The sequence below is a fragment of the Ascaphus truei genome, chromosome 2, assembly GCF_040206685.1.
Source record: "Ascaphus truei isolate aAscTru1 chromosome 2, aAscTru1.hap1, whole genome shotgun sequence".
Taxonomy (NCBI): Eukaryota; Metazoa; Chordata; class Amphibia; order Anura; family Ascaphidae; genus Ascaphus; species Ascaphus truei.
In genome coordinates this window covers 243441941-243514029 of record NC_134484.1, presented here as the reverse complement: position 1 = coordinate 243514029, position 72089 = coordinate 243441941, and positions in this window count along the sequence as shown.

Below are 72089 nucleotides of genomic sequence, written 5' to 3'. Positions count from 1 at the left end.
ATGTATCTAATTACTAGATTAATAATCTCTCTGAACTCCACTCTGTCTATGTTTTAGATGTTTTATGAAAGCCGTATGATAACTTGTTTTATCACTTCCCTGAGCTTGCAAACGTAGGCATTAATATATTTTGCTAAAATAAAGTATATACTGCATTTAGCAAAACTGAATTAGGATACCGTGATGCTTTCTTGATAGGATAGATACATTGCATTCCATTATTATTAGGGGCTTAGGTATCAAGTATCTAAGATGGTTCATATAATATTATTACACACACTGTGTTAGTTGAGCAGTATTATATTAACAGAACATTGAACCTACTATAATGTTACAATCATTTGCCTCAAAAAGTCTTTGTTACATAGCAGGGGGAATAATTTAGACATGGTTTTCATCTCTCTTATCTGAGTCAAAGAAAAGTAGAGCAGGGTAGGACCTCAGAGGAAATAAAAACCAGACATTGCCATTTTCAAATAAATACTCTCTTACATAAAAAAAGGGTTTCATTTCCCATATTCTAAATGTTTCTATAAACAAATTTTTGATCCCGAGAGCTTGCATAAGGCGATGTGAACTCAGTTTCTTTTTGGATCAGGTATACTGTAGTTTTTCTTCTCTCAATAATAAAGAACTGACATTATAGCAGACCTGGTCCAACGATTTCAGGTTTTACAAAACATAATTTGGGAGTGAGATAATGCAAATGCCAGAACAGCATCAAGAAAAGCCATGGGGAATTAAGCCTCCTTTTTAAACAGGACATTCGATAAACCATAGATATTTATATAGTAAAATAGGAAGTCAATTTTTTATAGGGCGTTGCTACTGTAGTAGTTCGCTAACCGCCCATAAATACATTTATTGGCGGTTGATGTTATGATTGTTGATGTTATGGTTGTTGATGTTATGGTCTTGCCGTGTGTTGTTTTCATGCAGCAATTGTTCTGTTAAATTATAAAATATAAATTACACTTGTCTGCTCATCGTACAACCAATACAATCTCACTCTCTTTTTAAATGGAGTTGGTGGACCTTCTATGGCAAAGAATGTTGATATACTGTATTACTGTGTGAAGCGCTATGTACATTAATGGCACTTGTAACAGGGGAGTAATCCCTGTTCAAGTAATGTGCCTTTAATCTAGCAGTGTGGTGGTTAACTGCTGGTAGTCAATTAATAAACACCACCTGCCTGATTTAGATTGCTTACAAAAGCCTGCCTGTTGAGACAGGAAGGGTGTCTCCTTAGCTCATACCTGAGCTGAACTTGGGAGAGAGAGGAGAGATTGTCTTTACTCTCACAACCTGTCTTGAGCTCTGCCAGAAGACACAGCACAGCTGATTTCAAGACACAGGGAAAACTTCTAAACCTGAATGCTGACACAGACTGAGGGAAGGGAGCTGAACCAGGAACAGAGGAGATTTCCCCTCCAAGGAACAGATAAGACTTTCATTCTTAAGAGACTTCTTATATCTGCTTATTTCATGCTATATGTTTTGGGGCTGGGAGACATGCTTAACTAAGGGAGTTGTGAATTGCATGGTATTTCACTAGAACCACTCCCAAGTGAATAGAAGCTTTGTTTCCCCTTGTTTGGATGGTTTCATAATGTTAAGGAAAAGGCACAATAAAGCCTCATTATAATTTCACCTTACAAAGTCTCCAATTATGTACCTCTGTGAACATCCGTCTACATATGGTGTCCGAAGTGGGACGAGAGGTGTCTTTGAAGTTAAAAAGGACCGGAGATTTTTTATGTGAAATTTTTTTTTATGCTTTTTGCCTACAAACAGTCTGAGCAACTTAGGAAAAAAAAATCTCATGCAGCAGAGACCAGAGTTAAAATGATACACATCACTGAAACTTACACTGCGCTGAAACTTACAAAACCACAGATGGACTCTTTTCCCCAATCCCAAGAGGAGAGAGGAGTGCTGAAGCAGCTAAACCTTATTTGCCTATCACAAAGTGTAATATGGTCATTGAAATAGGGGTTTTGCCTTCCAGCCATAGTCAGGGTTCAAGAAGTGAGTCAACCCTTAAAAAGGGATAGGTGTTTGTTGTTTTCAAAAGTTTCGCTGAAGCAGTGAATACAGATGGTGACCCAGGAGTGGTACTGATTTTGCAAATAAAGGTTGCCACACCGCATAGGGCTACCAGCTGTGAATGGAGTATATGCAGAAAAGTGTGAAAATTGATACAAGACTGTGCTGAAGCAGGAGAATTTTTAGCAAATAAATGCTGAGTGTAAAATTGCCCTATAGGGGAAAAAGGGATTGCTGAACTGTGTAAAAAATATTTCAAAGCCAATTGCTGAGTGTTGAGTTACCCTGCCGGGAGTGAAAGAAATATTCCACTGCAAAGAATGTTTTTTTTCTGCAAGTAAAAAAAAAAAAAAAAAGTCTGCCTATATATATCTTGGGAGCAAAACAGACACCCAAAGTGTGAAGTGTGAATGCCATAATACTCAAAGATGAGACTGAAAATTACTGAACTCAAGCAGAAAACCACATTATTTGGTTGAAGCAGAGAGATTGGACCTAGAAAGTAAATGGTGTAAAGCAAACAGAAGTTTTTACCTAGCAACTACACATTCAGCATACCTTATGAGAAATTATATCTAGCAAGTAAATGGTGTAAAGCAAATAGACCTTTTTACCTAGCAACTGCACATCTTGTATACCTGATGAGAGAAAATATATGCACAGTACTGCTGATATTGTAAAACTTATCCAAGAAAGAAAAATTCTACAGAGATGCCTGTGAGAGCTACGACCTCTACACGCAAAATATGCCCACCTGTAGGACTACCACAATTGGGGGTTCTAGCAAATACAGAGGCAACAGCTGCAATAGCGCCTCCTGAGGTCAGGAAGAAAAGTACACCTGATAGCCTAAAAATGGAGGACAAGATGCAGCATTCCTGTAATCAACCCTACCCCACAGAAGTGTGGCCCTTCCAGTCCAATAAAGAGGAAGACATCTCTTACTGGGAACACGAACCGAGTCAAATCCACAAAACATCCCTAGAATGGTGGGGGTGCCTGAACTCGGCACGAACAGAAAAGACCGCCCTCTATGATGACGAATATGGTCAACAAGAGAAAGAGCGGGAGCAGCAGATCACCCAATATTTCTGTCAGCTAAAGCAACTGCAAGAAAAGCCTGGCGTATGTAATAAAGCTGCTAAAGTATCAAATAAAGAAGGAGACCCCAGTATTCTGGATGGGATGGAGTCATCCAAAACAAAAAAACGGAAAAAAAAAAGAAAAGCGGTTCTTCACTTACCGTGGAAGGAACAGACACGTCCGCAGATCCTGTGGGGGAAAAGGGGGACCAAGTTGCCCTGCAGCCTAGAGAAAATGGAGAATTCGTCCCGCGGTTAATCGAATATCCAGAGGGCCCAAGGCAGAAGTCGTGTACCCCAAAGAAGTGTCTGTCCGGTGCCAACAGAGAGGAACCCTCAACCAGTCATCCCAGGGAAGCGGAGCCGGAACCAGTGAGTGACGATCCCTTGACCAGCCCTGAAGACGCCCTGAAAATTGCCAAGCGTGACTGTGATCTACTTCGAGAACAATTGAAACTTGAGAGAGCAGATAATGCTGAGTTACAGATGACGGTGCTCGCAATGTACTCTGAATCTGGAACAGAATTGGACGATCTCAAGACTGAGCTAGATACTGCAAACGCTACTATTTCCGGCATGGATGAAAAGCAAAGCAAATCTGATAAAATGATGACTAAGCTGAAGCAGAAGTATGAGGAGGCACTAAGGCTAAGGCCCCGCTCCCAGAGTCAGCGCACCCGCACTGCAGACAGGCGGTGCGCTGACATACACAGACCGCGATATGCGGTCTGTAGGGAGCGGGAGGTGGGCGGGAGAGGGAGGCTTGACAGGGAGGGGGGGCGTGGTTTGAGCGGAGGGACCCGCTACTCTCCCTCCCCCCCCTCCCTCCACGGACTCGGGCTGGAGCTGGAGCTGCTGAGGGTAAGTTTAAACACACACACACGCAGGCACTCTTACACACACACACACACACACACACACACACACACACACACACACACACACACACACACACACACACACACACACACACACACACGCAGGCACTCACACACTCAGGCACACACATACACACAGACAGGCACGCACGCACTCAGACACACACACAGACAGGCACTCACCTGCTTTCACTCCACACTCCTCCCCGCTCTCCGAAGCCTCTCCTCCTCCCGAAGCCTCCCCTCCCCATTGGCTCGCCACACCACGTGACGCATCAACGCTAGGAAACACCATTCTCTTGTGTCTCCTAGCGGCTGACGCGCCACAGCGTGTATACTGCTGTGCCGCCAGGGGGGACCGGGACCGGCTCGCGAGGATTCCCCTGCTGGTGGGGAACTCGCGACATGGCCGCCCGCGCCAACGGGACCGAGGCCTAAAGCAGATGACAGTCTTTCAGCAAGAGGTTCACACTCTTCGCATAGAGCTGAATGACTCACAACAGGAGGTCAACAGTTCCGGATAGAGGTGGACGTATCTCAGAAAGAGGTTCAGACACTCCGCAGAGCACTGGATGCCTCACATCATGAGACCAACAGCTGCCGCACAGACCTGGAAGTTTCCAGAAAGGAACTACACAGTCTCACTGAGGAGCTGGACATTTCTAAAGAAACGATTGCCAAACTTAATACAAATCTCCAAGTCTCCCAGAAGGAGCTTCAGACCCTCAACCTAGAGAAGGATGTCTCACGCCAGGAGACTGTCAGTCTCAAAGCAGATGTGCGTAAATGGAAGAAGGACTGCAAAGAGGCCCTGAATAGTACAGAGACTGAAAAAGGAGAACATTCAAGATTACAAAGAAAAAACATAAAACTCAAAGAAGAAAATTTTAATTTGACAAACGACGTCAAGGAAAAAAATGAAAAGCTGCACGAGCTTAAAGAAATAAATAGACTTTTGGAAGGTGGGAAGTTTGAAGCAGAGCACCGACTGCAGAACCAACTGCAAGGTCTGCGTACGCACCTCGAGAAGGCAGAGGAGAAGCAGCGAACTCTGCTGGATGACAATCTGCAGGCTGTTAAGGAAATTCAAGTGCTGCAGGAACATCTGATGACCCAGTATGTCCCTGCAAAGCAGCATGAGAAACTGAAGGCTACCCTGAGCATCACCAAAGCAACGCTAAAAGCCAAGCTTAGAACCCAGGTGACGCGGCACAAAAGGGAGCACAAGAAGGTCCAGAAACTGAAACAAGTAACTGTGGCCCAAGCAAAGAAGTTCATAGTGCTTCACAATGCAATAAAAATGTGGAAGCAAGCTCAGAGAAAGCAAAGCATGCAGATAAATTCCCTGAGAAGAGACTTGCAAGACGCACTCAAAAAACAGGGATCTCTCGAGGATGAGATTACAGTCCTACAAGGACAAGTATTGACCCTGACTAAGTGTCAGTATCCCACAGCCTCAAAAACCCATGAAGACAAGGGTACATAGAGAGCTGGGAATACCGCTCATCTGAAAGACAAGGCTGCAAAATTTGAACAACCTAAACAAGCACTAGCAAAACCTTCAGCCACCCAGCAGGCAACAAAAGAAGGTACACGTGCTGAATTAAAACCAGGAGAATCCTTAGCTGATGAAGCTGAAAAGATGGGACATTCTCTGGAAGTGGGTGTGTAATTGCAACTTAATCTCAAAGAGGCTGAACTAGCAACCCCATTGAGTGGGAAAAGGGCAAAGAGACAGCTTCAAGAGCGGAAAACTCAAAGGGCTGTTTTTAAACGCTCTGCAACTGCTGCTATACAGTATGCCTACAATAAGACGAGCACCCGACGCGAGGGAAATCTCATGACCGCGCACGTAGAAAAAAGACTATACTTGGAAAAAGTCCTCCTTGAGCGACTGAGGGGTGCTGATCTCAAGCACCTTCAGGAGGAGACACGAATAAACTGGAGAAAGGGCTCCAATCCCAGCAGGACTGAGGGTTCTCTTCCTCCATCCACTCTCATTCAAGTCACAGAGATATCTAGAATGAGAGTGGAAGGATGGGCTTTGGCCGTGGCAAGCCCGAGCTTCCCACAAACAGGTGAAGTATGTAACAGGGGAGTAATCCCTGTTCAAGTAATGTGCCTTTAATCTAGCAGTGTGGTGGTAAACTGCTGGTAGTCAATTAATAAACACCACCTGCCTGATTTAGATTGCTTACAAAAGCCTGTCTGTTGAGACAGGAAGGGTGTCTCCTTAGCTCATACCTGAGCTGAACTTGGGAGAGAGAGGAAAGATTGTCTTTACTCTCACAACCTGTCTTGAGCTCTGCCAGAAGACACAGCATAGCTGATTTCAAGACACAGGGAAAACTTCTAAACCTGAATGCTGACACACCCTGAGGGAAGGGAGCTGAACCAGGAACAGAGGAGATTTTCCCTCCAAGGAACAGATAAGACTTTCATTCTTAAGAGACGTCTTATATCTGCTTATTTCATGCTATATGTTTTGGGGCTGGGAGACATGCTTAACTAAGGGAGTTGTGAATTGCATGGTATTTCACTAGAACCACTCCCAAGTGAATAGAAGCTTTGTTTCCCCTTGTTTGGCTGGTTTCCTAATGTTAAGGAAAAGGCACAATAAAGCCTCGTTATAATTTCACCTTATAAAGTCTCCAATTGTGTACCTCTGTGAACGTCCGTCTACAGCGCTATATAAATAAAGACATTCAATACAATATACTGTAGCATGTAGCTTCTCCCACTGTTGCCTTACATTATTACAGTATTTAATCAGACCATAATGAAGATTGCTACAGTTGCATAGGGTATGCTTTTTTGTGTAACTCTCTTTTCCCCCTAAATAGAGAGCTGTTACATGTTGGCTCACAGAGGGCCCAAGCGTCTGCCACGGGGAGCCTGGGGTGGTATAATCATCTTGGTGCAGCGCCTCCACCTGTGAGGGATCCCAACGTAGTGGGAGGAGCCCCTCACAGGAACCAATAGTAATAGTAAACACACACGGCATATATTAACAACCTTTACTGACAGCACATATTAGATAACACCACCACACGGTAGAGTGAACACCCAGTCCATTACCACCAGTGAGTGTCCCAAAGTACATCGGGTGCTAGGCACAAATACCCTGATGTCCCTTTCCCAATGTCCAGTCCACCCAAAAGTGTAGGGAGTAGCGCTATCCTGTGAACTGTTGGTGCACTTTGTTGAGGTATCTACCGAGTACTCCAGTACTCGGTGCGGCCGACTTAGCAACGAGGATCTGTATGATCCAGCGATATGGGCCTCTGTGGTGACATCCGCCTCTGTGTTCGGTGGACTCCAGTAGGAGGGTCTCACCTTTAAGAGTCTTTGATAAGACTGCCGGGTCAGGGTAGGAGTGTGTAGATAGACAAAGGTACTTGCCGTGATCCGGGGTTGGAGAGAGGAGAGTCGTCGTGGTCCGTGAGCCGAGGTCAGGGAAAGGAGAGTGTAGAATCGTCGTGGTGCATGAGGGAGAGAGCGGAAATCCAATAACAAGCAGTACTCCAGGGATATAGAAGAGACAGGTAAGGCACAAGCAGGGTTACAACAGGTTTCAAGGCAAAACAGGAACAGGTACTAAGGCTGCAATGAGCACGTTGCACAAACAACAGTCTATGCTCAACAACTAGTAGAGGGCTGAGTGGACATAAGAAGGGGCAGGCAGCCAATGGGGAGAGATCAGGGGGGAGTGAACTATAAGTAAGTGGAAAGGTAATAGGAGGATTTTACCTGTGATTCAGGTGTAGAACAGCTCCTGAGAATCTTCTTAGATCTTGCGTGACGTGTGCACGCGCGGGCGGCGCGGGTCTCGGCAGATGCGCTGACGAGGCCAGGCGGGGGAGCGTCATCACGGACGTGTATCCATCTAGGGCCATGCATGAGCTTAGCAGGGGAGCCGCGCATGTGCCTGAGGGACTTGTGTGACGCGTCCGGATGTCGGGGATTCGGCGTGCTCCTGACAACACTACAGAAAAATGGGGAAGCATCCCTATCTAAAGGCCTTCCCTGAAGAAGACACAAACTACACATGATTGGGGCCTTACTGAGACCTAAGGGGATTCTCTAGCCTAGTCTGAGCGCCACTGACACTCAAACCCTACATTCCCCTTATGTGTCCTGGCTCCAACTGACTAGCGTGGCTCCAATCGTGTGAAAATGTATCTCTTCTCAGAGGGTCCTAACAGCCCAATTGGCTGAGCTGTGCCCCCTGACCTATGCCCAAAGCACTCTAGAGCTTTTAGTTCCCTGTTGCAGGGTACATGAAACCACACGCAGGGTTTCTTGATAAGGCTTATTTATTGGGCCTTAAAAAATACAGCACACAAAAACAAAACAGCTTCTTTTCAGCATACAAAAACAAAACAGCTTCTTTTCAGCATACAAAAACCCAGACAATTCATCAAACATGTATCTTGAAAACAGACCTTATAGCAGTAATCTACTTCAGCGTTTCAGTCCTATCTCTTGACCAGCCAGCCTCCATGTGTGTACAGCCTGGGGGTTTTAAAACACCTTGATGAGGCAGCTGGATCAGATTAATCAACTCAGCTGAAAATTAACCTCCTCACTGCTGCATTACACATAAGTCTGCAGGCATAGGGTTGGTGATGTTTATAAGCCCTGTCACATTCCTCCCCTGTTAGTGTGTGGCTGGGGCCACGCACGGCTGAAGCCTGACCATCCACCCCTTCTCTAGAGAACAAATCAGCATTCGCATTTTCTTTTCCAGGTCTGTGCTGAATCTCAAACGAGAAGAGTTGGAGGGCCATATACCACCTGTTCAACCTAGTATTAGAGTCTTTCATACTATTTAACCACTTCAATGGAGCATGGTCTGTTACCAACGTGAAATGGACTCCCGCCAGGTAATGCCTCAAGGCCTCAATTGCCCACTTTACTGCGAGGCACTCCTTCTCAATTACTGAGTAGTGTTTTTCCCTTGGGAACAATTTCCTACTCAGAAAAAGGATCGGATGTTCCACTCCCTCAAACTGTTGTGAGAGCACTGCCCCTAGCCCTATCTCTGAGGCATCAGTTTGCACGATAAAATGCTTATTGAAGTCTGGGCTTCTAAGGATGGGACCCTATGCTAGACATCTTTTTACCGCTTCAAAGGCTCTTTGGCACTCCCTTGACCAAACCACTTGTGTAGGGGCACAATATTTGTGAGGTCTGTTAGTGGGGCTGAAACTTCCGAGTAGTTGGGGATGAACCGCCGATAGTACCCTGCTAAACCCAGCAGAGAGCATACCTGCATCTTTGTTTGGGGGGTCGGAACTTCTTTCAGGGCAGCTACCTTATCGGCTAGTGGCCTTACTTTTCCACCACCCACTGCATACCCCAGGTACTTGGTTTCCGCCTTACCTAAGGCACATTTCTTAGGGTTGGCTGTGAACCCTGCCTCTCTGAGAGATTTGAGGACCGCTTTCAGCCTATTTAGATGGGCCCGCCAGTGTCTACTATAAATGACAATGTCGTCTAGGTAGGCTGCGGCATAAGCCCTATGAGGTCTCAGCAATTTATCCATGAGTCTCTGAAATGTGGCTGGGGCTCCATGCAGTCCAAATGGCATTGTCACAAACTGGTATAAACCCATGGGGGTGGCAAAGGCTGTTTTGCACTTGGACTTTTCCTCCAAAGGTATTTGCTGGTATCCTTTTGTTAAGTCCAGCATGGATATATATTCCGCGTAACCAAGAGCGTCAATTAACTCGTCCACCCTTGGCATCAGATATGCGTCAAACTTGGATACCGCATTGACCTTTCGGAGGTCCACACAAAATATTACCTTCCCATCGGGTTTAGGGACCATAACAAGTGGACTACACCACTCACTGCATGATTCCTCAATCACGCCTAAGTGTAACATTTCTTGTACCTCCTTCTCTACCAGGGCCTTACGGCTTTCAGGCACCCGGTAAGGACGAGAATGTACTTTCACCCCAGGTGCTGTCTCTATCACATGTGACACTAAATTAGTTTTCTCTGGTAAATCAGAAAAAACATCATTGAATTGTGTAATTATTTCTAACAAGTCCCCTTTTTGTTCAGAGGGCAATTGTCTACCCATTGGGATTTTCTCGTCACAACAGATGTTCCCCCGTGGGGGCTGAGGACCCAGGTCCGTTTCCTCCTCCACCGGGTGGATGAATAGAGGCCGCTGCACATTCCAGGGTTTCAGCAAGTTCACATGGTAAATTTGTTTACCCTTCCTGGACCCTGGTTGAGCAATCTCGTAATCCACATCACCCGTGCGGTGGAGTACTTCGAATGGGCCCTGCCATTTGGCTAGGAGTTTGCTCTCACAACTGGGTAACAATACCATCACCTGGTCTCCCGGGTGAAACACTCTCATACAAGCATTTTGATTGTAATGTCTCTCCTGACTGTCCTGGGCTGATCTAAGATTCTCCCTAGCAAAATGGCCGACCACATCTAGGCGCTTCCTAAGGTCCAATATATATTGCAGGGTATTCTTAGAAGGGGACCGCTGTTCCTCCCAGCACTCCTTTAGGAGGTCTAGGATACCCCAGGGTTGGCGGCCATACAGCAGTTCAAATGGAGAGAATCCCGTGGAGGCCTGGGGAACTTCCCGCACTGCAAACAGCAGAAAAGGGAGAAGTTCATCCCAGGCTCTCTTCTCTGAATCTATACATTTTCGCAGCATCCCTTTCAGAGTTCGGTTAAATCTTTCCACCAATCCGTCAGTCTGTGGAAGGTAGACCGATGTCCGAACAGACTTGACCTCTAATAATTTCAAGACATCCTGCATCAATTTAGCCATAAAATTTGTACCTTGGTCGGTCAATTAACCTGGGAAGTCCAACCCGTGAGAACAGCTCCAACAATTTGCTGGATACTTGTTCACCGTTGCTGTCCTTATGGGAAACGCCTCAGGACATCTCGTGGCATAGTCGACTATTGCGAGAATAAACCTGTGCCCTTTCGCAGATGGTTCTAGAGGTCCTACCAAGTCTACTCCAATCCTCTCAAAGGGAACTGACACCAAGGGTGCTGGTTTTTGTCCCTTCGGACTAGTCAGCTGGCATTCCGAACATGTCGCACACAACTTAGCAATATATCAAAAATTAGAAGGAAAGATGTTTTTAACACCTATACCTTCTAGCTAGAAGCTCATTCAGTGTAGCACTCCTGGGACAGTTAAAATATAAATTTTATCAAGTCTCATATAAAATAAAGTGTGCATATATTGAAATTAAAGAATACAATATTCAAATACAATGGAGGATGTTGCAGTGATGGAGTGAGATTGAAATAAATTACCCAATAAGCGTTGTCTAGATATATATGAATAAATACACACTCGGGGACAAACAAAAAACCAAATTCTAGAAGGATAAGGTATCTCAATGCTGTATGGGATTGTGATATAGAAATGTGCAATATAACAAAAATGCAGTCACAAACACAGCATACTGATCAAACCAACCTATGATCGCTAAGTGTAAAGTCCACCACTATTTATACTAATGGATACTGAAAATGATAAACCTATGCCTGTGAGAATCACAATGTATGGTTAACAATATCAATTAATATAGGGTGGAGACTGACATACTGCAATTGAGGTGGAGGACTAAACACAATCATAGGTTGGTGGTATGTGGATTAATCCTGTGTGTGACTGCAAAGGTGCAAAAAACATGTGATATAATAACACTATGCTTATTTAAAAAATCAGCAACCCATAAGAATGTGCACTTACAGGATTTTAAACAGAACCATTCATGGGAGAGAAATCTCTATTGTGGTCATCTGCGGTGGTAGGGTGAGTCCCAGGTTTTGCAGAGTAGATGTAAACAGCCCAGGTTCACCATGAATTGGCAGCAAGATATAAAGGCATCCAATGCCTGCACGTCCTTTGCTCACTCATACAATGATTGCTAACACTTGAAATTACCGCCAGCCGGAGCGCAGGGAAGCCAAGGACTCCAAATACACCAACACAAACGCGATGACGTCACAGCTCTACGCGTTTCGTCACACTGCGGCGACTTCGTCAGGAATGTCACTTACAAGGTTCCACTATTTTTTCAAAATTGGATCTCCGGGGGGCATATAATCTGATACGTATACGTCAGGGCGACGAATGGAAGACGGCCTTCAATACACGCGATGGTCATTACGAATATTTAGTCATGCCTTTTGGCCTGTGTAACGCCCCGGATGTGATCCAAGAATTCGTGAATTAGATTTTCGAGATCTCCTCAATCTTTTTGTCATAGTTGTTCTTGATGACATTCTTATTTTTTCTAAATCTCTTTCTGAACACATTCATCATACCAAACTGGTCTTGTCTCGTCTACGGGAGAATCACCTCTTTGCTAAACTAGAGAAATGCCAGTTTCACCAAACTTCTACTTCATTCCTGGGCTATATTATTTCAGACTCCGGATTCTCCATGGACCCTGATAAACTCAAGGCAGTGTTGGAATGGCCACAACCTACATCCTTGAAAGCGATTCAATGTTTATTAGGGTTCGCTAATTATTATCGTAAATTTATTCGAAATTTTTCTTCTACAGTAGCTCCGATCACTGCTTTGACTAAAAAAGGAGCAGATGCCTCTTCCTGGCAACCTGCGGCAATTCAAGCCTTCGATTTACTCAAAAAAGATTTTGTGTCCGCACCTATTCTACACCACCCAGACCCCAAACTACCTTTCACTCTGGAGGTGGATGCTTCGAACGTTGGGGCTGGGGATATTTTGTCTCAGAGGTAATCACCTCAAGCTAAGTTACATCCTATACCCCTTATGCGAACACTATAATCACTTGCTGGTTTTATCTATGTACTAATGTTTACTCGTGATGGCTACACTTGCGTTTAAGTAGCTATAACAATGTTACTGACTGGGTAAAATGTGTATGATCTGTTACCTATAAGACACAATTCTGGTTGATACACACCCTGAACTGCTACATATGTGATACTATTCTGATATATGTACATCCTATTCTCTAGCAATCAGTTTGTGTGTATTTAACAAACCATCCAACCATACTTACCCTTCTATGTAAGGCTGTTTATCGGGTTCATTTTTTGCTCTCCATCTTTTGTATATATGTATACTTACCCCAAGCATATGTAGAAGATTGTAACTTGATATCAGTGATAGATTTGGCTATAGTACACGTGGTATCTAACTACACTTTGGGGACATCTATATACATGATTTGGTGTGTACTGTGTAAATAATAGGCATACTTCAGTTTTAAATATTTTATTATAGTGTGTATATATTTTTTCATATAGAAGAGTTATAAATAAAATTGTATTATTTTTGTACTTACCTTCCCTGGTGTTTGCATTATATATGCATAGTGTTGACACTTATCATTGTGTCTAAAGACTACGATAATTAGGCTGTGTGCAAATTAGTGGGAATCTTTTCTGTGATCACCTCTTGATCATTTTGTCAACGGATTTTTTTCTAAGAAATTTTCTTCAACAGAGAAGAACTATGATGTTGACAACCGGGAGCTTCTAGCTATCAAGGTTGTACTTCAAGATTGGAGACCTCTTGGAAGGTACCCAAAACCCCATCACAATTCTCACAGATCATAAAAATTTGCTCTACATAGAAAGCGCTCGTTGCCTTGGCGCCCGTCAGGCCCGCTGGTCACTTTTTTTCTCTAGATTCAATTATCTTACTGTATCTCTTATATTACTGGGTCAAAAAACCTGAAAGCTGATGCACTGTCCCGCCAATTCATGGTAGAAGACAAGTCTGAAGATATTTCAGAGACTATCCTCCCTTCCAAATATGTCATTTCCGCTAATTCTTTTGACATCCTGATGGCATATTAGCTACTCAAATGTGCATTCCTAAAGGTCTGTAGGTGCCGGAGGGTTGTTTATACGCTGCACCACAATTTTGTAAGAAAATTCTAGAATGGGGTCATTCGTCTAAGTCTGCCGGTCATCCTGGTACCAGAAGAACTACGGATCGTATCAGACGAACCTTTTGGTGGCCCAACATGTTAAAAGACATTGAAGAATTTATCAAATCCTGCTTCACTTCCGCTCGAAATAAAACTGATTGCAGCAAACCACCTTGTCTACTACGCCCACTGCCTATACCGGATCGCCCCTGGAGTCATCTGTCCATGGACTTTATTATTGAACTCCCCTTTTCCAGAAGAATGAACACCATTCTGGTTATCGTCGACAGATTCTCAAAGCAATCAAACTTTATTCCTCTGAAAGGCCTACCCAACTCCGCTACCTTGGCGGACAGCTTCATTAAGGACATTTTTCGTATTCACGGGGTACCAATGTCCATAGTGTCCGATCATGGATTTCAATTTATCTCAAAATTCTGGCGTTCATTTGCACAAAGAATGGATCTCTCTCTTCATTTTTCCTCAGGGTATCATAACCAGACAAATGGACAGACCAAAAGGACTAACCAGACCGTGGAGCAGTACTTACGGTGCTTCATTTCAGATGCCCAAGACGACTGGGTAGATCTTCTTCCATAGGCAGAATTCGCCCACAATTCCCTTAGGAACAAATCTACATGGGAATCCCCGTTCTTTATCAATTACGGTTTTCATCCGGCACGACTCCGCATCACCACTTCTTCTTCTGGGGTACCAGCAGCGGTCAACAGAATTAATTCTTTACAGGAGTCATGGAGGAGGATTCAAAGAACTCTCGAGGTGGCAACTCACAAACAGAAATCTCAGGCTGATCGTCATTGCTGCAAGGCACCCAACTTCAAACCAGGAGACAGCTGTGGCTTTCTTAAAAAAAATATCAGGCTTAAGACACCGACTCTCAAATTGGCCCCAAGATTGCTGGGTCCATTCTCTATGCTGGAGCGAGTCAACCCGTTAGCGTACCATCTTCAACTTCCTCCTTCCATGAGGATACCTTCAATTTTTCATGTGTCTCTCTTGAAACCTGTTTTTCAAAGTTCTCAATTTCCAGATTCTTCCTCCAAGTCACCGCCTGTAATCGTACAAGGACAAGAGGAGTACGAGATACAGTCCATCATCGACTCAAGACGATCTAGAGGGGCTATTCAGTACCTGGTCCATTGGAAGGGGTTTGGACCTGAAGAGAGGTCCTGGATACCCTACAATCAAGTACACGCTCCCAGTCTTCTAAGGCAGTTGCATGCAAAATACACCCTCAAACCATATTGGAGTCGTACTGAGGCCGCTCCTCAAGGGGGGGTACTGTAAGGAATCGGGCAGCACGTCCTCCATGGCGTGCATCCTCCTTACCTGCCGCTTCACGGCCTTATAAGCACCTTAGAGAGCGTGAGCGCCAGTGGAGGGTTTTCAGTGTCCCCACGGATCTTGGCTCCCACCTCCCCTGCTAGCGACATGCGGCCGCCCCGCGCGGCGCACACATGTGATGCACGTGCACCGCTCTCCAACTGCTCTTCAACACTCGTTATCTCACTCACCTGTCTCTTGCACCTCACAGCCTATCCCTGCCTCCACAGAGGCCGCTCCTCCGCTCCACCCCCTTGTCTCATTGGACTCTCACTCACATATATGCTCAGCTGTGTCACTCCTTCTTTGGCTGAGCATAGTTCATTGTAGCCTTCCTGTTCCCACGTCCCTGTTCTGGCTGTGTTGCCTTGCCTTGCCTTTCCTGTCTCTATGTTTGATCTCCTGTGTTCTGACCAAGCTAGACTTTGGACCCTTCTCTGGATATCGACCCCGGTTTGCCTCCCACTTCTGTACCAGGGTCCCGTCTTGTTTGTGTTGAGCGCAAGCGTTACAGTACCCGTAGATTCATGTTGGGTGCAATTGTATGTGTGCACCAGTGCTTCAACATGCTTGCTCCATTCGTCATTTTGAGAGCCCTCTAAAGGTGCCTAGCATGTCTAACAGTGTGCAGTTGAACCTCTCGAGAAGAGTGCCTCCCTCTGGATGATATGGAGTTGTTCTAGTTTTCTGTATATTTAGTAGAGTGAGAAGCTCCTTGTTGAGCTTGCTCTCGAAGTCCCGTTCCTGGTCGGAGTGCATCCGATTTGGCAGACCGTAGTGTATGAAATACTTCTCCCACAGTACTTTGGCGACTGTGAGAGCTTTCTGGTCCTTTGTCGGGAATGCTTGAGAGTAGCGGGTGTAGTGATCTGTCACTACCAGCACATTGCCGATGCCTCTTGAGTCTGGCTCGATACAGTAGCTCGATACAGTAGGCAGTGTCTTTCTTTGAATGCATCTTAGGCATTTCCGGCAATGCCGTTCTATGGACTCCCACATCTTGGGCCAGAAGAATCGGTCCCTTACTAAACGGAAGGTCTAATCCACCCCCAGGTGTCCATGGACATCGTGCAAGGATCGTAAGACATGGTAATGCATGCTTGGGGGAAGAACCAGCTGTCATCTGTCATGATGATTGTGGTAGGGAATGACCCGATAGAGGAGGCCACGCTCTATTTCAAATTTATCACACTCTCACGAGGATTACGACAGTTTCGGTGGGAGCCCGTTTCACCAGGGATGGAATATTCTGATGTAGGGCCTCGCAGATAGCGTTAGCCACTGGATCACATATCTGCGCCTGTACTATCTCCTTCAACTCCAGGAGGGTGTTCGGAAGGATTTCCAGACCGTCTGGGTGGCAGTAGGCTGTGGGGAGTGCCTGGGGTCGGCATCCCAAGGAATTGGCTACTTTAAACTCGGAGAACGTGACTTTGTCTTCTACGATTGCAGTGGTGGAGCACATTGCCCACATCCCAGGCCCAGGGATTTCTTCCCACGGACTGTCGATCCTACGTTTAGAGGCCCTGGCTTGTATTTACAGGTGAACTGATAATTTAAGAGTGCCGATAACCACCTGTGGCCGGTGGCATCCAGCTTGGCTGGCGTTAGGATATATGTCAAAGGGTTCTTACATCGAAGGAGACTCCGTAAAGGTAGTTGTGGAGTTTTTCGACTACTGACCACTTGAGGGCGAGGAACTCCAGTTTGTGAACGCTGGGAGGTAGGCTTTGGCTTATGTACACCACTGGGTGAAGGCCAGCAGGACACTTCTGGTGTAGCACAGCTCCCAGCCCGTTGAAACTGGCATCCAAATGCAGGACGTATGGTTTCTCCGGTTCAGCGTAAGCCAGGACCGGGGCTTCCATCAGGCTTTTCTTAAGTCTGGTGAAGGCCCTTTCGCAGGCAGATGTCCACTTGTCACCATAGGGTGTTCGTGGGGAAGTATCCTTCTGCCGAAGTTCCTCTGGGTAAACCTTTAGAAGACTATTAAGAACCTTGGCTTTACTGGAGTATCCTTCTACAAAGCGGCGATAGTATCCGCAGAACCATAGGAAGGATCGCAACTCCATCACATTGTCTGGTCTTGGCCAGTTCACCAGGGCTTCGACCTTGGCGGGGTCACTTCGTCAGCGGACACTATGTGACCCACGTAGGTGACGGATGTTTGGCAGAACCGGCACTTGTCCAGGGATATCTTCAGGCCTTCTTTGACCAAGCTAACTAACACCTTCAGGAGGTGTTCCTCGTGCTCTTCGAGAGTTTTTCCAAACACAATTATGTCATCAAGATAGACCAGGCACTCGCGAGGGTTCATATCCCCAATGGTCTTCTCCATTAGCCGCTGGAAAGTTGTTGGAGCACCACAAATGCCTTGGGGCATTCGGGTAAATTGAACGCCATCTTCTCCTGGTCTTCAGAGCTCATGGGTACCTGGTATGGTACTGTACGCCTGTTCAGGGTTTGGTAGTCTATGCATAAGCTAACGGACCCATTTTTCTTTCATACCAACACAATCGGAGAGGTGTAGAGACTTCGGGATTCGATCACTATGCCTGCTGTCTCCATCTCATTTAGGACATTTCTCATGTCCTCCACATCTCTGGGGGCTATACGCCTGGACTGCTCCCGGAATGGCGTGATATCATTCAGACGAATCTTGTGCTGGGCGTTCTTGCTGCAGCCCATGTCCATCTCACTAGTGAAGAACACCTCTCGGCGTAAATCCAGCTGGGCACTTAGCCATCTCTTCCAGTCTTCTGACAGGGTCGATTCCCCATAATCAAACTGTAGCCCTACAGGCTCATCTCGCGCGGTAGCGGCATTTAAGTGCACTAAAGTTTCTACTGTGGTGACCGGGTATATCCTACCCAGTCTCTGACCGACTTCAAATGACACCGGGTGCGGTGAGCTGTTTTGGATGGACACCGTGATTTTCTTTGGAATAGAGGATTTCCACTCCCGTATTTCTGGTACCATCTAATACCCTCTTTTGATGTCTTCCACGTATATTGTCTCTAGAGAGAAGTATTGATCTGCTTCGTCGCGTCCTAGGTAATTGACCACTGTTGTCATGTGCCTCACTCCCCCTGGTGGGATCTCTATCAACCCTCTCTCATTATTGAAGATCTCACCATACTCCTCTTGTGCAGAGACTCTATAGCACTCGTCTTTGAGTGCCGGGTGGATCTGCAGAGCGGATAAGGGTAGTTCACCCGCCTTATGAAGATATGCCCGAATCATTGCCCGTACCACATCAGCATTGGTCCCCAATATGATGGGAGCACTCGGGTGTTCCCAAGGCTCAGGACAAATCAGGGCCTTCACTTCAATGGGATGGGTCCTGTTAGTGTTCAATTGCATTATATTTACCCGAACTGTCACCACAACATCGACGGGGTAGTCTTCTCGGCTACAACCCCACAACTTCATCTTCTCTGCCGACTGCAAGGGCAGATGTTTGAGGTGCTAGTCGTAGAAAGAATGGTCACCTGGGACCCAGTATCCAGCAAGGCCAAGGAATATATGCCTTCCACGATGACACTTATGATCGCAGCCGGTCGGACCCTACTGTAGGCATCCTGTTAAGGAGCTTCATCAGGGCTGGCCCGCAGATCATTTTCACCCTCCTTGGGCAGCTCAAAGGTTGCGTGAAAGTGATTGCTGCACCTGTACGGTGAAGGACGCGGCCCCAGTGATGGGTTTTCTGAGCTTCTGGCAGTTCCTGGAGAAATTACCATTCTGACCACAGTTGAAGCAGTGGGTATCTGGGCTAGGGCTCGAACTCCCCGACAACCTGGGGGCGAAATCAGGCACCAATGAAGCGGAGGTGTCTTTGGCACTTTTGACCTCTTTTATTTTCTGAACTGATACTTCTTTGATCTCATCCTTGCGAGGTTCTTTGGCCTTATGGGGAAGGTGCAAACATGTGTAAGCTTCATGTCCTTTCACCACGCCCAGTAGATCTTCCAGCATAGGGGGCTCTCCTTATAGTAAGGAGCATTGAATCAATACAACAATGTGATGAGTAGGTATAGCCCCTCGCAGGAATTGTTTTCGGCGGTACTCATTTACTTCGGAGGCTTTGATGATTTTGCGAGAGTGTAGGTCCCACAAAATCAGGTGGATCCGCTGAATAAATTCAGATAGATCTTCCCCCTCTTTCTGGCAAAGATGATAGTACTTGGACCATAGCTCACTTTCGTCTTCCTCTACGCCGTAGGTCCGTGTCAGTGAAGCCATCAGCATTTACACCATGACCTCTGCATGTTGGTCGCTGTACATTTTCATCATTGTAGATGCTGGAGGTCTTAGACACTCTATTATCATCTGTCTTTTCACGGTGTCGGGGCTGGACCACTCCTCTGGAACCTGTAAGGTGTAGTCCTTCCATACTTCGAAGGCCCCTTCGCCTGCTGGAGTGGGTTTGACCCCTGAAAAGGTTTTCAGCTTACGGTATTGCTGTGGTTGAGGTGGTTCGTTCTTGTTGACTCCCAACTGCTGTATGCTCCACTTTCACATACCTTTCCGGCTAGATGATAGGACACTCCGCTATCTAGCGCTCCATGAAGCCATAAGGTGAATGGGCCTCCTTCTACTAAGTCGTGTCTGCCACCTACTAAAACTGAGCGCCATACTCCGTCTGGGTCTGTGCGGCGACCTAGGATTTTTGCATCCCTTAGGCCTGGGTACTGACCCAGTAGTAGGCATATGTCATAGGAGGAGGTGATGACGGGGACTTGTCCAACATCAAGCGTCTGTTGAGGCGGGACATGCCTTTTCAATGCCCATTCATAGACCTCCCGCCAGGAAGGTAGTGATAGGGAGAGTGACATAATTTTGTAGATAAGTTTGCTCACCCCAGGTCTAACTCTCAGTAGCACCACCAAATGTAGCCCTCTTTCCCCCTAAATAGAGAGACTACCGTGCTGCCGTTACCTTTTGGCTCACAGAGGGCCCAAGCCTCTACCACGGGGAGCCTGGGATGGTATAATTATCGTCACGGTGCAGTGCCTCTCCTGTGAGGGATCCCAGCGTAGTGGGAGGAGCCCCTCACAGGAACCAATAGTAAGAGTAAACACACAAGGTATATATAAACAACCTTTATTGACAGTACATATTACATAACACCACCACACAATATAGTGAACAACCTGCCCAGTACCACCAGTGAGTGTCCCAAAGTACATCAAATGCTAGGCACCAATACCCTGATGTCCCTTTCCCAATGACCATCCCACCCAAAAGTGTAGGGAGTAGCGCTATCCTGTGAACTGTTGGTGCACTTTGTGGAGGTACCTGCCAAGTACTTCAGTATTCGTGCGTCCGAATTGGATAATTAAACCATTGTAAAGTGAGTCCCATGTTAATCAGTGGTGGTGAGTGTTGGATAACGCATTCAGGTGTTGGATAACGCATTCTGGCATCGAAAAACGGCCCACAGGAAGGCATTGTAAAGCTATGGATAAGCCATTTGTTGTAAAGTGAAATGTTGGATAGCGAGGACTACCTGTACAGTCATTATTACATTATATGACACACAAACAAAAAGAGAATGCAAAGGAAGGACAATATCAATTAAATAATAAAACTACTTTTTATCAATGATAAACAATATTAAAACTTACAATATCACATGTTGATGAGAAATATCCAATCAGTCCCTTCCTGAGGTAGGCAAGATGGTCACATAAGGTCCTTCAGGTCAGAAGATTAAACCAGAATCAACTGAAAACCCTGAAGGGACCGCACTCTAGTCCTATTGAAAAACGCTGCAGAGCTCTTAGCAGCGTTCTCATGGATCCAGGGCAATGCCGGGCAGTTCCGGGCGTTTGACGTCATGGGTCCTGCGTGAATAATGTGAAGACCTGTAGCACCCCCTATGGAAGGGACTGTGTGGATATTTCTCACCAACATGTGATATTGTAAGTTTAATATTGTTTATCATTGATATACTGTAAAGTGGTTTTATTTTTAAATTGATATTGTCCTTCCTTTGCGCTCTCTTTTTGTTTGTGTGTTATACTATAGTGTGTCCCGTTTGATCGCGGGTGAAAGTTTTGAGTAGCAGGAAGGATTCCTTTTTGGGACCCTCTGGGAGTTCCTAGGATCAGCACAGACCCAATTTTTCTCCTGCTGGAAATTACTACATTGTATACCATAATTTAGTATTAAAAAAATACCATATTATTTAGTGGAAAATGTCATGTGTAAAAATGATACATTTCTAATATAGTAACAAGATTTGCATTATTAGCTTTTGGTAACGCACAAGAAAATCTATGTTAATAGCACTGCCTCCATAATGTGCCTTAAAGTTTGACCAATGTGCATGTGGGGTGTATGGGAAAACGCCGGTAGCATAGCCACCGATGGTGGTTTTGCTAATGGATCTTATTTATACATATGATTAACGTTGAGGTTCCACGTTACATGAAGGAAAAATAATGTCCATTACCTAATTAGGTAACAATGTTATTTGCCTTTATTTGGCGCACTTCTGAGGATCTACACCAAAGTGCCAAAAACAATTATATGAACATACTGTAGAAATAAATGGAAAGTGAAACCCCATAATCTGTATTTTGATAAAACAAGACTGTACTTGTAAGTAAACAACTTTTTGACTTTCCCCCAAGTGATATAATAATACTCTACAAGCATAACGTGATACATTGACCTTCAAAGATGAGTCAAAGCCCAACATTGTTAATTATGTAATTCCTGGCAGATTTCTTTGACATTTCCGATATGATAACTCTCCGGTTTGTGCTTCAAAAACCCTGCCAATTCTGTTCTGTGACAGTTAGGCTTATTCTCCAAGTTACAGTACATTATGAAGACTTTGGAGAAGTGCAATTTGACCCCTGACAACAGGTTCACGCTACCCTAGAGCAGGACATTCCTGTCACCCTGAGACAAGAAGATTACAGCTGAGTCCTTGGGTCAGGAGTTGCTGGTTGAGTTACAAAAGCAGTCAACTGAGTGATAATTTACTTATTCAGTGTGATAAGTATACAGTGAATCTGTCTATCCCGCCTCACTGCTGTCTGCCAAAACACACAAGGGAGGGATAACATTACACTGAAATGCTTAGTGCCAACTGCCAGAATTAATGTGCCAGAACCTTTGTAGTGTGATACATCTGATCAGATGATTATTCTGCTAATGGATCAAAAGAAGGATTGTACTTATACACAGAGTTACAGCAGAGGTTAATACATCTTGTAGAAAAACTAAAGATTCCAATCTTTCAGCAACCAACACACTTACAGTATATCAGTCTCCCACTAAAGAAACAAATAACCTCTTGGACCAATTGTAGATGCTGTAGCACTGAAGCCTAATTGCCTATTACTATTGTATTCTTTATCAGGAATAAAAGCATCTGGGTTTTTTTTCAGCACAAGTACTTTGTTTATTGCGATTGCTGAGCAGCTCTCTAGTATTTTACACAATAAGAAAACAAATCCTTTTCAGATGTACACCATTTTCCTATACAGAAAAGCGGACATTTCAAAATCCAACATTTTTGTTTATTAGAATAGTGATCTAGTTTAAAATAAATCCCAAGCCTAACCTTGTCTTATTTTTTTAAACATTTTTTTTTAAAGATTGGTGTGCCAATTACTTTGTTTTCCGGTCTGTTCCCTTTTCTGCCTTTTTGAGCAATCCCTGGAACTGATTTTCATTTACATGGGGGCCCTGCTTTTGGCACACAGTGCAATATATATCTCAGCAAAGGAAAATAGCAATGTCCTGAAACCAAAAGGAGACTGGGACCAGCAGTTTCAAAGTATCCAAAATATTGTTTTTCCATTGCAGCAGTGAGAATGAGTGCTTTAATTTAAGCATTTGTAACAAGTATGCTAACTGATTGTTTACTTATTGCAATCAACAATATTACCTAAACAAAAATATGCCTGTTAGTGAATGGACAATATAATGGCTTAATAAGGAAAATTGGGGTTTGAGTTTGCTGAAGTATTAAATATCAATTTGTTGGAGTCATTTAGTGAAAGTAAATAGAATGTGCCTGAAATACTGTAGTTTAAAGAAAAAGAAAGAAAGATCACTAATCAATTTTAATATGATAGTGTGTGGGATGATAGTTTTTTCAGACATACACAATAAATTACATGTCAATGGATACATGCTGTAGACTCACAATAGTCAATGTAAGGTACTGTGAGCACAGAATCAATTTATTGGGCTGATTTTATATGTGCAGAAGCGGACAATCGAGATGTTCCAGACCAAAATTCACTATTTAAGTCAATGGGGATTTTCTGTCCGAAAATGGCCCGATTGGCCACTTGTGCACAAATAGAATCAGCACAACAAAGAGAAAAAGAAATTCCAGTATGTTGAGCACTGAAGTACCCATATGTTAATGGTATGCAGTATGAATGAAATAAAACTTATTATTTTATTGGGTCAATTAAAAAGATGGGTGAATAAAAACTAAACAGCGATAAATATACAATATTTGGCTATAAGTAAAATGTTGCTATATAGAATGAGCCCCTTAATATTAACAGTGAGCTACTTCAGCTCCTGTAGTTACAGTTATTAAGGCTATCAATTTTGGTCTACTTCAGTATCCGTAGTTAGTGTTAACAATGAGGTACCTTCACTTCCATAGTTTTATGATTTGAGATTACGTTTTTTATCTTGCAATTCAGTTAAAACTGATAAATACAGTACAGTAAATGAAGCATAATTTCCTATTGAGTTCCACTTCTTGTAGCAGCACAGCCACAGGTTGGAGACAAAGGCCATAAAAGGGAGTATGGATACTAACATACATTTTCATCCATAAACACCAAATGCAAATGTGTCTAAATTTATTTGCATTGTTAGCATTTTTTTAATTAGAACACCAGTAAAACACTGAAAACTGAACTTCCTATTTATGATTGAGAAGCTATGTTGGAAGAATGTGCAGTGTGTTACCAGTGTGTGTACCATATAAACTTGTTATGACAGTTGTTTAATATATATACTTGTAGCCAGGTCTCCCCAGCCTGTAAGCACCCCCCTCACCTTACTGACGATCGCGGGTGCAGCCGAGTCAAATGGCGGCACCGCGCGGCGATCTCAGGGGTGAGGGCGGTCAGGCCCCGGCTCGGGGGTTGCCAGGGACGCGTGCGGCCGGTTGCCAAGGCCGCACACGCGTCTCAGGGCTCCCGGCGCTCTCGGAGCCGGGTTGTAAGGGCGCCGCCATGTTGCGTCGGTTCGCGCATGCGCAGTAGGTCCCAGGCGGCCCCGATAGCTCGCGCATGCGCAAGGAGAACCCTAGCGACAGGGAGCAGTTGCGTGAGGGCAGGGAAAGCGCAGGAGAGTCGCGCGAGAGTAGGGATAGTTAGTGAGAGGTTGTGGCGGCCATTAGGGGTTAGTGTAGGCACAGGAAAGGAGCGCACGCGGCCCCAATGTTATTGTAAGTGCCCTGGGACTACAATTCCCATAGTGCTTAGCGAGGGAGGCACCAGGTGCCTCATAGGAGCCAATAGGGCTGCAGGACTGCCCTGGATAGAAAGATACATTTCGCGGGCAGAGAGCTGCGTGAGTCAATTGGAGCCAGGGAGCTGTGAGGGAAGCAAGGGTGCGGGGAGTGAGTGCAGCTCCTGCATCCAGATAGGTACCCACACTCCAGGTAGGCCCCAACTCCCCACCAGGTTAGTGGGTAATGTATAAGGGACGGCCCTAGATAGGGAGGTCACACTTAGTTGTGTAAGGTTCAGGTTTTGCAGTGCCACAGCGGGTAATGCTGTGCGCACTGGCAAATAGGACTGTGTGTGTGTTGTCACTGCATGTACTGGGCGCAGTGTGTGCAGCGTGTGTGGATGTCTGCAGGCTGACGGTGAGAGCGGTGTGTCTGCTGCAGGCTGTTATTATCTAGGAGTATCGAGTAGCTAGATGTTAGGGAGGATTAGGGACTTGGGTAGCTAGGGGAGTGGGGCAGGTTATTACTCCGCAGGCCCTAGGAGATTTCCCCAAGCCACCCCAAGTTACGGTTCATCAGGGACAGGCCCTAAGTTAGGGTTCCTGTCACTTTAGGGTTAGTTAGGGATAGATAGGGATAGCGGCGGTTGCTGTTCCCGTGATTCAGTTGCTGTTACCGTGAGACGGTTGTGTTCCCGTGAAGCGGTGGGACCCTCGTTGGGGTTCCTGGAGAAGTACCTGGATAGGATCAGACGGATGCATCGCACGTCTGACCCTTTGAGAAGAGTGTTGCAGGCCCGAGCATCGGAGTGCTCGGAAGGTATTTCTACACATGTGCACCAACAGGCCTAACAGATAATTTAGTGACTGCGCAGTCACCCACGACCTCCGTAGGAGTATGGGACATTGGGTGGGGATTACCGGACACTGGGTGGGAACACCAGACATTGGGCAGAAGGTGATACGGTTATAGCATAAGGTTATGATGTTGTGTAATGTCTTATATGTGTGTTAGTAAAGTGTTTGTTCATTCAGTAAACCTGTTATCCATAATACTGGTGTATGTGGTTTCTGAGTGGGTTCCTATGTTAGGGTCATTCTACATTTCCATAGAATCCTACATAGGTGGAGGCGCTGAAAGAAGATCCGTTCCAGAGGATTCACCCCAGGCTCTCATTAGCGGAGGCTCAGACCTCCTGTGAGCCTGCAGGTATACGCACCACACCGGTAACACTACATATTCTACTCACCCACACTATATATGCGATTGGGTGGGGTGGAATACATACTGTATTAAAGTTTTGAAAGGTTTAATCTGCAAGGTGTAGGTACCGGTCTCATATTAAATAGATATACAGTAGTACAACAGTCATCACACAAGATTTAGTAACTCTAATATACTGGCTCCTGTCTAGTCATTTATTGACCAGTAGAGATCTTCCAATGTTGTGCTAAATGCAAGAGAATCTCTTAATTTATCTCATTGATTTGTGCATCAGCACAGGAGCATGATCACTGCATGGAGGACAATTCGGAGTACTGAAATAAGTGGATATGCATGAAATATTCCTTGGAATAAAACTACTACAATACTGAGGTGCAAAAATAGCATCAGCTGTATCAAATAAGTTATTGCTTTCAATTGTATTTGTTTCAGTGATATATCTAGTGCTTTTATCTGAATTAATCTTGTACTAAATACAGATGTAGCACCCTGCTATATGTCTCTAGCCTAGCATTGTTAGCCCTGGTAATAGCAGGCAGTGTTAGAGTTAAACCCCAAAGCACATGGTCTAGCACAGCGGTGCGCAAACTGTGGGGCGCGACCCCCAGGGGGGGCGCGACACTGCCGACGGGGGGCGTGGGGTTTACAGAGGCCCCTCGCGCTTCCCGAAGGCACTTAAATTAAGTGCCCGGAGAGCTGCAGGGCCTCTGTAAACCTAACTTACCGTGGCTCCGGCGGCTTCCTCCCTGCGGTGCCATGGCAACGCGGCGTCAAAATGACGCTGCGAGGTCATGTGACGTCACGTTGCTATGGCAACGTGACGTCATTACGCCGGAGCGCGGGTAAATTGGGGTTGGGGGGGGGCGCGGGAGTGAGGGGACAGCCATCAGGGGGGCGGAGGGAAAAAAGTTTGCGCCCCCCTGGTCTAGCATATGAGTTAGATTCCCCATAAATTATAATGTTGCAGTTTTCAGACACATGCCTGACAACAGTTAGAGTTATATGCCAAGGGAGTGGGCTTGCTCGAGTGGGACCTGCCCAGTTTATGAGGAAGAGGAGCTAGTCACACCCCTAGTATAAAAAGGGACACCCATGCAAATTAGGGCAGTCCCTGGAAATCTAGTATCTGATGGGTCTTCTATCTGCCTCACCCCTTAGGGGGTAAGGATGTGTTCCAGTGCTGGATCTGACTCCTCTTGAGTCCAGGTCCAGGATGTTTCAGACCTATCTGCCCAGGAAAGGGGTGGATGTACCAATGCCTAAGCATGGGATATATGGGGCATGGATATGGATTAATTGCTACCTGTACCTTGACTCTCAATAAAGTCCCTTTGGCACTGTTACTGGCACACAAGCATATTCCTTTTCTACAAGTTCCTGCGAGGAATGGATCCCTACCTCTGGCTGGGCCCTTGCAGGTGGAGGCACTGCACCACCTTACCTACCACAAGCTCCCTCTACGCAGAGGCCCAGGCTCCTGGTATTACTACATGTGAGCAGCACTAGAACCATAATACCATCTATCTCCCATCGGGGGGGGGGAGCGGGGAGGGATAGGGGTGTGATATTTGGAGGCGCTACTGAGATTGGCGACTTTGGGATATTTATAACCTCAGTCCCACATTTTATTTGGATATGATGAGATCTATATTGGGCTGCCACATGGACTGTGAAATATAGTGCATTACATATGGAGTGCTGAGATGTGACTGGAGGCTTACAGTCATGGTATTAGTCATCTCACAATTGGAGTGTCAGTGAATTGGGACTATTGCAAAGCTGACAGAGATGCACACTGGAGGGTACAATTGCAGTATCAGACTCAAGATTGTGAAAATACAGTATATCTGCTGAGATGCACACTGGAGGGTTCAGTTGCAGTATCCACCTCATTATTGTTTGCAGTTTATGGGACTATTGGTATTGCTGAGATGTGATATGGAGAGTACTGTCATGGCATCAGCTATTCTATATGTGAAGTTGCCAAAGTAAGGCCTTGGAAGAAAGCAAACTTACGATTGGAACTGGCAGCAAGTGCTCCGTACAAAACAATGAAATGCAAACGGCTCCTGCAAAAATTGGGAGAACCGCGTGCAAGTTTTGCAAGATGCAAGAGAAGGTTTTGCAACACAACCCCAAGCTCCCTCTACATGAAGACCCAGGCTCCTGGAATACATACTGGTGAGCACCACTAGCACCATAATACCATCTATCTCCCATCGGGGGGATAGGAGTGTTACACAGTTATAGAAAGACGTACTTTTTTCAACACCAGTGCAAGCCGTGGGACCACGGTGTCGAAGGATTATCCCTGCAGCGGGTTCGATTTGGAAGCACAATCCAGGCAGCACTATACCTGGAGTTACGGCTTTAGGCTCTCGCTACATCTGTAGTTAAGGTTTAGATCAGGCCCGTAAAACTCAGAATAGCGTGGGGGCCGATTCTTAAGACTGACTGCTAGACTCGAGCCGCACAAGGAATATTTTTTTATAAACAGTCAGTATACCTACACGATCTCTGTTTTATTGCGGTTTCCTTATTAAAAAACTGTAAACGTTGCTGGTATCCCTTTCTGTTCCAGATCCCTTCCCCATCTCCCACATCCCTACCCACTTTTACCTATCCCCATCCCTCCTCTCTCCCCCATATCTATCTCCTTCCCCATCACTTCCCCCCTTCTGGAGGGTCTCAATTCGTTTCACGGTTCTGACGTTCTTTTTCTCAAAGGATGGACATCTCGTTACACTTTTCTTCAGGGTATCATCCCTTAACCAACGGTCAGACAGAGAGAACCAATCAGTCTTTAGAACAATACCTGCGCTGTTTCGTCTCAGACACTCAGGATAACTGGATGGACCTTCTTCCCTGAGATGAATTCACACACAATAGTCTGCACAGCGAGTCCACCCAACTATGGATTCCACCCTTCCCACCTTCTGATGTGCACATCTTCTTCTGAGGTACCGGCTGCGAATAACAGATTTCGTCTTCTGCAGGATTCATGGAAAGGGATCCAGGAGAATCTTAGGATCACAACGGCTAGACAGAAACTCCAGGCGGACCGTCACCGGCGCAATATCCAGGAATTTAGTCCAGGAGATAAGGTGTGGTTATCATCTAAAAACATGCGCCTCAAAGTGCCCATGCCCAAACTGGCACCCAGGTTCCTTGGACTGTATTCCGAAATAGAAAAGGTCAATGCTGTGGCATATCGCCTACGTCTTCCTCCGTAAATGAAGATCCCCTCTGTCTTTCACATCTCCTTACTGAAACCTGATTTCCAGAGTTCTCGCTTTCCGATTCTTCCTCGCCTCCAGCTCCCCACCTCATACAGGGGCAACAGGAATACAAAATTCAGTCCATCGTGGATTTCAGGATCTCAAGAGGATCAATACAATATCTGGTCCACAGTGTTAAGGAAAAAAACATGCACACATCATCTTGCAGTCACACTCACAGGATCATGTGGGTTTTGGACTATGGTGTGTCCCCTTATTTTCATCTGAGTGTAAGGATCGAGGAGTCACGCCATCCTTGGCGCGCTCCCCACTCACCTCCGCTCCCTGCTCCCGCCTTCCCTGCTCCCGCCGCTTGTTGGGAAGCCGCTCCGTTGGGGACCACCCCGCAAAAAGTTCGCACGTGTGCACCCTGCTCCAGGCTTAATGCCTCTTCCTCCAGCTTGCAATTGACGGCATTGACGGCAATGGCGCATGGCGCATGCACGCAGCGTGCATTCGGCACACACAGGTCCCACCTCCTCATAATTGTCAGGAATCCTCATTCCACCTGTTCCCTGTTCCGGATCCACCAACCACAGTCCTCGCTGCTGACGCACCTCCACGCTGCAGGTTACTCATAGGTTACTCTCTCCTACTTGTGCTCAGCTGCCCACTGGCAAAATGGCTGAGCATAATCCTATGTTCATTTGTGTTCATTGCTTCCTAGCCTTGCAGTCTTGTCTTCTCCTCTTGTCACAGCTCTCTGTTATTGACCCGGCTTGTTTTGGACTCCGCTCTTCTGTACTCCTGACCCTGGCTATCTACGACAATCCGCACCTCTTCAACCCTGACCTCGGCATCCGTACAATGACTATTCTCCTTTCTCCAACCTGGACCCAGCTAATACTGTAGTACCTACAAAGATCCGTACCTCTCCAACCCAGACCCCTGCAAGTATATCAACAATCCGAACCTCTCCAACCCAGACCCGGCTACCTTGACCAACCTACACTCCAGACATGCCCATGCGGCTGTGGGTGGTGTTTTATATCCATCTCCAACTTGTTTGTTTATTGTTTGTTTATAAAATATTTTACCAGGAAGTAATACATTGAGAGTTACCTCTTGTTTTCAAGAATGTCCTGGGCACAGAGTTAATATAAATAATACATGGTTACAAATACAGTTACATAAATGAACAGGGTATACATTATATACAACACATTGCATGCACAGTTAAGAAAATATATATTATGGGTGTTTGAAACAGTTAAAGACCAGATTAAAATGTGAGACAGCCTTAGATTTGAAAGAACTTAAGCTGGTGGTGGATGTGAGAGTCTCCGGTAGGTTGTTCCAGTTTTGGGGTGCACGGTAAGAGAAGGAGGAATGGCCTGATACTTTGTTGAGCCTTGGGACCATGAACATTCTTTTGGAGTCTGATCTCAGATGATAATTGCTGCCTGTGGTAGGGGTGAGGAGCTTGTTCAGATAGCTGGGTAGCTTGCCCATAAAGAATTTGAAGGCAAGACAGGAAAGGTGAACTTTGCGTCTAGACTCGAGTGATGACCAATCTAGTTCTTTGAGCATTTCGCAGTGATGTGTGTTGTAGTTGCATTGGAGAACAAAATGACAAATTGAATTGTAGAGGGTGTCAAGTTTGCTAAGATGGGTTTGATAAGCGATACGCTTTCTGACCAGGAGACTTAGGGAGGATTTGTTCCTATAAAGTACACCTAGTTTGGCATAGGTCTTTGTTGTCAGGGTATCAATGTGTATCCTGAATGTTAAGTGGGAGTCAAACCATATGCCCAGGTATTTAAAACTAGTGACAGGGGTTAGGGTGGTGTTAGTGTTGGTTCTAATCTGGAGCTCAGTCGCTGCAAGCTTTAAAAATTTAGTCTTGGTCCCAAATACCATTGTTACAGTCTTGTCAGTGTTTAAAAACAGTTTCTTTTGGGAAATCCAGTTTTCGAGTCTCAAAAATTCAGACTGAAGTATGTGTTGGAGGTCAGAGAGACTATGGCTGTGTGCATATAGGATTGTGTCATCTGCATACATGTGTATTGAGGCTTGTTTGTGGTGAGCACATCGTGACAAAGCGAAACCCTTTATTGCTGTGTACAGAGACTTTATATGTTCAGCCATAATAGTACCTATTTTGGCAAGGGAACCAACTTAGCGGGCCATCCAGTTAGAAAGGGCTAAAGCTACGGTGTAATTAGTGTTCTCTAAAGGGTATAGGTGTTATTTGTATGTTTTTTTTTTATTTAAGGGGTCCACACCTGTTGGTGTATGATTTAATCCTATAAATAAACCCCCCTGTATAGAGAAATACAATGTTTCCGGCCTTAATCTGGGACTAAACGAGACTGCAACGTGGTGTGGGCATCACAATTGATGGAGAATGCGGGCAGTTCAATGTGACGAAAATGGGCGTAGTCAGCGCATTAATAAAGGCAGTGTGCTCAACTGGTTACCCCTATTTCATATTGGGGATGAAGGGGTTAATTTTTCATGCACTGTACATGTCTTATTTTTCCCTCTGTTCCTTGTTGTCCCCATTTTGCAGGATTGTATGTGCTTGCAGTATAGTACATCCCAAGCACACACATAAGAAAAATATAATTGTGAGATAAGGGGAACATGTATTTTCAATAAAGTGTATTTTTGCTACAGGCTTTAACAGGGACAAGCAGGAGGAAGTTGTTTGTTCTCCTGTCATTAAAATGCACTCAAGAATCAAATGTTTTGACACCTATGAGCTGGGTCACTTTCCTAATCAAGCTTCAAAGGTAACATGCTGGGCCTACGCCTGTGAGTCTCTGGAAGTTGCATATCAAAGACCCAGAGTCAGGTGGGTGTGAATTGGCCAGATGGATGCTAAATAGGAAATCCTGTTGACCCATCTGGGCTAGCTCACCCCCCTGAGTTCCCCCTTCCAGTCTGAGAGGGGCCAGGTAAAGAGGGGAGTGCACCTATGCTAAGTAGCCAAGGTGGCGTTGTCGCACATGCTCTGTGTGAACAGGAAATCCCTAGAATGCCCACTCTCCAAACTGTGGGCATGTAGGGGATTGGGGAATGAGAACTTTCCCACGAGGGGGATTGGGTGGGTATGTTGGAGATAGGCTCTCAAACCCTATATACATGCCACCTAGGCTATCTGTCAGGGTCTCCTAGACCTCCTGCCTAGCCATAGTTCTTCTTTGTCCACTGGGTGTGCTGCTGCCTTCTGTTTCCTCTGGGTTCCTCTGTCTGTCTGTCCTCCTGTTGCTCCTCTCTCTGTCTTATAGCTCTGTTTCCTGTTTGTTTCCTTGCCTTTGTTTCAAGTCAGACTCCTATGCACATACCTCTGTCTTTGATCCTGATCTGTTCCTGTACCTGTACCTGTATTTGAGTCTGTTCGTAGTAAAGGCCCTTGCTGGTAATCTGGCTTGTCCCTGTTTGTTCCCGTTCTCAGTCCCTGCTCCCCGTTCTCAGTCCCTGCTCCCAGACCTGTCCCTGCTCCTCTGTCCTGTTCCAGTCTCCTCGTTGCCGACCTCTGCTTGTTGCCCGACTTCGCTATCTGCCACCTGCCTCGGACCCCTGCTTGTTGCCCGACTTCACTATCTGCCACCTGCCTCGGACCTCTAATTGTGACCCCTACTACGCTCGTGCTGTTCCGGCCACCGAGATCCTACCCGCCATAGGAGACTTCCGTTACAGAAAACAAAGGCTACTTCTTGACCTCGCTGGAACAGATTCTTCTTCTGCCTGCACCCTTTCATGCCTGGTGCAGCAGACCACTTCCGCATGGTTGAAGATAAGTACTTTAGTTTCTTTTTTGGAAATCCCAGTTGGGATCTTGAAGGTTTTTTTTTGTTGCTGCCAAGTGTTCTGCAAGAATTATTGCGTTCATAAAGAAAAAACATTTTTGCTGAGACTAGAACTGTTGCTGCAGAGACTAGTGCACCTTTCTTTGAGGTTTTTTCTTTTGTACAGTGCCTGGGTTAACCCTTGCAGTACCTGTTGCCACCTTTTTAGACTCTGACTTTTCATTCCCTGGACAAGGCTTGTCTTTGCATCCCTGGTTGGACCACTGCTGTTCACAGGGTTCCCATTTCAAAACACAAGAGTACTTCCATTATTTTGTTACTGCATGCTTTGATTTTTCCTGCAATCTGTAGTTCTTCCTATGATTGGTTCTAAGGTTTCAGGTTTACCTGCAAGTTCCCATAAAGTTTGTTTCTCTGCAACCTGTGATATCCCTACGCCTGATATCTAAAGTTTCAGATTTAACTGCAGGGTTCTCTGTCTGATATTCCAATGTCTGATGTCAAAAGTTTCAGATTTAACTGCAGGGTTCTCTGTCTGATATTCCTATGTCCGATGTCAAAAGTTTCAGATCTAACTGCAAGTTTTCTCTGTATTAGTTTCCTGCTGTCTATGATATTTCTATTGTGTAAAAAAGGTGAATAACAGGCGCTACTTAGTGAAATAAAGTGAATAAATTATAATATAAGGTGATTCTGATTAAATTAATGACCAAACCCCTTGCTCAAACCTCACTGGTGGGACCTGTTTCACGGGTTCCAAGGATTAAGGATTATCTCAAAACATCCAGGGGGAGCATGTGGGGGGATAAGAGAATAAAATATATAAGTACAGACGTTATGAAATATGTGGGTATACAGGCAATGTCTTGGCTCGTATAGCTGATCTACTCACAGGAGCAAAGATAAAATCAAAGCAGTTGGCAAATTGGGTTGCCACCCTTGATGATGTCTGTGAGCTGAACCCCCTAGCATTTTATACCTTATTTTTATACATAAAGTTTTCATACTGATCGCACTATGTAGTTCTTTCACTCTCTCTATATATACACATTGCCGACGGAGAATCGCTAGGGGGTTCAGCTCACAGATATCATCAAGGGTGGCAACCCAATTTGCCAACTGCTTTGATTTTATCTTTGCTCCTGTGAGTAGATCAGCTATACGAGCCAAGACATTGCCTGTATACCCACATATTTCATAACGTCTGCACTTATATATATTTTATTCTCTTATCCCCCCATATGATATTTCTATGCCTGATTTCTAAAGATTCAGATTTAACTGCACGTTTTTCAGCAGCATCAGCATATGCCTTCTCCAGCTCACCTGACATGACATCCAGGTCACTCTCCAACTGGTGCTTTTCTTTTTCCTGGAGAACACACTTAGCAATTGCTGAGGATAGACAGCTCTGTAGTGCAGCCTTGTCTTTTTGCGCTTTATCTAAATGTCCATGAAGACAATCAATCTATTTTCGTGCAGATTGAAGTGTCTGAGTTAGGGCATCTTTTCCTGGATTAAATACATCGTTCTTTTCTTCCACTATTCTTGGGATAAGTCTGTGAGTTGCCTTAAGATGCAGCATATCTCTTTCATCAAATGCAGACTCTGGGGTTAAAGGTTCATCCTTAATTTCAACTTCCACAGTAATACCTCCCTTCTTTTTCTTCTTCTTCCTTGTTTTGAGAAGTTCTGAAGAATCAGTGGTACTGTGTTCACATTTACTGCTCAAGACTGTTTTCAGATTGGGAAACATAACTTCAGACATACTGTAGGGAAACCAAACTTCCCAAGAAACCAGGAAAGCAGAAAATGTGTCTTTAAAGCAGAAGCATTAGAATGAACAACAGGAATATTAGACACAGGGAGACACAAGATAGGAGAGCTGACCTTTTGAGACCTTAGCATCAGTCACATAGATTTATAAATGCAAGGAAAAAACATAGACAGAGAAACCTGTAGTTATATCTGAAACTTTAGATATCAGGCGTAGGGATATCATATAGACAGAGAAAAACGTGCAGTTAAATCTGAATCTTTAGAAATCAGGCATAGAAATATCATATGGGGGGATAAGAGAATAAAATATATATAAGTGCAGACGTTATGAAATATGTGGGTATACAGGCAATGTCTTGGCTCGTATAGCTGATCTACTCACAGGAGCAAAGATAAAATCAAAGCAGTTGGCAAATTGGGTTGCCACCCTTGATGATATCTGTGAGCTGAACCCCCTAGCGATTCTCCGTCGGCAATGTGTATATATAGAGAGAGGGAAAGAACTACATAGTGCGATCAGTATGAAAACTTTATGTATAAAAATAAGGTATAAAATGCTAGGGGGTTCAGCTCACAGACATCATCAAGGGTGGCAACCCAATTTGCCAACTGCTTTGATTTTATCTTTGCTCCTGTGAGTAGATCAGCTATACGAGCCAAGACATTGCCTGTATACCCACATATTTCATATTTCTTTGTCCACTGGGTGTGCTGCTGCCTTCTGTTTCCTCTGGGTTCCACTGTCTGTCTGTCCTCTTGTTGCTCCTCTCTCTGTCTTATAGCTCTGTTTCCTATTTGTTTCCTTGCCTTTGTTTCAAGTCAGACTCCTATGCACATGCCTCTGTCTTTGATCCTGATCTGTTCCTGTACCTGTACCTGTATTTGAGTCTGTTTGCAGTAAAGGCCCTTGCTGGTAATCTGGCTTGTCCCTGTTTGTTCCTGTTCTCAGTCCCTGCTCCCCATTCTCAGTCCCTCTCCCAGACCTGTCCCTGCTCCCCTGTCCTGTTCCAGTCTCCTCGCTGCCAACCTCTGCTTGTTGCCTGACTTCGCTATCTGCCGCCTGCCTCGGACCCCTGCTTGTTGCCCGACTTCGCTATCTGCCACCTGCCTCGGACCTCTGATTGTGACCCCTACTACGCTCGTGCTGTTCCGGCCACCGAGATCCTACCCGCCACAGGAGTCTCCCGTGACACTATCCCAGTTGTCTTTCGTTTTTTGTTATACCATGTGAGTGGATTTTCAACACGCTTCTAATAGCGGAGAAGAGCAGCAGCACATTCCTGGAACGCAAAGAGTCTTATTACATCGGAACCAAGGACAAAACTCTGCGCTAGGACACTGTGATTTCTGGGGGTTATCTGATTAACCCCAACGGACCAGAAAAGACTTTGCACATTCACAGAAGGATTGGGCTGGCAATTTATGCCCTTGCAAAAGGACTGCATTTTAAAAGACAATCTTCTGGTGCTTTGCACCTTTCTGGACATTATCCCTGTTCCTATACCAGTAAGTGTAATTATTAAGTGTATTCTGCAGTTGTCGTGTGTTTGCCAATCAAGGGAATAAATCTCAGTTTATTTTGCTCAAATTGTTCTGCTCAATTGGGATCCACAAAATATACATTTGTTAATAAGTGCGTCCATCGTGACATTCAAAAAGTCACTGAGCAGCGGAAACTGTGGGTTTGAAAATAAATGCGGGGATTTTAAATGGCCGACCAACTGAAGTGAAAAAAGAACATTCTACAAGCAAAATCTGTCCCACTGTGTATAACCAGTTGTGCTTACAGGATACACAGGGAAAGATATGAAAAATTTATGAAATAACGCCTCCAACAGGTCAAGGTGAAGAATACGCCTGGAAGGAAAAATTGCGTATATAATGTGTTTTCTGTGTAATATGCTTGGCCACACGAAGCAGCACCTTTTGAGGAAGGAGCGTCAGTGTGTGGCGCCGCAAAAGGAACTGCATATGTGTTTATTATGTAAAGAGCTTGGTCACACCAAACACTGCCCTTTCTGGGATGATGATGATGATGATGATGATGATGATGATGATGATGATGATGATGATGATGGTGGTGGTGGTGATGATGATGATGATGATGATGATGATGATGATGATGATGATGATGATGATGATGATGATGATGATGATGACAACGACTCATATGTGGCCATGGAAAGAGTGCTGTACACGCAGATGAATTTAGGATGCTGATATTGTCATGAATTAGGTCACATTGAAGACATGTGTCCCCAAATGTTCAAATACAAGCAGTGGCAACAGGAGCAGCGCAATCAAGATGTGAAAGCTGATAACAGTGAGTGTGTGCCCAGTACTACTGATCTTTCAGGAGCTACTAAAGCAAAGCGACAGGAAAAAAAAAGTGTTTCTCAACTCAGAGGAAATGACCAAACCACTGGGTGAGCCTGCAAGGTCAGGACAAGTTGCGTCAGAAAAGACCAGAGTGTGCTACAGCTGAGAGCGCCTGGCGCAATCGTCACAGGAATGACGACTAGTCTTGAGATGACAAAGTCAACCACTACCACCATAAACAGAAAGCCGAACGAATCAAAGAAAACGAATCTGGACAGGAAACGGTACAATGAGATGTCCCAGAAAAACATGCCAAACCTCATCACAGCGCTGGAAGTTTCTCACCAAGGGGCTTGCATGCTCAAAGCAGAGCTTGGTAAGGTAAATAAAGAATGAACACAGGAAAGGTCAAGTACTGCGATAACCACAATGGAAGAAAAGCCAAGCAAAGGTGAGAACCTGATTGCCAACCTGAAAGAGAAATATAAGGAGGCTCTGCAAGAGGTTCAGATTCTAAGCACAAGGGTGGTACACTCAGGCCAAGAGGTCCACGCTCTCCACACAGAGGTCTGTGAATTGAAGGATGCTGAGGAAAAGACCCTGATTCGTTTAGAAACTGTAAAATTAGAAAATACAAGTCTGAAACAAGAAAAGATAGAAGTGCGGGAAGCACTGCAGAATGCAGAGAGATGGCGGCAAGAACTGAGTGCAAGTCTGAAAGAGGCCAAGGAGAAACAGACAGAAACCAAGGAGAAGCAGCGAGTTATACAGGAAGCAAGTGTCCAGGCGACTAACCAAATACAAGTTCTACAGGAACAGCTGAGTACTTAGTATGTCCCCACAGGGCAGTATAAGGAGCTGAAGGCCACGCTGCATGTCACCAGTGCATCGCTAGAGACAGTGCTTGGATGCCAGGTGACTCTATGAGAGGGAGCGGGAAAAGGTCCAGAAACTGGAGAAAGAGATGGAGAAGCAAAGAGGCTGTGCCATCCCCATGAGTCAGAACACGAAGGAGAAATAAGCCTGGAAAATCGAAGCAGCGGCGATCCTAGCGACAAAAACGACAGAGCACCAAAATATGAAGGAGGCGTTGATGCAAACCAAGAGCAAGCAACGGGAAGAGGTGAAGGCCCTGAGAGGGGACTTGAAGGATCAAACGAAAAAACTGCAGATGCAGATTGCTGAGTGCAAGATACAGCTCGCCGAGAGGGAGGAGGTGTTCGTCCGTCAGGTGACAAGCCTGAGACTGTGCTACGAGACTGAGTTGGCCGGTACCTGCAAGCTGCTGGACCACACAGCCAATGAGAGAGTCTGACTGCAGCTAGAGCTGGACAAGGTCCAAGAGGAGCACCGACAGCTGCAGGCCAGAAATGGAAAAAGGGAAACCGGTTTAAGCCTTGCGCTGAATCAGCTGATAGATGTGGAATCGCAAACTCAACTCCAAAGAAGCTGAACTAGCAGATTGTCCTGATGTGCTCACCACAAACAAGGTGTGACTATGGAGCCAAGATGGGGATGGAAATAAACACCACCCACAGCCGCAGGGGCACTTCTGGAGTGTAGGGTGGTCGAGGTAGCCGGGTCGGGGTTGGAGAGGTACAGATAGTCTATATACTTACCAGGTTCTGTGTTGGAGAGGTATGGATTGTTGCAGGTACTATTAGCCAGTGTCTGGTTTGGAGAGAGGAGAATGGTCATTGTACGGATGCCGAGGTAAGGGTTGGAGAGGTGCGGATTGTCGTAGATAGCCAGGGTAAGGAGTACAAAAGAGCTGAGTCCAAAACAAGCCGGGCCAATGACAGAGAGCTGCGAACAAGAGAACAAGACAAGACTGTGAAGCTAGGAAACAATGAACAAAATGAAACATTGAATTATGCTCCGCCATTTTGCCAGTGGGCAGCTGAGCATAAGTAGGAGGCATGCAACCAATGAGGAACCTGCAGCATGGAGGTGCGTAAGCTGCGAGGGACGTGGTTGGTGAATCCAGAGCAGGAACCAGGTGAGGTGACTATTCCTGGGTTTCTGAGGAAGAGGGACCTGCGTGAGCCGAACGCACACTGCGTGCGTGCGCCCCCGACGTCGGCAGGAGGACGCGAACCCGCACTAGAGGCATAAAGCCTGGAGTGGGGTGAGCACACGCGAACCGCCCGTGGAACTGTACCTGATGGAGCGGCGTTCTTGCCAGCAGGGAGCGGAGGTGAGTGAAGAGCGCACCGAGGGCGGCATGACTCCCCGATCCTTACACAGATGCACTGAGTGGAAAAAGAAATGCAGCAGGACAGCTTCAAGGCTTGAGGAAGGACCTGGAGTCTGAGTGTGCTGGCCGCAAGATGGCAGAGAAACAAAGCGTGACCTGGGCAAGGAGCTCGAGGCTCTTAAGACTGAGCAGGATGCTACATTGGACTCTACTGCTGCCCAGCAGAAGGTTTCCCAGATGAAGTTGGGGAAAAAGGTTACAAACCTAATACAGACACTTGGGTCACAGAAGCAGTCCAAGAGATTGAGGTAGAGTTTAAACAAAATGAGGCTCCACGGAATAGTAATGTGCAGGTGTCTCCACTACAGGAAAAGGTATTGGCCCGGCCCAAGCATCTGAATCCCACAGAAACTAATGCCCGTGAAGACAAGGTTAGAGTGAAAACTGGGGACACCGTTCAACTGCACAATAAGATAACAAAGTTTGAACCGCCTAAACAAGTTGTGCGTGCTTGTAAGCGTGACTACAATGCCGTTACACTATCACAGTCTACTTTCCTCAAGGCACGAAATGGAAGGACCAAGTTGCGATGGAGTAGCACAATAAGAATCCAGTCATACTGCAGTGCCCATGGGGTTCAAAATGGATTCCTTGCCATGAGAGCAGCCGCTGTAAAGATACAGTCTTGGATGAGAATGGGACAGAAGTGTATCCGTGATCGTAAGATGAAAAAGACCTCACAGATTGTCCAGCGACACTACCAAACGGAGTTAGTAAAGGAGTCAAGACAGAAAGGCCCAAACCTACGAGTCTGCCGACTGTAATTGAGAGGCGCCATGGGGTGCACTTGGGGTTAATAAGAATCCCGCCCAAATTAAGTACTGAAGCTAAATGGTGTGGAACCAAACACAGAACTTGTGGTGAATGGCCGGTCTCTAGTCTCAAACGCTGAAGGTACGCTGATGGAGAAAGGTCCAAAAGCCATCAGTGCTAAAGCAGAGTTACTGTCTTCACAAGAGAAGGCCAAACAGTCACTCGCGAGTGAACGCAATGAGCTGACCAACGAGGTGAAGGCTCTTCTGCAGGGTAGGGAGACTCTGAGCACAAGAGGAAGAAGACGGAGATGCATCTTCAGAATATGCATATCAAGGTCACAGAGCGGGATAGAGTCTGGGCTGAGCTGGCAGAGAGTCAGACTGCAGGATGCTCAGAAAATTTTCCAAAAAGTAACACGCCAAAAGATGAACTTCAACGCTAAAATCAAACAAGAGACAAGAAGGTAGCAAAGTACCAGTCTGCAGGCCCAGAAGGCCTAGTACTTGCTCCAAAGGAAAAACTCTTCAACTGGAAGGCAAGGAAAAAGAAGAGATGGATGTCAGCTTCTCTGACAAAGAGGCTGGTGCACGGAAATAGTGCACGGACTGCTTCACAGGACATTGTTTCCCTGGGGGTAGGCATATGTGATACCATTACTGTCCTCTAGGTGCTGGAATAGGTATGGGACCTTTCCAACACACAGAGAGTTAATCTCCCAAGAAAGCCAGCAGCAGGTGCAACTTAATTGACCAGGCTGAACTCCTGATTGCTGATAGAGTTTTAAAAGTCAGGAAGTGACAATACACAGAGAGACTGACTGCTGTTCCTCAGATTAGGGGGGACAGAGAAGAGTTCTCCCCATTGTGTTTATTCCTTAGAAACAGACATACACACAATGAATTACAATATGCAGAAGAAAACACACTTACTGGGGGTCTGGGTTAAAAAAAACTAACCTTTCCTAACTCAGATAATCCTTGAAACAAAGTCTTTATAAGTCCTTTCAATGGCCGGGAGGTACCCGCAAAAGTCAACTCAATTCGGCATGCAGTTCCTGACACCACTGATCTTTCCACTCTGGAGGTGCTGAAATCACTTGACCGGGAGTGAGTACCAAACGTCCTGGTACTTTTTTCGGTTTGCAGTCCAAGCCGCGACCGCTACATCTCTTTTCAGAACTTGGCCCCTGAAAAGCGGGACTTAGAAAATTTCTTGTCTTGAAATTTCTGAAGCCAGTTCGCGTCTATTTCTCTCAGAGCATCTATTGGTCAGTTCAAATCTGCCGCTGCTGTCTTGGGGCTTAGAATTTTTTTCGAATCTGATGATTTTTTTGACTGCGAGGTTTCTTATAGGATTTTAGTCCCATTCACAAAACTCTACAGCCAATCAGCGCGTGGGAACATTTCTACCAGCCTGTCACAGATTTGCCAGTACTCTGAAGCCGGGCGGGCACTGATTTCAATTCTGCTAAGGGGCATGCGCCAATCTGGCACCTCTGCCACTTAGCATATTGAACCCCCTGTTGGGCCAGGCTCCTCAGAGTCTGGGGATGGGCAAATGGTTGCCGAATAGCCCTTATTCATATCAGGACGTGAGTACTTGAGTGTAACTCCAGTACTCCGCCTGCCCTAACACCTTGGCATCTCTGAGACTTTCAAGTCTGGGACCCGACCAGACACAGTGGCACCAAGCCTGGTGGTCATCTGGTCTCTCGGAACTAAGGACTTGGAAATTCCCCAGTTCATATATAGGGCATACACCTATACACTGTTATACACCATATTAATACAAATATTACAAAATTCTTCTAAGGCCCTCATCCCTTAGGATCTACCGAAAAGATGCATATGTTCATTTTCAAAGCTTTTAGACCTTCCGATTAGAAGATTTAAAAAAGTTGCTTCAAATAATGCTTAGGTTCATTTTCAGGGTTGCTTCAATTTTACCAAAGCTGGAATTAGAAATAATTTTACTCTCGCAACCTTATACATAGTTGGAGACACCCCAAACCCCTATACCGGGTCCGAGGGTTTGGGGCATATACCGTGGGGGGCTCCCCCTAAACCAGGGACCCCTGACTATACCCAGGATACACAAATCTCTGTGCACATTTTTACCTTTCTGGTCTGTGCTGAAGCAGGGACTCCTGGCAGTGAGCTGTAAGAACGTTTTCAGGGTAGGATTTTGACTGGAGCATTGTGCATCAAGGAATCTGAGAATCTAACCTGATTCCCGGCTACCTTTTTGGGTTATCCAGCAACTCTGGAACCCCACTACATAGCCACAATCTGAAACGACTTTCTCCGCAAAACCCACCCATAAACTCATAGCCTAGAAATCTCTGCTTGCTAGCACTCCTGGAAATGCAAAACCACAAAAAAAATCTTTATTGTCGCATATTTCCATACAATGCATAATACCCACACAGTATATGACCAACCCTGTCCACCACAATGTCCACCTCCCGCAAAGTTATGAGGGTGCCCATGGCAGCTAATGACCCCAGTGCCACAGAGCCAGGCCCACCCAAAGAGTATGTGTGGAGTAGCGCTACCCACTGTGTATGGGCATTGGTGCACTTTAGATACCTTCCTGGTCTTAGGCCACACCAGGCCGAGTTGGCTGAGGCATCCGCTGAACCGCAACCTGGTCCCATGCCACGGTCTGCTGAATCCTCTCTCACTCTGGTCCTCAGGCGTCCGCCTCTGGAGGGAGCTCCCGCTGGAGTGTTTCCCTTTAAAATGTCTATTAATATACCTGTGGTCTGATCCCAGATTGCAGGCCAGAGCTCACCGAGTGGCGTCATTCAGTGGTGCAATAATAATGACACTAATATGCTAAGGGGAGTGTCCCTATCTGGGGGCCTTTCCTATAGCACACAAACTATAGATGGTCGGGGTCTAGCTGGGACCCTTAGGGGATATCCAGTATAGTCCAGCGGAGCACTTCACCCCTTGCTGTCCTGCTTCCAACTGAAGCGTGCGGTCCTCAGCGCACCAAATGTATCCTTCTGCTAGCTGGGAATTTCCTGCTCTCATAGGCTAACACTGCCCCAGGTGGTATACAGCCCCATGGGCTGCTGGGACTCGTAGTCCCATGCGGAGCCTGGCTAATGGCTGCCGCACATACGGTGCACTGCACATGCGCGATGCTTCCATTGCGCATGCGCAACTACCTAAGATGGCGGCCCCCGCTATTGGGTGCACCGCGAAGCTCCGGCTTGCAGCTTTACCCCCCACCTGGCCAGAGGTAAAGGGGGATCCGGCTACATAAGATAAATGCATATATCTGTACTCAGTAACTCTTTTGTTATTCCTAATATCTGGTTTGGCTAGGTTGTGTAACAGTGGTGTAGATATATATTGAGGACAACAAACAGTATCAATGAGTTTGAAGGTTTCAATGTAAACTGTTCCCTAGATCCAGTATACACGTATCCTGATAAGTGTGACCAAAACAGTGTTTAAAATACTATGATGTAGAAGTAAGATTTTCAATATACAGTATTATGTTGTATATTCTAACAGAATAATCCTTTAAAACAAAGCATACTTGTGTATGGAACCTAGATTGTTGGGATCACAGATACATCATTATGGAGCATTCCATTTGTATTATTTCAAGATAACTAAAATTAATGAGTATATAGCAGAATCTTAACAATGTCATTGCATATTTCACCTGCTTAGATGACATTGATTCATTCATTGACGATAATCACAGTACACACTATGAATACAATTACAATACATTATTCTGCCTTACATCAATATCTTGAAAGTCTATTTTTTACGAATGGTCTCAAAGTCACAATAAATAGTGTGCAAGTGTTTAACAGACAGAGTGCTCTGTTGTAGTATGTTAGTTGTAAGAGTTGTAAACTGGATTAATGTAAAGGTTCCTCTTCATCTGCCATTCTCTATCTATATAATTCAGATGACTTCTCAGCTCCTTCAGAATCAAACTTTAAGAACAATACCCATATATTTTAATTTAATTCTGCATTTATAATTTTTACAAAAAATACTGTATGCTAGCTATTTAAAGTGGGCATTATTTATGTATCTTATCTAAATGTATAGAAGTCCAGTCAGTAGCTTATTTCCTTAGCCTTATATAGAGCACCTTTGAGAGATTGTAGTTTTAAAGCGGAGGCAGAATAATCATGGACCTATTGTTTTAACAGAGAAGACAGATCAAGAGAGGTATGCCTACGGTCCTCCAAAACTAAATTCTCTATTACTATTGCTATTACCATGATGCTGGAAGTTCTCGACTGACCTCTCTGTCAAACACAACACCGTGACACTTATATGGGGTAAAATTCCCACAACATTTATTAATAATCCCCACCTTAATAAAGACTTGGTCTGATTGCACCACCCTATGTGTATCCACCACCGATACCATCAAAGTCCTTACCAGCCAAGAAGGATATACGACTATACAACATAGCCAAACTGAAAGGACATTACCAGTCCGGCTGCCATATCCAGAGCCTGGAAACGCCATTCCCACTACAGTATCTGAACGGCAGAAAAGATGCCCCTCTCTATATGCAATCGGAAAACCCTGCAAGCTTTGACAAAGAAAGACAACAGTAAAAAACAAATACACTTCACAACATTATATATGTATTTAAACATCAAATCTCTTTTTTTGTAAACATTATTTTTGAATATATCGCAATCAACCCCTAAACAAGGGAGGGAAGGAATTTAATTGATGCCCGGCCAACAGAGAGGTAGGCTGTATTTATGTGGGGCCCTTTATATCCCCTCGTGTAGCTCTGCCCATGGCCGGCTGGGATGTTTGCGGGGACATGTGCAGGGCCTCGGCTCTTACCTTCTCTGGCGGCATCTCCTCAGCATCCCTTCATCGTGGCAACGCGGGACCACCATGGCGCCCTATTGTCATAGCAATGTGACGCCACATGGCGTCCCATTGTCATGGAAACACAGCTTCATTTGACGACACAGAGCCATGATGACAGGAACCCTGCATGAGGAGATAACGACAGAGAAAGTAAGAGACAGTTACACAGGCCCCGCGCTATCCCCTGGCAAACAGTTTAATTGTTGTGGGTGAGAGCACAGGGCCTCTGTAAGTATGGGATTCGGTGCACAGACACCGATGGCACTGCCATCAATCCGGCCCTGGCTCTGCCCTAACCCTGCTATGCTTAAAGCTTAACCCTTTTCTGTCTGCACTGGGATTGTTGGTCAGGTGTTCAAGCCCTCGTAATATCCCCATTCACTTAAATTGTCCAGGGGTTACTTTATTGTTATGCAATGGTGTTTTCCCCCACCCTCTGGGAGATCTGGCTGTTACAGGGTGTGTAGTGCTGGGTACCTGCTAGTTCACAGGATGCTGAGTTTTCCGCCGGAGATATGGGGAAGACAGGACAGGCTTTCGGGTGATGGTTAGTCCTTCTCTCGGTGGTTCAGCGCCTCCATCCCATGCAGGCTGCTGGAGTGCCGGAGGCAATCCCTACAGGAGAACACTCTGATACTCCCCCTGATAGATTGTAGTCTCAGGCAGGAGTATATTTTATAAACTGGAACACTCTTTATTCTTCAACTTCAGAATACAATCAGCTTACACTACATACACTTGGCCTCCATCTTTCAGATGGTCCCTGGACTCAACCCCCCAGGAATGGGCCACAAAGGTCAGTTCTGACTCTTCCCCTACTCCCTGGTGTGGTAGGAGATATGGTCCACATGTCCACTCCCCTAAGGGAGGGGATGGAAGGTGGTCAGAGCCCCGCCCCCACTTTTCTGTGGGACCAGTCTCTCTCAAGGGAGACAACTTACTATATTTAGGAAGTGCAGTCCCTTAAGGGGAGGGTCCAAGGTTTGAGTCCAAGATTGGGCAGAACACAGGCCTTGTCCCCCCGCTGTCACTCAAGTGAGCTGCTCACTGCATGGGAAAACCCGGTTTGGGCCTAACACTGCCTGCACTGATACCAGGATTTACATGTTAGGCAGGGCAGATTAGTAGCCAAAACCAGACATGGCTACAGTTATTATTACTACAACAAAATTGTTACACAGCGCTGATGTTATAGTGACTGGTACTGTACAGTATATAATATGAGACAGCAAAAATCAGTTTGTACACAAGTAAGGACTACAGGCCTTGATAAGAGAAAGTGATAACGTAGCTCTCGCCCAAAGATCTTACAAGCTATCCAGTGTACAAATTAAGACAGATAACAAGATTAGACATACAGTATTGAAGATGCATGTGGTTTTACAGCGTAATTTCAAATAAGGATTATGAAATGTAGATGGGGATTAAGAGTTAAAGACTAATTTAAAACATTTGATTGCAGGGAGCCATTTAACGGCTATTAAAGTGAAACTGCTTTGCTCATTACAGTATTTAGGAGAAAGACTTACAGTACAATCGTTGATGTATTTTGCATTCTTTTATCTTGGTGCATACAAAAATATAGCCCTTAAGTATATTAACATGCACTACAAAAGCTCTGAAAAATATGTTACATTTTATGCTAGTGTAGCGGTCATGTAAAATGCCTACAGTCATCTCTCCTGTTGGCAGTAAGGCCTGGTAAGTGTGGGCATGCCAGCAGTAATTATGGAGGTTTCCCCTCACACCCTGGTGGGGTGCCCTGTGTATGGCTGGGACTGGTCACATGCTCTGACTCCATGGTTAGTGATGTCAGAGGTGTGTCAGCCTCAGGAGCTTACATAAGGCACAGCACTGTGTCTAATAGTTGAGTTGCTAGAAGGTTCTGCTGAGAGGAGGAAGAGTTCAGCTCTTGTCAGAGCTGAGGCAGGAGTTCAGTTTCTATCAGAGTGTCAGTTATGTTATAGTAACTCCATGGGAGGCTGTGTCCAGGGACCTGGCACAGGACAGTGATTCCTGCGGGAATAAGTGAATCCCTGATCTAGGTGATATACCTATCTAAAGGGAGCACGGACGAGATGATCGGCTGAATGTACACATTGTGGAGGGCAGCTATGCCCACCGCGACAATAAAGATGGAGCTGATCAGAGAAACCCCTGTGTGTGAGAGTCCAATGATTTCACAGGAGGTTGCACCACCGAGGAGTTCCTTGTCAGGATCATCCCCATGCGGACGCAGGGACCCTGGTGAGGTGGAGGCGCTGCACTGGAACTAGGTGAGACTCAGCACACTACCTCAGCTGCCTGTCTGACGGGTCCTCCCCACACACCATCATGCGGGAGACTCAGGAGTCCTGTAGCCAACAGGTGCACCATCAGGCATATCTACACTGTAATGGGGTCCGGTTAGACCACAGGGGCCAATGTGAGATTGGGTGGGTCAGGCCGGGCCAGAAATACCGTTACATTTGGAGGCGAGCTGCTGAGATCAGATCTGTCATCAGGACAGGCTTTTAGCTAGGTCACTTGGAAACAGGGAGAAGTGTCTGCTGCCACTTTGTGCTGCGTAGGGACGGACCTAGGGGTGGTCAGAGGGGCTGACGGGGTATTGTCAGTTCGCAGGGACGACCTAGGGGCCTGAAGGGAGTGAGGGGTCTGGAGCCGGGCTATAGCTGACCGAGTCACCTTGAGGCAGCGCTAGTTGGTAGGATGCCTGAAGGGATAGCCTGTTAACATGGTCAGGAGTCCTGGAGAGGGTCTGCGCTAGGCTGACCAAGACAGGTAGACGCCCCAAGTACTGCATGGCAGAGCCAGCCAGAGTACCTAGCCCATTCCAGACACTCACCGTAGGGAGCACAGACTGGGAGGAAGGAGTCACAGCAGACACTGAGAGAGTGAGCCTAGCCTGAGGTAGTGCAACACTGGGTCACACCTAGATAGGTACACATGTGGTGGTGCATCTGAAGCTAATCTTTATTGTACCGGTGTGGTGGCTGCCCCGCAGAGAGGAGCCCCATTGTACAATCAGAACGAACACAGTAATCCAATGGCGATGCAAAGCAAAATGGCGGCTCCCGCTTCCCTGGGAGACCACGTGGGCCAGTTGCAGACAATGCGTACATTGCTAGACTTGCAGAGAAATTGGCCGGAATTGGCGCCAATGAAGAAACCCCGCCCTGTCAGGGGTAGTGGCGCGAAAGCTATGGCCGCGCGGGAAAATGTTGCAGAAACCCGTCCGGGACTGGCGGGAAAACCAGAGCCCCGCCCCTACACTGTGAGTGACGCAGGGCAGAGCCAGGTCTATTCCTTCATAGAATGTGCCTCATTTCCGCTTTATCCCAAGGACAGATTGTTTGAAGAACTGCAGTCGGCCAAATCTGTTCTTCATAATGAAACCAATAGAACTGTAAGGTGCAGTCAAGCACATCCTCAAGGATTTGGAGTCTGGCTATCAGAGAACAGGAAGCTACCCTTTCTGTTGTGTCCGTGTATACAAAACCTATTGAGACTGCCTGTTAGTATGATCTATGACCCCAACCTGCTGCTACTAGACTACAAGGAGGTGTTCATAGAAGGGATAAGGTGTCTGCACAACACTTGTGTTACTTGTGACTTTTCAGGTGGTGAATTGGCGTGGGTACCCGAGTGTGCCTACTGCGGAGTACAGTTTCCAGAGCCAGTTGCAGAAAATGCTGCAAATGATAAAATTGCTGGAACTTGCCCGGGATTGGCGGGAACACCTAAACCCCACCCCGCCAGCCGAGTGACGCTGTGCAGAGCCAGAGTCACTCCTTGAAAGAGTGTGCCGCCCCTCCTTTAAATTCCACCAGGGGGAGCGAGAGTTTTGAGCAGTCATCAGCCATTTCTGTTCACCAGGAGGAGGAGCCGGGACTCTATATCACTATGAGCCCTGCTGAAGTTCAGGCTGTCTTCAGGGAGAAGTTACCTAGTGCCTCCCATGACCAACACCCAGCTGTGGTGATGCCCCAGCCGGCGGACCACACCAGTGAAGCTGGAGATAAGGAATCACCTGCCCCGTTATCTATGGAACAGGAGAGACCACTGTGCAAAGTGTCCCCCGTAACCAGCACAACAAAGCGCGAGATAGACATTGGGGTATATCCCTATTTATTGCCAGGAGGCTCCCTGGTAGTCAAGGCGGGAGCGGACACAGCCATGCTGACGGCTGAAGCCCCGCGTGTGGCCTGCACCGAACCAGTTGATCCCGGAGAATGGGGATCGCTCCTAATGATCAGAACGGAGCCTGAAGAGAGAGGGGTCTACAACCGCGGTGAGAACCCGGAACCTCACCGTCGGTCCCCTGCGGGAGTGCCACTCCCCGAGTCGGAGTTCGGCCCCTCGAAAGAGGAACAAGCGACCCTAACGACGGTGGTGATGCGCCTACCGGCGGACCACTACAGCGGTGCTGGAAAAGAACCGGCACTTACCTGTGTCGCGGCGGAGTGGAGTCTCGTGTCGCCGGTGCAGAACCAACCAGAGAGGCGGAGTCCCACGGCCGTGGTGACTTACAGCGCGGAAGGAGGAGAAGATTCCATCCTGAGCCGACGGAGCGGTGAGATACATCCTTACCCTCCCCAGGCGCCGGTGGTGGCAACGGCGGAGGAAGGCCTAGCCCAGGCCCGAGCGGAGCGGAGAGCAGAACCATCACTTCCGGCGGCGGATGTCGTTGTGGAGGAAGAGATCCCGCATGGGGATCCATCGCAAGATGGCGGAGTATCCGGTTCCGGTGATGACGTCACTTCCGGCGGAGGTAGCGGAACGACTAGAGAGAGAACCACAACACCTCGGCGATCGGGCAGTGCTTCCCGATCACCTGTGTCAACACAGAGCTGGCAGGCTGTGAGGAGAGCTGAGACGGGTGAGGCCCAACCAGCGGCACGTCCGCACAATGATACGGGACTATCCGAAGGCAGAGAGCGGGTCGGAACCCCGCGGATGCCCATTTCCTGTCCCTATGCCCAACCCCATGCCCTAGGTAATGCCCCTGTCCCTGTCACCTTTTCCTGTGGGTCCACATCCAGTTTGGGAGTGTCGGAAGGGTCCCAGGGAATCGGTGAGGAACGGACTGGGGAGAGACTGAACAGCTATGCCTCTGATGGTGGGTCGAGGGATGGAGGGCAGTTGGGAAAAGTATCCGAGTCCCGATGGGTACCTAGTGTGGCCGTAGTTAAGTCTCAGGATAGCTCCAAACAAGAGAGGTGGTCTAGGCCTCTTTCATCAAGGACCTCTGGGGTATCTTCTTGGGGGGATACAGAGGAGGGGGACTCACTAGAGTGGGGGTCTGAGGAACGTAAGGAGACCCGATGGTGGGCAGTAGGACAGTTTACACCTGTGCAAAGGGAGAGAGAGCTACAGGAACGGTGGTTCAAAATTGAGCGCAGGGAAATAGAGCCCCTATCATGGGTGTTGCCCGGACGGGCAGGGAATGCTGAGCTAATCCGATGTAGCCGGGCCGAGAGGGCCATTATTGCCAAATACAAGGCGTCCCACGGGTTGGAGTACCCGTATGTCCCTGAACCCCTTATGGAGGGAGAAATTGAGTTTAAGATGGGTTCCACTGGTGAGGATAGGGGATATGGTACTGATGAGGAGGAAGGATCAGGGGAAGAAGATTGGGATCCTGGCGGGTTACATGAGAAGTGTCGCACAGAGGGTTACAGCATTGCTGCTTTAAGCCCCGTGGACCATGCTGTGCGCAAGCCACCGTAAGAGGGTATGGTAGTACCACTAATGGATACTCCATAAGGGAGTAACCCTGGTTGTTATACATCTATGTTAGGATGTATCTGTAATGTTTATGATGGAGATATGTACTGTATTCATTTGTACTGCATTATGAGAAAATTTGTGTGATGTTAATTATGTTTTCCGTTACAGTGCTTCCTGGAAAGAGGTATACAAATTTAGGTCCCAGCGAGGACGATGGGATTCACCAGGGGGAGAATGTAGCGGTCATGTAAAATGCCTACAGTCATCTCTCCTGTTGGCAGTAAGGCCTGGTAAGTGTGGGCATGCCAGCAGTAATTATGGAGGTTTCCCCTCACACCCTGGTGGGGTGCCCTGTGTATGGCTGGGACTGGTCACATGCTCTGACTCCATGGTTAGTGATGTCAGAGGTGTGTCAGCCTCAGGAGCTTACATAAGGCACAGCACTGTGTCTAATAGTTGAGTTGCTAGAAGGTTCTGCTGAGAGGAGGAAGAGTTCAGCTCTTGTCAGAGCTGAGGCAGGAGTTCAGTTTCTATCAGAGTGTCAGTTATGTTATAGTAACTCCATGGGAGGCTGTGTCCAGGGACCTGGCACAGGACAGTGATTCCTGCGGGAATAAGTGAATCCCTGATCTAGGTGATATACCTATCTAAAGGGAGCACGGACGAGATGATCGGCTGAATGTACACATTGTGGAGGGCAGCTATGCCCACCGCGACAATAAAGATGGAGCTGATCAGAGAAACCCCTGTGTGTGAGAGTCCAATGATTTCACAGGAGGTTGCACCACCGAGGAGTTCCTTGTCAGGATCATCCCCATGCGGACGCAGGGACCCTGGTGAGGTGGAGGCGCTGCACTGGAACTAGGTGAGACTCAGCACACTACCTCAGCTGCCTGTCTGACGGGTCCTCCCCACACACCATCATGCGGGAGACTCAGGAGTCCTGTAGCCAACAGGTGCACCATCAGGCATATCTACACTGTAATGGGGTCCGGTTAGACCACAGGGGCCAATGTGAGATTGGGTGGGTCAGGCCGGGCCAGAAATACCGTTACACTAGTAATAATGATATTTTAGAAATACCAACTTTGCTTATGTTTAATATACAGCATGTGTGATAATTTGCCATATCTCCTCAAGTATAGCGAATGAAGCATTTTAAATCATTGTGCCGTTCACGTTCATTTAAATTTAAGGTACTGTATGTTTTGTCACTTTCATTTTTAAAGAAAGGGGGTTTCATTTAATAAGCCACTCCCCCTTTCTATTTTGACAGCACAAACAATTACTTACATTATTAAATAAAGTCCAAAGAGCTACTGTATACACTAACATCGACAATTGACTTACATGTTTAAAACTGAAAATGAACTAACTACAGCCCGAAACAAACCTGAAGCGCAGACACATACTTTCTAACATTATTATTTCCTTACCTTTTTCAATAAACAAGACCCAGTTACTTAACGATAAAAGAGCAAGTCCTGATACATGTTGTATGTCTATTATCTCTTATACTGGCTTGCACACTGTAGCTAACATCCGTGCCTTCTGCAAGGAGCTGAAAGAGAAAGATCTCCCGATAAAATAGGTTGACTAAAGAAAAAAAGAAAAAAAAATGACAGACTGTAGTCAAATTTTATTAATGGCTCAACCATATGCATTCAGGGGATAATTAACTATTCACAGGTGAAATTAGCTGATAGGAGTGGCTGTCGAGAGCATATCGAATGAGCTCTGATTGTATCAATAAGTTTCAACCAGTGTCCCATGGTTATCAAACTATCAAAGAAATTTGTCCACTCTATTCCTTTGGGGGTAGAAAACTTTAATTATCCAGTCACTGAGCATGTGGCAGGTCATTAATAAAACCTACTTATCTGGCTGCAGGTTTTGGAGTTTTACAGTTATCAGTCTTCTATCTAAATAAACAATTGGGGATTGTCCTTAAAATTATTATATATACCTCTTGTAAATCCTTTGAATAGATATTTAAAATGGGAACATGCTGGATTTTACTATACAATACGTGGCATCAACAAAAAGCCTCCCACCTATTGCTCTCTTCTCTGGCTGTAATGGAATTACAAAGAACAGCTATTCCTACATTGATGAATCTAACCAACCTGCAAAAGCAGATAACGGTGCAATCACTTGATGGCATAGTCCTCTTTAATGTATATTTATTCACCCTTTATGTAATGCATGCATTATTTATTCTATTCCACATAAATCAATGACAAATGCAAGAACAGAGAAGCCAGTAATAAAATTATTATTAATAATAATAACAACATTTGCTTAGCTGCTGCAACTGGGTGCATTGTCATGTACTAATTGTAAATAAAAGTGATGCTCCTTTTAATATTCTTTTTTCCAACAAAAGATGACATACATTTGTGGTACTACTTTCAAGTAAGTGTATGTAAACAAAGGTATATTTTTATAATACTATCCATTACACAGTAAAGTACAGAACAGACACTAGACTAGAGGAAATGTATAATACAATAGAGTCCTTAGGGGACCCACACACACAACTATGGTTGACTATACTGTATGCAAGTGATGTTTTCTGGGGACAAAATTCCACACTATTGTGTCATTTTGACACATTACCAGGGGTGTAGCTATAGCCCAATCATCGTGGCTCCAACTCATGACCTCCTGTTGGAGGCACTCAGTGCCTCCAACAGGAGGAGAAGAGCTGGGGCATTTTTCCTGGGCCCAGGCGTCTAGCCGACCGACCACTAAAGTCAGGGCCCCCTTCCTCCTCCGGGCTCCTTAAAGCAGAAGTCCAAGCTGCCATTTCCCCCCTTTAATATGTGCACCAATCCAATCCACACAATGATAAGTAATTAGCTAAGTTGCCGATCGATCCGTTCTCCTGTGATTGACCGGAGAAGATTTGGCTTGGGGGTTCACTAAATGGCTGTCAGTGCTGCAGCAGTGGACCAAAGATGCAAAGTTCTTTGGGGAAGATCATTGGGCCGGGCAGTCACTATATAAAATTGGTGCACTGCTAGAGAGATGACAGGGTTCAAAACGGGGTGTGCCAGAGCCTGTTTCAGAAGAGGAAGGGATGTGACTTAAAACATAAAATGCTTGGTACATTATAATACATTAAAATGTAATTCAGAGTTGTTTTTAAAAAAGTTACAAGTATTTTCTCATAGTACAGAATTGATTTATTTAAAAAAAAAATACTATTTGCTAGATAATGCTTGGTCTGCAGCTTTAACAGCCGCTTGCCGGCAGGCCCACTCCTCACAGACTCCAGAATCCCCCTCTCCCTCACTTTGTTAAGACCGAAACAGATATTGAGGAGCATACTGGATGACGTCACTGGGTGCGGGAATCTTCACTATTCAGCGCAATGTGAAGAACTTGACAGGCAGTGTTGGGGGCAGCAGATATAAGGTACCAGCTCGGTTACCCCAGCATCCCTCCTGCTCATTTCATGTCCTCAACAGTTCCACTAGCCACTCTCTCCCATGTATACCACCGGTGACAGCTGCCGTCCCTCCCCAGGCAGCATCCATAACCCAGCTGGCCATAGAGCCCAGTTTCTTAACTGCCGCCAGGTCCTTAACACACGCAGGCAACTCCCCAACCACCCAGTTTGCACCAACCGGTCTGAACCCACCTCCTCTACCTGCTCTGCAGTCGCTCGGTCAGACCTCCACTCCTAAGATGAAAAGTCTGAGCCCCCTACTCTCCTCAGCTGATCCCACCCTCCACTCCTCATCCTCCAAGTCAGACCACCTCCTCATCCTAAGGGGGCTATTGCAGTGTGCGTGGTGGGTTATTTAAGTGTGAGGGTTTATTGTAGTGTGTGTGCGTGGAGGGGATATTGATGTGAGTGTAGCCAGGACTGGTTTCCTTGGCTACCACTCTGCCCCCACCTGGCAGTAAGCCCTGGTGAGAACAGGCTGCCAGGAGTTATCATGGGTTTTCCCCACCCACAGCAGCTTCAGTGAGTCACAGGGCAGGCAGTGGGGGACTAGGCCTGTGTGTGTCCAATCAGGGACTCAGACCTGGTACCTGCTTCCCTTGTACTTAAGGGGCTTCAATACCAAATTTAGTCAGTGCTTCTACTTGCTTGAGAGAGGCTGGTCTACCCATAACAATTGTGCAAGGCTCTGACAATCTGTATTCCCTCCCCTAAGGGAGTGGATAGGAGCCTATACCCACCAGGGTGTATGGGAAGAACTAGGACTGCTCAGGGCCCCTTGGCCTGGAGTGGAGATCCAGAGTACATCTTGAGGGTGAAGCCCCAAGAACTGTCTGAGGCTGTGTATGCTGATCAACTGCAGTGTAACCAAATAAAGTGATCCTGTTCAAAGATATATTCCTGATTGAGATTACAAACTATCAGGGGGAGGGAAGTAAATTCCCCTGCAGGGATTGTCCCCACATCCCTGGGGCTTGCAAGAGATGGAGGCGCTGTCACCGTGAGAAAGAATCAGTTACTACCCCAGAAGCCTGTCCTGTTCTCTCCTACAACAATGCGGGAAGCTCATATCTACTGTGAGCCAGCAGTATGCACCCCACCACACTGTGTAATGGAAGAATCTCCCAGAAATGGGGGGGAAACAAGTTACATGTGCATGTGTGCGAGGGTGCTTATTGTATTTTGTGTGAAAGGGGGGGGTAATGTGGTGTGTGTAGGGGGCTACTGTAGTGTATGTGTGTGTTTGTGGGGGGGAGGGGGTATTGCAGTGTGTGTAGGTGGTTATTGTAACTTGTGTATTGTATGGGGTGGGTATGGCCTTGTAGGGGAAAATTGTGTATGTGTGTGTGTGTGTGTGTGTGTGTGTGTGTGTGTGTGTGTGTGTGTGTGTGTGTGTGTGTGTGTGTGTGTGTGTGTGTGTGTGTGTGTGTGTGTGTGTGTGTGTGTGTGTGTGTGTGTGTGGCCAGTAGGGGATGGGGAAATTAATGTGTGGAGGGAAGGATTGAGGGAGCTGGATTGGGTGTTTGTGTGGGAGGATTTACTGAGTGATATCTTTGGAGGGAGAGTGTGAGGGGAAAGGGGGGAGGGAGTGAGGGAGTGTGTGGGTCACCAACATGCTGGGAGGGCCCCAATGGAAACTCCAGTCCTGGGCCCTAGGAAAGCTGTCTGTGACCCTGGGCGGCCCTGCTGACATCTCTCTCTTCTCCTCCAGATAGAGGGCGACAGGAGGAGATGATGGTATGCGACGGCAAGCCGCCAGAGTGAAGCAGAGGAGCAGCTGGCAGAGATGTAAGGAGTTGTACTGAGGCAGAGCAGAACAGCCGGGGAGTTGCATGCCTCAGCGTTCCAACCCGGAAGTGTTTGTTACTTCCGGTGTCTATGCTGCTATAGCGTACTCCTCCCTGGCTGTCCTGCTCTGCCTCTGTGCAACTCCTAACTTCTCTGCCGGCTGCTTCTCTGTTTAACTCAGGCAGCCCGCCACCGCTTACCACCCCCACCTGCCTCTATCACCACACTGTCCCACAGGTAGGCATGGAGGAGTTGGAGCGAGATGAGGAGGGATAATGAGGAGAGAAGGAGGGATTATGGGGAGGGCTGATGAGAAGAGCAGAGGAGAGATGATGAGTAAACTATACTCCAATTTAAATCGAGGCAAATTTTACTCCTGAATCTACGGCATATGTTCACTTACAATAGGGCCCTGAAAGATTTTTTGGCCTGGGGGCACACGCATTTCTAGCTATGCCACTGCACATTACCAATGCCTTTTACACTGTGAAGCATATTTGCAATTAGTGTAAATATATTTATTCCCACAGGGTTTATATCTGATAACCTTCCAATGAAACATAAAGTCTAATATCATTCGTCATGTCAAGCTGCTGCCACACACTGGAATATTTTTGTTTAGACAGTAGAAATAGAAAGGTGCTATGGTTAAATGATCATCTCATGCCTAATATTCTAAACTAAGAGTAGAAATCGACTTAAAATATACTCATCCTTAGCTATTGAATTTTATGCAAAAAAATGATATTCTTGCCCTGCACTCCCATTGTAGTTAATGTCACGCCTGTATGCCCGCAGACCAAGCTAGACCCCAGTACTGAGGTGGGAACGGTATGATACCACACACCCACAGCAGTGGGAGCAAGCCCGGAGTGTGGTATATCGTTGCTGGGCCTGTTGGAAGAGTTGTTAGTGTATACTTGCAACGCTTGGGGAATGTCCATGACAATAGTCGTGTCCGTTTGCCAATGTTCAGGGATCCAGAGGGTAGAGTCGTCAGAGGGCAAGCCAGGTCCTAGGAAGCCAGAGGTCACCGGAGTCGTATGCGTAGCAGGGTTCAAAGGGATACCAGAGAGCAGAGTAGTCCAGGGAAAGCAGGGGTCAAATCCGGGGAAATCCAAAGTAACACAGGAGCAGGTAATCACAGGAGCACAGAGGAAGCACAGCATAGGTCAGGTACACACAGGGAAACTATGCAGAGCGAAGAAGAGATGGACAGACAGGGATAATAAAGGAAGGTGCACCAATGACAGAGAGAAGTGGGTCTATTTTGATCTGGTTTAAACTGATTGGCCGGCAAAGCCGGCCAATTCAGTTGAACAGCAATTCTACTTGTTGCCAAGTAGAACAAAGAAAAACCAGCCAAACAAATATTCAAATTAAACCATCAAGTGCACTGTAAATAAAATAAAGTGCACTTAAAAAAGAAGGGTCAATTCAAATGAATCCACTATAGGGGACACCGAGCAGAGCACCCCGCCTGATGCCCACTGGGAGGCAAATTCTGAAACCGTCCCAGTGGACTCGGCGTACGTGTACTCTGCCTGAATACGGGAGTGCACCAGCGCCCGGGACATGGCCACGATGTTCGTTGGGACACCCCCCTCCAAACACTGCTTCCTGGTTTTGTGGATGGCTATCTTAGCCAATGCCAGGAGCAGGTGGATGAGGAGATACCTAGGCTTATTGTCCTGGGACACTGGGCACCCAAAAATAAAGAGATGAGGGGAAAAATGCAGCAAGAACCGCAGGAGAAGGCTCCTCAAGATGGATAAGAGGGGCTGCAGTCTGGCGCAACTTAAATAAATGTGATACACGGACTCCCGCTCGCCACAGAAGGGACAGGCGGCGGGGGAGTCCGTGAAGTGTGCCAAATACTCTCCCGTGCTCAGTGCACTGTGGAGGACCCTCCAACTCAAATCCCCGGCGGGGCGGGGAACCAAATCCGAATAGAGTTCCCTCCACCGGGGCCTCTCGCCCTCGTTCGCAGGAAATACCCGCCTCCAGATGGTATCGGGGCGGGTGACAAGGGCGAGGTAGTGCACTATATGGAGCACGAGAGAGTACAGGCCTTTCCTCGGCATGCCGCGGAAACATGCCGGGGACATGTCCCCCAACCTGCTGAGTTTGGGGGAGAGAGGAGCCCGAGGGGGTTGCCGTGGCTTTGGTTCCACGCAAAGATCCGGAGAGCTGAAGTTGATAGGTTGACAAGGCTCTCCGGTCTGCAATACCCCCTCAATGAAGGTGCGTGAGTCGGGGTGGATAGCATCTTTAATCTCCCGGATCAAACGATGAGGGACGCGGGCAGTACATAGACCCATACGGGGCGCGAGCACCTCTGCCCTTACCCAGTCTCGCCGTTCATAGTCCAGGAGATCCCTGACTTTGGTCACCTGCACCAGGATTAGCCGGCGGCAAATAGAGGGTGATTCCAACTTCCGAGCCCCCACTGCCGCATTATACAGCAGGGGCTCGGTGAGGAAATCAACCCCACCGCCTGTTCCTTCCTGGTCACGGAGACCAGTTTCCAGGCCTTTAATAAGTCCCGGTAGTATGCCGGCAGCTCCGAGAGGTCTCTACCTAACCCCTCAGGCTTGATGATAAACAGTTGCCGGTCATACCTCATATTGCGCAGCTGGCGAAAGAAACTGGTCGCCAGCTGGCACCACTGCAGAGAAGGATCTGTGAATAGGTATCTCTGCAGGTATTGGAGACGGAAAGTGTGTAACTGGGAGCGGACACACACCACTCCCTGTCCACCCTCCTCCAAAGGGAGGCACGCAACTCCCGCAGAAACCCAATGCTTCCCCATCCAGAGAAAATCCATCAACCTCCTCTGAATCTTGTTGATAAATTCGGGGGTCGGACCCATGGCTATCAGCCGGTGCCATAGCTGACTGGCCACCAGCTGGTTGATCACCAGGGTTCTTCCCCTGAGGGAAAGCATTCTCGACAGATACACCCAGGACTCCAGACGAGCAATGACTCGTTCCTCAAGATCACTGAAGTTTTCCGGGGCCGGGTTCTCCGCAGCAGACAGGTAGACTCCCAGATATTTGAGAGTATCGCTCCCCCACGAGACATTATGAAGCGCGGGGGGCAAAGAGTCCATCTGTAAGGGACCCACCAAAATGCCTGAGCACTTGGACCAGTTGATCCGAACAGAAGAGGCCGCGGTGTAGACCTCTTGGCATGCCTGCGCCCGCTCCAGATCAACTAGGTCCTGGGCCACGAGGAGCACGTCATCGGCATAGGCCGACAGGACTACCCGCATGTCGGGATCCCGCAGCACCAGCCTGGTGAGCCTCCTCCTCAGTAGGCAGAGGAAGGCTCAATGGCCAGCGCATATAGTTGCCCAGACAGGGGGCACCCCTGACGTACTCCCCGACCAAACACAAAAGGTGCCGTCAGGGACCAATTAATTTTTACCAGACACTCTGCAGAGGCATACGACACGAAAGGGGCATCTCACCGGTCTCCAGGGCTTCGGCCAGGAACTCGGTGAAATCAGGTCCCAGCATCTCCCAGAAAAACCAGAAGAACTCCACAGTCAGCCCGTCTAGCCCCGGCGTTTTTCCGCGGGACATAAGACTGAGGGCTTCAGAGAGCTCGGCCAGAGTCAATGGTAACTCAAGCCGCTCCCTTCCACCCTCGCCGACCGTGGGAAGCCCCTCCCATAAGACCCTGCATGCATCTGGCTGGATGGACTCCGGAGAGAAAAGATCTACGTAGAACCTCCGGGTTCTGTCCCGGATGCTCTCCGGGTCAGTCAGAGGGGTACCGTCCTCTGCTAGCAAGCAAGTGATGTGTTTACGGTTTCCCCTCTTTTTCTCCAGCGCGTAGAAGAGGCGCGACCCGCGACCCATTTCTCGAAGGAAGTGGATGCGGGATCGCACATATGCCCCCCGAGCTCTCCGATCTTCCAAGTCCCGGAGAGCGCACTTCCTCTCCACGAACGCACTCTGCAGGTATTGGTCTCCCGCCACAGACAGCTTTGGTGTACTCCTGACAAACGAGGCGCAGATGAACCTTGCCCACGTCCCACCACTGCTCTAACGTGGCAAAGTCTGACCTGCAACCTCTCCAGGCCATCCAAAAGTCTCGGACCGACGTCGCAAACCCCTTGTCCTCCAACAACGTATTGTTGAAGTGCCTGTCGATCCGGGACCAGGACATCCGTTCACCCCTAAACACCCTAACACCCTAACATGGGTGAACTCAGTGGATGCCTCGGGATGTTGTTCTCGCCAGACATCTACCAAGGAGTAGCGGGTGATGACCTCCCGCAGGGCCGATGCAGAGCACGGGTGTGGCTCCGGACCATTCCGGTCTTTCAGAGCCTCAAGGGTGCAGTTAAAATCACCTCCAAGCACCACGTATTCACCCGCGTCGACTGTCTCCAGGTAATCAGACATTCTGACGAAGAACTGCCTTCTCAGGGGTCCTGTGGCAGGAGCATACACGTTCAAGAAATTAAACGTGTAGTCCTCGTGCCGGACCCTGAGATGCAACAGGCGACCTGGAACAACCGTTTTGGCAAGCAGTAGCTCTGGTTGAAAGGACTCAGAGAACAGGGTCACCACCCCACTAGATGACGAAGTGAGGCGGCTGAAGAAGACCTTGTCTCGCCACTCCAGATGCCAGCTGGCTTCAGCCTCTGGAGTGGTATGGGTTTCCTGCAGGAAACTCACAGAATACTTTCCCTTCTGTAAAAAGGAGAGTACCTAGAACCTGCGAAACCCGTCCTTACAGCCATTCACGTTAAGTGTACCGATGCTCAAAGCCATTGGTAATCAGGAGTTTTTCTTGTACTTTCCACAGGCGCTCAGGGTGCTACACCCCGAGAAGCCTTTATGTGGTCTCGCATCAATTTATGAAATATCAGGACACGAAGATGGATAGGCCCAGAAATTTTGGCCTTGTGGTTAGCCCTGATGTATACTAAGAGAGAGTGGAGAATGACCGTGGCATCCTTCCACCTTCCAAGGGCCAACTGCACCTTCGTGGTTCCGTGTTTGCAGAGGGTATCCTCCAGGAAACCATCTAGCTCCTGGGCAGGGATAACGGGGGTCAAAGAGTCCACCGCCTCCACGGTGCAAGAGGACTCCTCACTGAGCCCCAACTCCCCGAGCTCCTCTTGACTGAAAAACTCAAGACCCCCGCCTTCCCTGCGGGGGCCTTTCTCAGCCTTAGAGTGGGTCCCCTCTTCGGTGTTTCCACGAGGGGGTCCACTATATCCTCCACATCCAACCCCGGGGTAGGATGTTCAGGGGTAGCTGGTGGCGGTATGCCGGGGCTAGCGGTCTCCCTAGTGTCCTCGGGGGCCAACGAGGCACACAGTGCCCTCCTGGTCTCCTCTACCGCCATGCGAACAAACGGGATGCCACGGGTGTTCGTATTAATCGCGGGAGGGCACTTTTCAGCAAGTACCCCATTTGGAGGGTCCAGCCCAGCAGTCGCCACCAACAAAGTGCCCGACCAAAACTCCTCACCAAGATAGTTCACATCTGGCATCTCCCAGATGCAAAGTGAAGTGCTCGCTAAAACACCCTCACCCACACCCGCCTCCCCCGCTCCAAACCCCCAAAAACGGGGTGAGCCCTAGCCCATCTCCTCCCTCCGGTGACACAAACTGGGGCTTTTTAGCCCCAGGTGTGCCACCCAAAGGTGGTACAGCCGGAGGGGGATTCTGTTCGACCCCCAAGTCTCCGAAGACAGCTACTTTCGGTGTGACAGGTTCACCGAAGCACAAGTCCCCGGTGATGTTCTCAAACTGGGAGGGGTGTTGGAAGGCTCCCCAATGTCCATTTCTAGGGGCAAAACCTCATGTTGTTGAGCACTTTGATCTTCCACCCCAGGGACGCCGGGTACCTCCTCTTCCCCTTGCATTGCCTCCAGATCTTTGAGGGGGGGGGCTGCATATTTATGGGGTCCGGCTCACACTGGCTAATCCTAACCTGTGGGCCGGACAGGGCCACCCTGTGCGGAATTGATGTTGCATTCCGCTTCGGAGACTTCTGAGGGTGAACATAATACGGTTCACCCTCCTCGCCCTCCTCAATCACCCTCTTGTTCTTAGTTTTTGATTTCCTCTTCCTGGGGATTGATTCCCCAAAAAAGGGTACCGCTACCTCCTCAGCAGGAGCCTCCCACCGCTTCCCCGCACCCTGTATGGTGCTTACATTGGGGGTAGGGTGCTCCTGGGGGGAGACAGCGACAACAGAGGGTGACTTCTTCAGGGTGACTTTTTTTTCTCCCTCTTTTTTTGGGGGAGAAGTGCAGATGTCACAACCCGAGATGGGGCAGCGACATCTTCTGCGGTCCCAGGGGGGGCCTGGGCCTCCGAGGGCCCCACCCCGGTGAGCACAGCAGCACAGGGTGTCTCCTCCCTGGGGGGGGACAGTGACAACAGAGGGTGGCCGCTCCAGGGTGACCCCCTCCCCCTCTCTCCGCTACCCAGGGAGAGGTGCAGATGTCACTGGTCGAGACAGGGCAGCGACATCTCCTGCGGTCCCAGGGGGGACCTGGGCCTCCAAGGGCTCCGCCGTGGTGGGCGAAGCGGCACAGGGTGTCCTCTCCCGGGGGGAGACAGCGACAGCAGAGGGTGGCCGCTCCAGGGCGACCCCCTCCCTCCGCTCCCTGGGGAGAGGTGCAGACGCCACTGCTCGAGACGGGGCAGCAACATCTCCTGCGGTCCCAGGGGGGACCTGGGCCCCCGAGGGCTCCGCCGCAGTGGGCGCAGCAGCACAGGGTGTCCTCTCCTGGGGGCAGACAGCAACAGCAGAGGGTGGCCACTCCAGGGCGACCCCCTCCCCCTCCCTGGGGAGAGGTGCAGATGCCACTGCTCGAGACGGGGCAGCGACATCTCTTGCAGTCCCAAGGGTCTTAGGGGTCTTAGAGGTCTTAGGGGTCTTGAGGGGGACCTGGGCCCTCAAGGGTCCCGCTGTGGTGGGCGCAGATGTCACTGTTCGAGATGGGACAGTGACATCTCCTGTGGTCCCAGGGGGGACCTGGGCCCTCAAGGGCCCTGTTGTGGTGGGCACAGCAGCACCGGGTGTCTTGGCAGAGGGAGGGGTGGGTGCAGGAGCTGGTATGGGTCCTCTGTTCCCTTTGGGGCAACTCCTACGAGTATGCCCCAGCTCCTTGAACAGAAAGCACCTAACCCCCTCTGTGCCATAGTAAACTGTATATTGAATGCCCTCGTAGGCAAAGGACCCCTCCACAGATTCTGTGGTCCCTGGCAGCAGCAGTTGTACCTGCTGCCAAAACGAGAGCACATGCCTCAGTGCCCTATCCCTGCAGCCCAAAGGTAATTTTGTTATAGGAGACTTAATGTCTCCCAGGGCTTGCAGGGGTGGGCGTATGAGGCTGTCCGGGAGGAATGGGGGCACATTGGAGAGAATGACCTTGGTGCCTAACCCCTCCATGGGTTCTATGGGGATGTAGGTCCCTCCTACCACAATGCCTTTCTGCACTATGGTGTGGGTGGCAGCCAGCGTATGGAGGAAGAAAACGCCCCTCCCATACATCTTGCTGGCTGCCACCACAGCAGAGGGACCCACAACATCAGCCACAGCTCTCCCATAGATCTCCATGCTCAGGCCAGGTGACATTGGGCACCTCACCCCAAGCTTCCTGCTCACACAGGGCGTGGCCCCAGCATTGTTGTTGCTGAGGTCAACACCTGCAGCCGCCACCTGCGCCCATGATTGAGCTGGGACTGCAGGGGTTACAGTGACAACAGGAGCTGGGGGAGGTGTGGCCAGGGCACTGGATGTACCAGGCCTAGGGCTGTGGTTATTGTTATTGCTCCTAGGGGCCCCAGTTTTTGGGGTCCGGTATCCGGGTGTGGCTCTCGTTGCCGCACTACTCCTATTCCCCTTAGGCATGATAATAAAAAGCCTTTTAGTCAGGGGAGGAGGTAGTGTTTAGAGAGAGAAAGGTGCAGAGAGGAACTGTCCTTTTAAGGGCCAATTAACTACCTCTCTGCAAAGGGAGGGAAAGAAAACAGCTTTTAAAAACCTCTGCAATCTTCCTTTTTCTTCCCTTTTTATTTAATCACTCTCTTACAATAAGCCACACCACAATTTTATAAGTCTTAAAGAAAGACACAGAGCTCCCAAAAATGCAAATGACAAAGGAAGGAATCAGGCTTAAATTAAAGTAAATTAGAAGTAAAACAAACAACCAGGGGTGGGGGAGGAGAGAGGGGTTGAGACTACAGTTACCAGCCAGCTAAAGTGTAGCTTTGCTGGGTTGAAACACTGCAGCCTCTGGGTGAAAACCAAAAACGTTTTTTAAACCTCAAAATACACCCAAAACCCGCTACAAAACTCACAGTATACTCACAGTATACTCCCCCACAGTTCCCTACAAAAATATAACAAATAAAGAAAGAATACAACCTGATTCCAAAGAAAATGCCTGGGAGCTCTGCACACATGCTTCTGAGTGGCAGAAGCTAGAGATAGGTCAGGGAGAGAAGAGAAGGAGACAGAAGGGGCAGTCAGGGGAATAACCTGTACAGCTTGGAAGGCAGAGACAGGGGGAACCTGATAAGAAGAGTCTGTGCGCGTGCCCCCTGTAAGCTGGGGATGCACACGCACAGGTTGCAACACAGGCGTGGCCCGCACGGAGAAGGGGAAGACCGCAGGAGGGGGACGGAGCAAAGAGGAGGGGAACGCGTGTGAGGCCTGTGCCCGCGCGATGGCCAGCAAAAGCAGAGAGGAGCATGTACGCGCGTCCTCCGTGGGCTGTGGGGGTGCACGCACCGGACGCATCACCAGGCGTGCGGAACGCAGCGCCGCGGGCACCACGCAAGGAGGAGACAACGGGACGGATGGCACCACAGGGGAAGGTAAAGGAGCTACCGGGGGGGAGAGGGAGTGGGGAGGATCAAAGAGGGAGCTAAGGGAGCGCGTGAGTATGCGAGACCTGCGGGGAACGCGCTGCGGCAAGGGGAGAGAGGTAGAAGATGAAGGAGAGGAGTGGGAAGGAGTAGAAAGGGTAACAGGAGATGGGAGAGAGGGACAAGGAGAGGAAGGAATCTCCTGAGTCGTCACAGTTAGTTTTTGAATAGAACAAATAAACATATCACTTGTAGCATCATCTAACATGGAGGGGAATTGTTCCTCCAGTACAGAAGTTACTGTGAGGATCAGCGCAGGTTGATCTAGACCTTGCTGCTGCTGGTTTCTCTTAGATGCCTGTTGTGCGGACCCCAGGGTTCTGATTCTAGTTTCAGCTTCTGCTGTGCAGCTCTTTAGTGATTGGCTGTTCCTTCTTTATAGGCTCAGTGATTGCCTCTGCAAATTGTATTTTATCTCGTGCTGGTTGCAACCACACTGTTTTGCTTTGTCCTGCCTTACCTTGTTGTGCCTTGTTCTGCCTGTCTTTTCTGTTCTTATCTTGTAGTTCTTTACCTGAACCTGGCTCCTGTCTATGACCAACGCCTCTCTCCAACCCACGACTACGGTTAGTGACCCCAACGATCCATACTCTCTCCTACATCTGACTACGGTGAGTCAATTTACGTTCCTCTCTTCTCCAACCCCGACCCGGATACCCATGACTACGAATCTGCATTCTGGGTGCAACTTCACGTCTCCAGGTTGGTGTTTCTATATCCTCACCTCAGTCTCGCGGTTCAGTCCAGTTTGTGATGAGCACCCGTTACAGGTACTCAGGATACTCCGAATCCAAGAAAGGTTATGGTGTAGGGGATGCGATACAGTTCGCACAGGAATCAGCAGACAGCACTCAGGTTTTGATTTGTAGAACATATATTGTGGAAAAGTAAGACACAAATCACCAATGTTTCGGACCCACAAACGGGGCCTTCCTCAGGGTAGTGCAGTGAAGGAATAAAATGCCTATACTAATATACCCCCAACCACTGGTGCATAAGTGTTGATTAACACATAACACAATCACCAAAAAATTAGAAGCCCAAGTAAGATATACAGTGTGTGTACCTGTCCTGCTAGTTAGAAATCAGGTATTTAAGGCTGATTTCCTGGTTCCTCTCCCCTCTCCCCAAGAGCCTGGAGGCAGAAAGGCTGCTGGAAGCAGAGAGGGGAACGCCTCTCACCAAACAGGTTAAATCATTCTGTTCCTTTTTTGTAAAACTGCAAAGTTCCTTATTTTTGTTGTTGGAAGTGGATAAGCCAGTCCAACCCCAGTCAGGGAAAACCTTAGTTACGTTATTGCTCAGGTGAGCAGGGTTTTGTTTGCTTATGTATTATTTTGTATTCCGTGTGGCAGTCTCAGTGCCTGGGACTGAATAAACCAGGCAGTAGCCTGTTTAAAGGAACAGCACGTTACGCCTCGCCATTTAACCTACCCTAAAAGATCATGTTCTAACAATCCCGGACAGACGGAGCCCCGGAGTAAGCCGTTTGTCACATTATATATATATATATATATATATATATATATATATATATATATATACAGGTAAACCCCGTTATAACGCGACCCGTTATAACGCGAATCGGTTATAACGCGGTTTTCCCGTGGCTCCCGTTTAAAAAAATAAATAAATTTTTGCACACTGCACACACTGCACACACTGCACACACTCTCACTGCACACACTGCACACTGCACACACTGCACACTGCACACATACTGCTCACACTGCACACACTCTCACTGCACACACTGCACACTGCACAACTCTACACTGCACGCACACACTCTACACTGCACACACTGCACACTGCACACACACTGCTCACTGCTCACACTGCACACACTCTCACTGCACACACTGCACACTGCACACACTCTACACTGCACGCACACACTCTACACTGCACACACTGCACACTGCACACACTACACTGTACGCACACACTCTACACTGCACGCACACACTCCCCCCCTGCACCTCACATCACTCCCCCCCCTGCCCCTCACATGTCAGCAGCCCAGCCCCCCCCCATACATGTCATCAGCCCACCCCCCCCCCCCATGCCCATGGAAACCATGCCTGCTTGTGCGTGCTTCTTTTCGTGACAGTGTCGCAGCTGGTACAAGGTTCAACGATGACATCGTGGTGGCAGAAATACTTCAAGGGAAAATGAGTGAAGAACTGTATATCTGCCTGCTTTAGAGATTCACGTGGGCCGGTAGACACGAGTATAGAAATGGAAGTGATTCAGGGCAATTGATCACAGCATCTTAGCTGATGCAGTGTGGAGTTAAGCTGCTGTAAGTCGCGCCTTTGGTTTTCATTTCACATGTCTGCTGTTCCCCCATATGTCCTGTCTCACAAACAGCTGTTGCTCTCTGTCTCCTATCAGCTTTTTTACCCTCTATCTTCTGTTTCACACCAGCAGTTTGCTCTCCTCTCTCCTCTCCTCCCCGGCAGCCTGCTATTGAAGAGGGAGGGAGAGGGAGGGGGCTGGGAGCGAGAGGGAGGGGGCTAGGAGGGAGAGGGAGGGAGGAGGGATGAATCGCCGCCATTCTTTTAAACTTTTTTATTTATTTATTTATTTAATTGACTGGCGCCCGGCCAGAGTCATCGCAGGCCGCACAGAGAGGCCAGACGGGCCGCATGCGGCCCGCATATTGTGCAGACCTCTTCCTTCCTTCCCTCTTCACTCCCTCCCTCCCGATCATGCGCGCGGTGGCCATTGTTTTTTTAAATTAGCGCGACCCCGTTACTAACGCGGTGGTCTCGGGGTGGACCCCGAGGACCGCGTTATAACGGGGTTTACCTGTATATATATATTGTATACTTTTATACCAAGGACAGGTCCAAGTTTGTTTATCTAACATTTAAAAATATTTTAAGTAGGATATTTGACATTTTCATATAGGGTTTGTGCAAAGGCCTTTTAAACTAAAAGTTGTGAGTACTTGTAAAGAAATACAGTTTCAGTTATTTTACTGTGCTTTTCTAAACTTTGACTGCATATAAAAATGTATGTTTACATTGTTAGAACTGGTGATACACATGTAGCTGTAAGGTAAACACATGTAAAAATGTGTGTAGCCTGGTGCTACTGCCTTTCCACTGGCATCAACACTGATAGGAGCAGGCAGTGTTTGGTTAAACTCCTGCGCAGGGCCTAGCCTGCAGTTGCAGCCTGGATGGGTACTATCTTGCCGTGTCCAGGGGCAGGCCTAAACCGGCAGTTGGATTGTCATTCCTCAGGAGGTTCTGACTGGGACTCATACAGATGGTGTGATGCCTGTCAGTACCTGGTCCTGCCCTGTTATGGGACATGGTTACAAACCCCTGGGTATAAAAGCTTGCACGCCACTAAATTGAAGTGGTTGTTAGTGTGAGTCTTCCCTCCCTCAGGGGAGTGGAAGTGATTCCCTTTGCCCCGTCAGGGGTTGAAGTAGCTGAGGAGGGACTCTTGGGGCCTCAAGCCCCTGGAGTCTGCTCCAGGGATTGTGGAGGATGACCATCTGTCGGCTGAATAAAGATCCAGTTGTATCAACTATTCTGTGTGTTGTTTGGAGAAGAGAGTTGCTTGTGGGGACCATCCTGCCTCTGCCAAGATCCTCATGGGATGGAGGTACTGCACCCTATGGAGGAGAAGCCTGTCCTGTTGCTGCTCCCATACACCACCCGCGGAGCCCTCAGATCTCCTGTAAGACCCAGGTGAGCTAATAGCACCAGATAACACCCATTTAGCTGCCATATCTCCCATGGGGGGGGGGGGGGGAGTTAAGGGGGACAGGTGCTACATGTGCATTAGTATAGAATTCCCATAACATAGCCCAGGCAGTAGGTGATGATAATTAGAAAGAGTGTGGTAGTATCTATGAACTCAAAAGTAAAAAATGATATTTCAACAGCTGCTCTAGATATTAGGAAAAAAATACAGAATACAGTACATTAATTTACTATATTGTGAATGGAATGGATTGTGTTCCACTAAAAGAATAGTGTGGTACTGTACATTGCTGCTTTAAATTAAAGCATAGCTTAATAGTAATATCTCAGCAACAGTAAAATACCATGATTACTAATGTTTCATATAATTGCAAGCTGTTCCATTATATATTTCAGGAGATAAATCATTATGAATCATTATTGAATTTGTACAATATTCAGCTTTCACTGCAGAATGAGAATATGGAATACATTGACATACACAACTAAAACTGGGATATTCCAATTCAAAATGCTATTAACCACTCTAGTCATTGGACATGTATTGCCAAATCTATAGCAAAAATACACTGATCAAATAGAAAATTATACACAGATGCAAAATTCCGTCTTTCCTTTGACTTCATTGTTTTGTTTGTGACCTTGCATCCCCAATCAAATAAATGTGTAAAAGTCCAGAGGTTTGTCCACTGGCACAGTGGTTTTAATTTATACTCTTTCTCAGAATGGTCGTGGCCATATCCAAGCTCTCACTACAAAGATGAACCGGTGTACACTCAGTAGGCAAAATTTGCAAATATGTAAAATATAATTTTTTCCAAAAAGAACCACAGAATTCTGGAAAGCTTAAGGAACAGATTTAGCTTGACTTTTCTTCTGCATGTTTGCAGTCCAGCTACAGTAATACAAAAATAAGAGAACACAATGTCCTTAGCGCAATTAGAGGTATAAATACCACTCCAGAACCGGTGTTGCTTATCAGTCCAGATAAAAAGTCCTTATACTGTATGCATCCAATTTCCTCAACATATAGGGCTTCATGCAGTAAGCGTCGATAAGGCACTTATCGACCATTTATCGGCCAAAATGGCTACTCATATTCAGTAAGCCTCGATAAGTGGGTGATAACGGCCTGTATCGCCGAAAAATGTTTTGACCAAATTTTTGATCAAATCGCCGACAGAGTGGCAATAAGCCACTTTTCAACAATTTTCGGAATGTTCATAAACACGTGTGATTCTAGTAGCCTCGATTCGCCTATCACAGCCCAAAAATTGTGATTTTCTCCCCAAATCAATACGCCACAAAAATTTGGCAGATTGGTGGGGAGATGCGGCGATAAGTCGGGACTTAGAAAAATGTTGGCTTTTTTCCTGCATAGACAAAACAAAGTAGGGGGAGCGAGGGATAAATAGATGCACAGATAAGACAAATACAGACAATTTTACAGAGTAAACCCAGTACAGGAGGTGAAAGGGACGGTGAAAAATAAAATAAATATATTAAATGATGTTTGCTTACACGGCCCTGTGTAAACCTTGTCCCAAGATGGTATCTTTGTGATAGATGGTGACCCTTCCACAGTTGAGTGCAGGAGGGGTCGTGGTAATGCACAATATAAATATACAAATATATAAATACTCACACGGCCCAGTGTGAGTAAAGTCGCAGGGCAGTTGTCTTTAAGGCATACACCTAGGTTCCCCGTCAGAGATACTCCCAGGGGTGTTGTATGCGTTCCTGCTGGCGGGCAGGGGGTTCAATGCAGGTCTCAATGCCGGTGCAAACCGCAGCCACGGGAACACACCAGCTTAATGTAAATACTATGTGAGTGCATTTATTGTGGATTTTATTGATGTGCATTAAATGTTGAAGTTTTAAAATGAGCACTGCTGATCCCAGTACATTATTTTGCCTCACCCACGCCCCTCTCTGTAACGGGGAGGGGAAGAAGCCCAGAACGGGGGAACTATAATTGAGACCTGCATTGAACCCCCTGCCCGCCAGCAGGAACGCATACAACACCCTTGGGAGTATCTCTGACGGGGAACCTAGGTGTATGCCTTAAAGACAACTGCCCTGCGACTTTACTCACACTGGGCCGTGTGAGTATTTATATATTTGTATATTTATATTGTGCATTACCACGACCCCTCCTGCACTCAACTGCGGAAGGGTCACCATCTATCACAAAGATACCATCTTGGGACAAGGTTTACACAGGGCCGTGTAAGCAAACATCATTTAATATATTTATTTTATTTTTCATCGTCCCTTTCACCTCCTGTACTGGGTTTACTCTGTAAAATTGTCTGTATTTGTCTTATCTGTGCATCTACTTATCCCTCGCTCCCCCTACTTTGTTTTGTCTATACGTTTCCATAAGGGCTTTGGATCATCCCTTTATTAGGGGTAGAAGCAGAAGGGATTGCAAGAACGACTCCGCACCATTAGCAAATAACCACAATAATTGGTTTCAACGCTCTTCTGAAATTCTGTCACTTAAGGTAAGCGCCTGGTTCTTCCATATTGTTCGTTCCCCAATTTAATCCTCACCGGTGGCTGCATAACCTTTTAGTCCCAGATTTTAGTATGGCTGAGATGGAGATAGTTGAAGAACTAACCTCCCCTACAAAATTCGAACCCACGATCATTGCCCAGAGTGTGTTTGAAAAGAGGGCACTCAGGTGCAATGATATGGAGAGCAAATTAAGCATCAAAGAGGAAGTGAATTCCGCGGATATAATAAAATCAGAATTCGAGAAACTAGACAAATTTATGAAGAAAGAACTACGTATTTTGCTAGACCGCTCCTATCTAGAGGAATATCTCAGGGTCTCAAGAATCCCAAGAGGCCTCAGGGTAAATAAGCCGGCCTCATTTGAACTAACAGAGATTGAGCATGCATGCATGTGGGAAAAAATTCTAGACACATGCAGCATTGACTTGATGAAGCTACTAATATCTCACCATAACATCACTTTAGAAAATTTAGACGCAGAAATTGATACGATAAAAACCACACTAGAACCTCTAATGGGTTGCCCATCCTTTAACACATTGAACAACAAACTATCTGGAGAGTTGGACACCTTAGAGAGGAATAGACTCATCAATAAGAATAAGAAATTTACAAGGGATGAGGAGGATTATCGAGAAGGGAAGCAGAGGAAATGGGACAAGTCTATTATGAGGGAACAAAAGAAAAGAGACAGAAGCAGTTCGATGGTAGGGAGGGATAAACACACAACAGTACATCCCCCCCAAAAAAGCCCAATCGTTAACCATAACATTGAAGCCCCTAAAAAACCAGAGGAAAAAGGGGCGGAGAAAGGGTTGGAGACGATAGTACCAAAAACTCATTATCAGAGTAATAAAAACACATATTCAAGAATGAGTCACAAAAGGGGAGATTTCATCAGACCAGAGAGGGACTATAGAAGAGAGCCAGAAAGGAGACACACAGATTATCATTATAGACAAGACTATGATCAACCACATCAGAACAGGGAGTATA